Genomic DNA, 71,251 nt, shown 5'->3' with positions numbered 1-71,251 from the left:
CCTTGCTGCTTTGAGCTAAGTAATTATTTTAAATAGCTGTAAATCAGAAAAGGGCTTTGCTTTTAAAAGAAAAATACACTGTAATCCATGTGTGAATTAATGCCCTTGGCTATTTTCTCTCTCTCACGTGCACAAACACTAAAAGCAATGAATTCATCAGCAATTTTTGAGCCTTTGTACTCCTTTTCCAGATGATAATTTCATAACGAGTTTGATGCCTGAGTTTTGGCTGCTGTGCTAAAACTGACACTACCACAATTACGTTCCTAAAAGATTCACATGCTTTATTAAACAATTTATTAAGACACAGCTATAAATACACAAGAACAAAACAATACTCCTTGTCCCAGTATAAGTGCCTTGACCTGCTGATTTTTCAGGGCATACAGTATTATGCAGTACTATGTATTTCTCTGGGAAGGTGACAGCTGGAGGTGTGGCTGGATGGGACAGGGGTGAAAACCCCCCAGCAGCCATAGGGGAGCAGATGTTTGCATTACCTCCTGTAGCAGGTTTGTTTTTGTTGGCAGCTGTCAATAAACTGTTGCTGGCTAATTCTGCTCATTTCATTTTGGTCGGGGTAGTGGAGCACCTAGCAGCTTCTCCATAGGCATCCACTTTTACTATGTGTGAAAATACATTTGTACAAATCCTAATTAATGGATCCGATTTGCTTGAGAGTAAGCCAGACTGAATGCTGGAGACAGAAGTTGATTGCCTGTTTTAATTTGGGACATACAAGCTGCATCTAAAAGTAGTTCTGACAGCTTCCTCCCGCCTCTCCACGTCGGTATGGGGAAATCCTGTTTTTACAGGGAATTATGCAAGATCCTCATCTTTTTTTTTATAGAGTTTATCACTACAGAATCTTTATGGGGCTGAGAAGGTTCCTTATCACATTCCACAGAGAACCACAGGCAGATACTAAATTATGTCTCCGTAGGGCACATTTGCATCCTGCAATGGACAGAGAGCCCAGAGGTAAAACTGACCCTGCTCTTCAGCTGAAGGTGTAATAGCACCACCCTCAGGGTCCCCACCCTGAAATAACAGCCCCAAGGGGTAGGTTATATGCCCAAAAAGCCCCGGCTATCTCACCATCGCAGTTTTTAAAGCCAAACAGGTGTCTTTGCACAGTGAATGCATTGGGGTGGGGAGCTCCCTGCTGAGCATTTGCTCAGCACAGTCACAGAGGGAGTCAGCAATGCAGCCTACACCTCCTGCTTCCCAAGGCAGTGGCTTTGGGCTTGTTTTTCCCTGCTTGCTTTTCCCAGCTTGTTCTACCTGTATTTCACCGCTGGCCTTTTTTTTTCCTGGTGTGTTCAAGAATAAACACAGGCTTTTACCAATTTTAGCTGTGTATCTTCGGCTCTGGTGGCGGGAACATCAACTATGACATGCTTGAGATCAAAGCAGTGGTTTTAAAGTTTCAAACATGGAGATCACACCGTTGCCCAGAGCAGATTGTTCCCCAATACAGAATAGTCAACAAAAATCTCTTTTTAAATGTTTTTTTCATCACTCCTAGCATATTCATGAATATTCACATCTTTGACTGTGTTACTTTAAACATAACTCTATGTATGGGTTGCAATGCTCCCATGTATCATACTTCTGTAAATCTAGCAATCGATGTTTGTATTTCAGAGTGATCTGAGGCAAAAAGGATAGGAAGGAGAAGCTTCTCAAGCCTCAAGTAAGGCATAAGATAAACTTCAGTAATGTATTTAGAGGAAAAAAAGGACTGCTTGGCATCTGTAAAATGAAAGCAGTACTTCTAAACCCATTCATGCCCTAGAATGTGCCTACAGGAACAAGAAGATGTCATAGGAAGACTAAATTCCTACATCTAATTTTAGGCAAGAATTATCTGTAGGCCCAGCTTGCTATTTCAATTGCGCTTGCCATGTGTTCGTGCCTGACTTGACCACATTGCTCCTGAATTCCTGCATCAAAGGGTTTACGGCTGCTTCTTTCAAAATAACACAAGATGCATCCCTTAGCTGAACTGTTCTAACAATGCCATTGGGAAAATGAAACTGGATTCCTAAACCTGCTTGTCAGAGTAGGTATCTTGGGGACAGCACAGCTGGGGACAGCCCCTCCCAGGGCCAGGATGCCCCCAGCCTCAGTCATACTCTAAAACTAGATGCCAGCACTTTGGGGATTATTAGACTGCATCTATTTTAAAACACATTTTTTTCTAACCAGAGTTACTAGCCTTTTCCAGGACACCAAGGAAAAGAATTAACACTGTGCTCTTCAGACTTTGAAGAAAGATAAGGCAATCTTAAAAGTGTTTACATGTAGAAAAAGATGTGCAACAGATTCCACTCTGCTGGAAGCAGACCTCAGGCACAGGAAGGTGTAACTGCCTGGAAGGGGAGAAACACATATGTACCAGAAATCCCAGTGTTGCATCTAGCAGAAACAAACCAGCACTGAGAGGGGCATAAAATATCTTAGTGAATTCAAATACCATTGTTCCTGTGCAGCACAGTACTTACTTGACTGAAAATTCAGAGAACAGAGAAACTGGGCGCTCTGCTAACTTTGGGCTGTGCCCAAGGCATCATTTTCCCTTTACACAAACCAGACAAAAGACCATTTCTGCAGCCAGCCTCTGGGCTGGTCCCTAGGAGAGGACCTCCCTTAGGAAGGCCCCAGCCACCCTAGGGCCCCCAGTCTGCACAGGAAGAGCTGCTGCTGGGATGATACAGATGGGATCCCCACTGTCACACAGGGGTGGGGGCCCCAGGCTCTGCACCATCCCTGCTTCACACGGGGCCTCGCTCTGCCTTTCAGCTTCCCAGCCCTGACCACCATATCCTTGCCTCTGCCCACCACACCCCACATCTGCCTGCCACCTCCCAAATGAAAACAGGCAAGACTCCCAGATCACTGCACAAACCCAAATAATAACACAGGGAAAAAAGACATTGTACCCTCAGTAAAATCTAGATGCTTTCTCTCTGGCTCCATCTTCAGTTTATTGCTGAATGGTGGGGAGAGAAGGGGAGCAGACCATGGGGCAGCAGAACTCATTGAGGGCTGTAGGTATTTTCCTAGATCTGGGAGCAGCTCACAACTTCCTCACCTATTCTTAAGAAAACAACACTCATGAAAGTGCTCCTGCAAGGCTGAATATAGGGTCTCTCTCGGGCTCAAATCTCAGTTTACACGCAAAGAAAAAAACATATTGCCAGCATGAGCTCATGACATGGTGATCTCTCTCTGAACACATTTTGGCTTATGCACTTGGAACAGTTTTGCTATTTTCTCTGTAGCTCAGTCGTGCGATATTTCACCTCGCTCTTCATCAAGAACCAGGAGGGGTCCATATTGAGATGGAATGAAAAAATAACAGGGGTTTTAATTTAATGTGCATTTCTTTTATGAGAGGGCCTTTTGAAATGACAGACGACATTTTTATTTTCCTACACAAAGACATTCTCTAAAAGGGGAAGAGTTCAGGTCTGCATTTTCTCTTTCCTTTTTCTCTCTGTCATGAAAGAGCTGCTTTCAGTTGTTGACATGGATTGTCAGGGTTTCATTGCACTAAACAGATTGCTGGCACCTGGTGGGAAGGTAAAATGAATTCATCTACACTGAAATACTAGTTTGTACTTCAAAAAGTGGCATTCATTTGCAAGTCCTAAAGCTCTCTACAGATGTGAATGAATGAAGCTTTATAGTGATCCTGCTGGAGGGGTAAGCAGAGTATGCACATTTCAGTCTCAAGCACAGAAGGCACCCGATGTGTCCAAGGTCAGACTGAATGCACCTGAACCAAGATCTACTGAAATCCATAAAAGATTTCCTGCAACTTCAAGGCATGCTGAGCTGAGACCTAAACCAGTGACAGAAATAGAAAATAATTCATGACCCTAAAATCTCTCTTGTAATTGCTATTTTAGGCTACTTTTCTTCCCCCTATTTTAGAGCAGACTTAAACCAGAACATCAGCCAAAACATGAAAATTTATTATAAGACAATATGATACAAGAGAATTTGTGTTAAAGCTTTCCAGAAAAAAAATCATATTGCAAGGACAAATAATAGCACTTTGTGGCCAAGATAATCTTTAAAGGAAATCAGAATAGTTGAAATATCCCCATGGGCTTCTTTGCTTGAACACTAAAGAAGTTATCTGAAATGTTTTATTTACTGCAACAACTTCAAGCCATTATTGCCTAGATTAATGGGACAGAGCTATAGCAGAAATACCAACTAGAATTCAGGACTCAGTAGCATACCAGGGAAATGAAAAATCTGGACCACTCAGAATTGCACACTGTTAGGCTGCTAAACGGATGCAAATCTTAAGCAATGAGCATTTAAATCTTCTTATTAATTTTAAATACACTTTTTTAATTGCAGTAACAGCCATGTAGTCATAACTGTAGGATCCACTTGGAAATACAGATGGCTATAAACTATATGGAAGAAAATTATCTTGGCTGGGATTTAGTCATACCACAGGTATGGAAGACACTCAAGCTGCTCTGAAAAAAAACAACCTTATTTACTTGCACACAATACCACCCGAACAGCTCTATTGCTTTCACACCTGAGCTAGGCAAAGCAGATTTGTCAGCAAAGGCTTGGGACTTCTTTACTCTGCAGTCAACAGCATCACGAATATTTTTTAACCTACCGTTTGTACTATCTTCTCACACTCTTATAAACACATGGGGTTTATATTAGCTATGGTTTTGTTTTCTCTAGGTGGCCACTTCTTACTCCACTTCACTGCATATTTAAACTGATTGCAGTTACAGTAATGGAGGATTCCCCCAATAGCCTGCTAACCTCAATCTTGCAACAGAAAACACCATGGCACTAACTTCGTCCTCTTCCTCTCCTTCCCTAAGCTCCAAACCACTTATTCACCCCCTTGAGATGTTCTGACCAAGGCAAGAAAGCAAGTTTCCAAGTCAAAGTTCTTGAACAGAAAATGACTCTCCAGCTACCCCTTTTCTCTCTCACATTAGCAGCCTTCCAGGCTGAGATCCAGCACTAACTGGTGGCTGAGCCAGGAAAGGACAAGCTCGCTCGGATTGCTGGAACTTCCTGGGCCAAAACTAACATGTTCAAATCAAGGCAATAGGTGGTCAAAATGGACTGTGGAGCACAGGCATTGTGCACTCACGGGGGATAAAGCCAGCTCATAATCTCCATGGGTATTGTTTTCTGATCAGATGGAAGATGCATCTTCATAAGGAGTATGCTGAATGAACCTACTGTTGGGAGGCAAAAGCCTGGCTGAAATGACAAGGTCTGTCTTCAGAAGGGTTCATCACAATCTCCTACGGCCAGGTAACTACTGGCTACTAATGCTGCCTTGAGCATTTAGAAACCCAGCCAGAATGAGATTGGAAACCCAACTAGGCCTTTGGATCATAGACTTGGAACAACCTAAGACAGACATGCTCAAAGGGCAACATACTCTGCTCTCTCCGCTGATTAAAACCCCCATCCAGACAACATCACCTCAGCCCCCTTCAGATCTGGTTTTCAAATATTTTCTTCCCATCTGTGTTCCTTTCTCAGCTAACTCTGTGCAATGCTGCGTTGATGGATTATACAAAAGAGAGATGCAAGATAAAGTATGTATTGTTACTGTAGTAAAGACTCTCCCATCCATATTTCTTTCCAAGGACCCCAATATAAATGAAGACTGCTCCCCACAAGGCAGGGAAGAACAATCCTCATATATTCTCTACAGGACTATTTTAGTTCATTCACGAATTATCATAACGTATAAAAACATATGTAAAAAGTATCGGGTGAAACCCTGGCCTGACTGAAGGCAATGGCAAATCTCCCATTTACTCTAATGGGACAGGATTTCATCCACTAAGTTCCAAAATGAACCTTTTCTGCCTATATTTCCTTGGACATGAGTAGCACATATTAGGCAGATGCTCTGTGTTTGCTCAACAGCTAAAGAAAGTTCTTCTTTTCCCCCCAAATGCTGTCTTGTATCCCTAATAGACATTGAATAATTTCTTCAGAAAATAATATCAAATTGTCAGGGCTTGTACTGTCTAATCTGGGTTTGGCATAACCAAATAAACTCCCTGGCTGCTAGTCATGCCATTAATAGTAACAGCACAGTCAGAGACCTTTCCTTTGCTTTTCCACTTGTACATGTCTCCGTGTCTAATTTCAAATGCAGTTAATCGTGAAACAAGGAATAAACTGTAAAGTGGACAGGTTGAGGATGAGGAAATATATTGAAACTCCTCTCAGTGAGTACAAGGGCAATGATCTGAGCACCAGGGACATTAAATTGGGGCAGGAAAAAAGTGTTCAGAGAGGATGCCTAGCCATCATGGCAGCAGTGCATGACTTGCCTCTCAGAGTTTTCTGCTACTCCTCTACACGGGTTGCTGCCCTGCAGCCACAGGACAAGACCCCCGCCAGAATTTCATCTGCTCCAGTTTATGCTCCCGTGAGTTAACCTCAACTGCCTCAGTCTGCACTAATAAACTGGGCAGTGAATTGCAACAGGCTGGGATGTAGGCAGGCTCCTGCCAAGAGCTGCCTCTGGCCAGGGCATGGAGGTCAGGCAGGTACAGGGGCCATGATCCAGGGACTGCAGCCCGTTCTCCCATGCACTCAAGTCACAGACAGCAACATGGGATATCCAAGGACATCAAGCCTTTGCAGATAACAGGTGAGCAACTCCCCAGGAGGTGAAGATCATTGGGAAAATAAGTATCTTCAGGGTAAGGTGACAAAAAGTTTTAAAATTCTTTCTTGGGAGACACAGCTTTCCTACTAAATTACTCCTTTGTGAACTCATGCCTGGCTTTCCCTCTGCCCATCAATTAATGTATTAAAAAGCCTCACCAGAGCACTGTGAGATGCAATTCCCTCTTCAAAACCTACATCTAAAGCAGCCGTTCAATGCTGGGAGTTTTTGTACACCCAAGTTTGGAAGCCGCTTCACATTATTTGACCTCTCTGCTAGAAAGACAAAACTCTTGAGCTAATATCTCAGCCTAGGGATTTTTTCCTCTTTGAAAAAACACAGAGAAAAGGCAGGGGCACAAAAATGAGAAAATGGTTCAAACTGGAGTTTTAAATAGGCGTTTAGACAGAACAAATATGGATCCCTTGGTTCATTGTTTTCTGAGGAAAGAAAAAAAGCAGTACATGAATGCGGTTAGAACATTTCAAAATGAATTAAAACACCCCATCCCATCACACCCAGCTAACCCTCTCGGACTGCCTCACCTCAATTAATACTAACTGGTAGAAATCAACTCCCCTGTTATGACTAAGAGATTCAAGGCACAAATATGACTGCAGAATTTGCTGCAAAGGCTTATGACCAGAAGAACTGGCAGAGAAAAGACATTTCAGAAAACGCAGCCATGAGGACAACGTAACTTTTTAATTTCCCCACTGGTATATGGTGGGTGGATTTATTTACCTTTGGTCTGAGGCAAGACTTATCTGTTGGCTTAAATCTTTACTAAGGGGAAAAAAGGAAAAATTAAGGACTTGATAGAGTAAGCTTTATAGTATGAAATTTGGAAGGCTTAATCCTATGGCCCTACTTCTGTGGTGGGTTTATAGGACACAAAAAGCACGTGAAAAATCTCACTTCAGTGTTACTTCTCACTATTCATTCTCTTGTGCACGTTTTTTTTAATTTCTAGTTCCTTCTGTCAAAGGAGAAAAAGCCCAGAACAGATGTGGAAAATGTAGATAGAGGGAAAGTGAGTCAATCAAACAGCCAAGACATATTTTAAAAAGGCTAATGCTGCTCCTTAACCACACCTTTCTCTTTTCACCATCTTGTCCCTGGTACCTCCAGTGTCCTGTTTCCAGCACACAGCTCAGCTGGGCAGAGTACATGGCAGACTTGGGCTTACAGTGGGAGTTTCTGTGTGCAGTACAATGCACATGAAAACTCATTAAACTTGGGGGGTGTGTGAGCAAAGCTAGCTCAATAAATTGAATGAAAGAAAGGAAAAAAAGAAGGAAAATTACTGAAAAGAAGAGCAAAAGCAAAGACAGCAAATAACATCCCAACAGTTTATCAGATCATTAAATGAGGGTGTTGTTTTTTCATTTAAAACTCAATATTTAAAAATAATAATAAAAACTCATCCTATTAACTGAGGCAACTAATAGAAAACAAATGCATGGCTTCAATGAGCCAGATATGGAGAAAATGCCAATGAATAGATTTTGGCAAGGCAAAGAAGACTTCAGCGCAGAGCAAATACAAGCAACACTTCCTCTCCTCCTCCCATTATGGGATACAACAGGAAGGACTACCACAGACACACAGAGTACAAATCACAACATTGCTGTCTTGTTTTAAAAGTAGAAAAGAATGTGAAATAGGAACTGCAAACTTAGCTTCCCAAAATTTATTTTCTAGGGAATGTGCATATATTTTATTTTCTCCAACTTAATGTCCAGCATGCAAAGTAGATGGTTCAGTTGTGGAACACACTAAGTTTGGCATAGTAAGGATCTCACTTGGCATGAAGATCTCACATTTTTAATAACAAGGGAGATTGGGCTGCGCTTTCTGAGTGATAGCTATTACAGACATCAGCTTTGGCCAGTTATGTCTTGGGGTTTCACTGGAGCCAGAAGTCACAGCCTCCAGAATTTCAGTCCTGGAGTCCAGAAGAGATTTTGCTCCAGAAGGAGTGAGTCCAACACAATGCCCGTCAGCAGCACTTAAGGAATTTGGTGGCCACAGACTATCACTGCCAGGTACCTGGTAGAGCTCAGCAAGGAGCTTACCACCCCAAGCAAGTTTGGCAGCACAGACCAGTGGTGGCCTGGCTGAATCTAGCACATCTTTCATTTGGCATGCTGCCCCTTTCCCAGAGGAGACAAAGAATGAATGATCAGGCAGCAAACATCCTGAAGAGCTGGGCACATTTCCAAGTAGTCAACACCACCCTGCTAAAGCTGCTGTCACTGAAACTAGTTCCTAGGAAAGGGCGGGAAGAGGTGGGACGTGTATGGAGCAGTATAGTCTGGATCTACCTCTGTACCTGTGAGGAAACCTCCAAACTGGGACATGGCTCCCTTGGCTGATAGAGTTACACCACTTTGAGTCCCGTCGGAAACATTTCATGGTTTTTTTAATGACAAAAACGTTTCAACACTAACATCTTTGACCAGTGGCCTAGATGCAAAACCATCCTAGTAACCACCAGGGATAGTGCAGTTTGTAAGAAAGAAGCTTTGCAAAAACCTACAGTCATACAGCCCTATAGCCATAGGGGCAGGATCCCATGGTGCTACGCTTAATTACTGCTCAGGCTGTATGTTTGTTAGGGACAATGATCACTGCAGGGAGGCAGTGAGCACAGCAGCTACATTTTATATTCAGCTGTAGAATTTCTTTTCCCCAAACTGCATTGATCTTGCCAAACAAAATTTAGAAATCCAGTGGAGTGGATCAGCGATGCTGCTCAGTCCCATTTCAAATGCAAAGAAAAAAATACATGAAACTGTGCAGAGGAAAGCATGTGAAAAATGAAAAATGTAACTCCACACTCAGTGCTCATTGTGGCAGATTATAGACCACATTTATTATTTTATCACTGTGATGCTTTCATACAGGAGAAATAACAAAGTTGTCAGCAAATCAGTTTTAGAGTCTGTGTCTCTACAAACTCCACAGTGAATTTTAGAAGACATGACCCTAGAAATACAGCTCCAGTGTTTCCAGCAGGTGATCCCTTTCTCACCTCTAAGCATCAAGGGAAAAAAAAAGAAACACATTTCTTCTTTCCCTGTAATACACTCACTTCTCTGATGGTCCCTGGTGCACAGGAGGGAAACGACAAATGATTATTTTATTCTGCTCATGAGCAAATGGGAGACAAAGAAGCTTTTGGTACGACTGGAAGAAGGGGCAGAACTCTGGGGTGGGAGGACAGTGTTGTGGCTGGGTTTCTGCCCACCACCTCCCTCCCCACTGGAAGATGCTGAGGATGAGGAAGGATGTGGTATGTCCAGAAAGGAAGAAAGCAGAATTCCACTATGCTGTGCTGGTGTCCTAATCAGCCTCAGCACAAGGGGAAATTACAGCAGCCTAAGAAAAACTGAAAGCACTGAAAATGAATTTAAAAAGCTGAGACATCAAATGCCTTTTCGAAAGGGGCTTCGCTGACTGTATCTACTTTATATCTGCTTACCATTAAAAACTGAGGCTAAGAGGTTTTAACTTTTCCAAGGTAAAGTCTCAGGGAACATTACCTTTATTCTCTCTCACTTAATCCAGATTCTGTTCCCTTTCTATTGAGGGAAAGAAATGACTTTACATGAACTGCATGTGAGAACATACAGGAAAAGCTTTGAACGAAAAACATGGGAGAGAGAAAATGAAAGAGGGTGAGGTTTCCTGTCCTTGGCGAAGCGTATTCTCCATACAGGAACATTTCTAAATTCAACATCCTACTTTGGCCCTGTCTACACCAGAGAAAAGTGCCATGTTAGAAAAAGTGCGAACTGACATGTCTTAAAGCTAGGAAAACACAGTATTGCACTGAGGTATGAATGACAACAGCTGTGTTATTGTAAAATATGCTGGCTCCTAGTGGTTAACCGTGAGGTGTGTCCCGCAGATTATCACCAGTTTTGTTTTTCATATCCAACATGCCTCTTCACACAGATATCAGTTATCATCAGTTGTTTCAAATGACCTGCCTTGGCGTAAGCAGAGTGTAAGGCATACATTTACAGAACAGCACACAGACATTTATATTCTGGCCATTCATTTTATACACACACTTCACTATCCCTTCTGTCTTCTCTTTGAACAAAACAACATTTAGGCTTTTCTCTTCTTTTTGGAAGATGTGTATGGAGATGCAGTGTTCTGCTGAGTACAAAGTTCTCCCGTTTCGTAATCATGAACATTATTTATAATGGCTTTTTGTCTGTGGTTTTTTTTTTTATTTCTCTATAGGTACCATGTTATTGTGAGACTTATATGTCCTGGAGGATTCCCGAGTCTACAATTTTAAGACAACTTAGAAGTTCTGACCATAATTTAAAGATCTGTATTACCTACAATACTAGATCTGTTTACTACACTGTTCATAGCAACTATTTATGGGGTTTAAGAAATTAGGGAATTGCAAAACAGAAAAAGCTAGACACTTTCTCATCACAAGGACAGCTTTTCACTCACAGACATTTTGGCATTCCCTCACCAGAATTTCCCCTGCTCAGCTTCAGCAATACAAAGCATTTCGCAGGACAGTCAACTGGGTTGGTCTGAACTTTTCCTAGTGGTAAGCTGAGGCTAAGCAACTGTTACTGGGCACATTGCTGAGCTGAATAGGAGGTTAAAACAAAAAAGCCCACAGACATGATTTACTTGAACATCTTCCTCACTTTGGTTTAGGTTTCCTTGGTGTGTGTCTCATTCCATCTCAGGCTTTAATGCTTGCCTTTTTTCTGCCAAGAATGTGAAATCTGTTGTCAGATTTTGTTATTAAAACCAGTGTGTGGTGTTGTTAACAACCACTGGTGCATTTTAAACACAGTGTGCTGTATCACTAGGATTACTCAAGAAAAATCAAGTACGGTGAGAAGAACTGGGAAGAAGGAGGCAGAACAGTTACCTGTCAGCATCAGGTCACATATCAGGTTATCCAGTCTATATTTTCCCTGTCTCCAAGAACAACTTCCCATTACAAAACACTCCCACTGCATAGTTCTGTCAATGTCTGATGTAGCGAGGCTGAGCCACATAGGGACCTGAAAGAGCAATCCATAGCACTGCGCACTGCACCTGGACAACGTGAAACTCTCCAGAACAGCTGAGGATCTCACAGGCTCCTCAGGGATGTTGTTGATGGAAGAAGGCCAGGACAAGTTTGGGGGAAGGGAAGAAAAGAGTTACCAGATCATAATTAATCAGGCTGAAATACAGGCTAGAGATAGCTTCCCATGTCTTAGCATAAAAGTTGCCTAAAAACAAAAAGGAAGGAGAAACTGAAACCTGTGAGAGAATACACTAAAAAATGCACTACCACAGGATTATATTACGGAAAGTGTGTGGACCTTTTCTTCAGTGTGTGAAAGTTTGAAACATGCTGTGCCACTTTCAGCACCTTCTATTTTAATGGCTAGAGAAAAACTGCATCATTACCCTGGTAAATGCATGTACCAACACCACTAAAACTGGAGAAACACCAGGAGCAGTTTTCTTTCCTCTTATATAATTAAAGGACATTTACAACCTCACCTACAAATAAAAAAAACCAAACCACCCACAACAGGTTTGCTCAGTAAGAAGAATAAACTGCATTTCACTATGTTAATTTAAATTAGCAGCAATCAATTTTATCTATAATTTCATTTAGCTACCATGATTGAGTTGCTAGTTACTTTTGAATTTCCTGTTAAAACATTGATTTAGGGCAACACAGAATAATAAAACTACCTCAGTGGGATTTTCAGTTGCAAAATAGAACAAAGTCATTAGCAGAATTAATAGATTCTGGGTTTGCATTGCTATGCTTTCTTTAAAAGAAGCATGCTCATTATCATGTTGCATGGGAAGAAAAGAAACTGAAGGAGCAGGAAAGAATTAATATACTTGACATGAAATTTGACTCATCTGGCAGCTGAAGCCATGCTCAAATTTTTGTATGGAATTTTTCTATTCATAATCTATATTGCTCCTTTATTGAGAGCAGATCTCTAGTTGTCAATGCAGGAAGTTTGCTTGTCAAGGGGATTTACTTGGAAATAGTTAAGTCATGTTATGATTCATAGTGTCTTTTCCCAGTTAAAAAAACCCCAACACTGTTGGATGCAGCACAAAAGTTTTTCTGATCTCACAATCTACACTCTTACTTATCACAATAGTCTCCCAACAGCAATGCATCCTGTCAGCATGACATTCTGTGGCTATAAACTCACATCTCATTCCTCAGTTCACCATTTACCTGCCAGAAAGAAACAAACTCGGTGTTCTAAGGTAATCCTTACATTCAATCAGCTGTAAGAAAAAAAATTAGCCCATCTTTTAAAGATATTCATCATGCAAACTTTAGCTTCACTCTTCACACTGTACTCTCAATCCTTGTTTAGGATTGTGCTTGCAAGCGCTTCCTCAGTAAAAACCCCAGTGCAGCTGCAAACCCCTCCAGACTCATCATTCTACATTGCTCCACAATCCTCCATGTGCCACTGAATTTTCTACAGTATCTTGGGTATCAGAGTATGAGGGCACCAGAACATGCACATGCACTACCTGCACTTCTCATAAATGCATTTATCGATTGCTGTCAAAAGATTTGCATCAGGGTGCCCACATTTTCATTTTCGCCATTGGCTGCACCCACATTAACACACTGTTGTTTTCCATTCTATCATTTATACTCATGCAGCATTTATCTAATCCAGAAATGCCTCCTCTACTCCAGCCTGACAGGTAAATGCAGCAAGTTTTCAAATATTTCCTTGCAGATGTCATAGCTCTAGTCTCTTCTAATCTTAGTTTTTCCACTGTCCTTTTAACCTCTCTCAGAGGTTTCAGTTAATCACAGTTCCTTCTCATCTGGTCTCCAGGAAATCTTATTTTTCTGTAGGTGTACCCCTTGGTACTCATAATTCATACTGATGCTGCATTGACTCTCCCTTGCTCTGAAGGGCTTAACCCTTCATCCCTTCTCTTAGCTAGAAAAAAAGATATTTGCAGCATCCAAGAGTTGTTACTGCAACAGAAAGAGCAAAGGTGACATGTCTTGCAAAGACACGTGTTCTCCCTAAAAAATGAAGCAGAGGCTGCAAAAAAAATATTGGCAGAAACAAGTGTTTCACATATTATCTGCACTTCTTAAATAAAAGGGTAAGGTATGGGGATTTTTTCAAGGAAAGGAAAAAGCCCCAGCACTATACAGTTTTGCCAAACGTTTTCAACTCTAGTTCTCTTGTCAGTGATTTCAATCTTCCTTAAATGGAGACAGACATTTAGCTCAATTGTTGTTCGTACTGCTGAGGTCTAATTTGCAGGCAGGTGCCCCAATTAATCCATGAATCTATGCTTTAGAAACAAATTTGGGGCTTGTGTGCTCTAATTCAAAGCAAAAACCATAAAGAAAGGTTAACAAAACCCTGGTAACAACATGCATCTAAAGGAACTTAACATGTTATTGACTTAAAGGTACACAACTAAACATTACAAAGCCTATACTACATAGATTCAATACAAGCAGCAATAGGAAAACAATAACACTTAAGGGTTAATCCTGCAAATCCCTGAAATCAAATTATTTAAAAGCTTTTCAAGGGAATATTTGGAAAAAAAACCCAAACAACCAACAAAACAGTCCACATCTAGAAACTCCACAGTTCCCATCTAAAGCAAATACACCTTACAGAGTTTGACATATATCTTAAAAAATATCTGAGCATTGCTTTACAGCAATTGGTAGAATACATTCTAATTAAAGAGAAAATTCTCTTGGCTAGATTTGGTTATCTTGCTGGAAAACCTCTCAAGGTAATTGCCAACATCAAAATTTATGAATGCTTATGCAGGTATTTTTCAAGCTTCTGATGCATCCTAGATGAGATGACAGTACTGCATGACTCCTGATTAATTTGATAAGATATAGAAGCATAGGAAAAATGCATGTGAAAAAGTGTTCACAGAAGCATTTGCATTTTGCTAGTCCTGTAATCAGAGTTTATTTCAGATCCTTACTCAATATCAAAACAAGAAATGCATATTCCCCTCAGAGCATCAAAAGTCTTGAAACGTCTTCAGAAGGGAATGGCCATTAATTTTTCATCCAACTTTTTTTTGCTGGTTTTCAGCCAGTTTTTTTCCTACTAAGCACAGAACTAAATTCATAAGACTTCAAGATGTAAAAGCCAGAGAACTGATTCTTAGCTGCTGCCATTAAAGAAGCATCAGTTGGGAATCTCCCAAATTGACAAGCTCTACCTAAATGGCCACCAGTGAAATCTGTAGTTACCTGCCTGCCAAGTTTCAAAGGACCAAAGTGATTCACCAACTGCATATTCTGCTTATGGAACAGCTTCCACAGAAAGTCATATTTATGCTAGTTTCAAGTTCTACTAATCTAGTGTTAACTTTGTAGAACAAGATTGCAGGTTGACCCTTTTCTAGCTGATCAGGCTTACTGGCATTCATTAATTTCCAAATACGCAGCATTTCCTTAGGTGTATTATTTAAAGTTTAGAAGCCTCATCTAAAAAAGAATGAGGCATTTTGAGTACAAAATCAATACACCCCGTGTTGATACTTACATACTTACATGACATGCCAGATTGATAGTTTTTTCAACTCACTGGAGGGGAAAAAAAAAAACAAACCAAACCAAACAACAAAAACCCACTGTGTGAAATAATGACTTCAAAATTCAGTGATAAACCCCCATTGATTTCATGATCAAATTTTCACATGACATGTAGAGAAATATTCTTTTAATTTGCTCCCATTAAGACAAAATTAGTTTAACTCTAAGCTTTCTTCCACCCACAAAGCTCTCATCCACAAGTCATCTTAGAACTCATACTTAACTCCAGAGAGGTTTGAATTAATTTTTTTTAAACATGTTAGAGAAAATACATGAACAATTCTGCATTTGTTTTGCTAGTCCCTTCATGCAGACCGGAAGCTCTCCAGAAAATAACAATCAATACCTTCTCTCTTCCCATTACAGCTGATACACAAAAATATTTGTCACTGTACTATGGGAAACAGTCCATTCTAATCCTAAATTACTTTCATTTTCAATACATATTTAGTTGGTTTTTGTTCTTCTTACTACAAAAACCATAATGGAAAAAAAGACATGAATTCATATTGTATGGAAGGTTTTATTGATGGCTAAATTGCTGTCACATCAGGTGCACTTTAATTCTAACTCGACAGAACTAAAAAGAAATTGGCTATTAAAGACTTAACATCTGTAAGCCTTTAAGTTGCCAAAGACATACTGTTCTGCACAACTTTCATGCTGCCAGGAAACAACAGCATTTTAGTTGCATAGGTTACATTGTATGCTTTAGTATACAGCCAAGAGTGATCTTGAAATTTATCCCTGTTACTAGGTACACTTTTTTATGTTACAAACAAAAACCATTTTCTTACTTCTCTGCAATTATGTACAGTATAAAACAAAATTCAGGGTTTGTGGTAGAAATTATTTGATCATATACAGAAGACAACATCAAATTTTATGAAACTAAGGACAATAATTATTTTCTGAGATTAGAGTCCCATTCAAGATTACTTAAACTGACATTGCAGTGCAATGCTTTCCAGAACCATGGAAATACACCCAGTAGACCAGATCCTCCTCTTCTGCTTCACCTTATGATTTACATGGACAAATCTAATGTCACTGTGTATCCTACACGATCAGACCTATGTGTGTCACAACTCACTATCTAGGCTTGCTTTGAACTAGAGAAGCAGTTAAATGATATCTAATAATCTTGATGTACCATAAACAATATTTACAGAAGTATATGTGATGATATTCACTTTACTGTCAAGGGGAAGAAAAAACTGCTGGGAAGGAAAAGAACAAGTAAATCAAATGCTCAAGAATACAAATAAGAAAAAAAAAAATCACACTTAGAACTGGGACAACATACTAGAAAGCCAAAAAGGAAACGTATTATCCCAAGTAATAGTGCGCAGCCTTTAATTTACAAACCAAATCTTGACCTAGGGCACAAAAAAGAATGCCCAGGCAACCACTGCCCCATGATAGCAGATTCCTACAGAAGTCCAGAGAAGAAACACAGGTTCTGTAGGAGACTTTCTGATATCTCTTCAAAGTGATAAACAGTGGAATAAATGCAGTTTCTAAAGGAAAATGTCGGTACAGAAAAGATGTGCTAGAACAGTGAGCCAAGATCCGTAATTTCTCCATCCTAATTCCAAACTATCAAAAGAAATAGACACTTCTTAAAAAACAAAAATCCTCTACAATCCCACCCATTTTCAAGTAAGTTCTTTCTCTCCACTCTAGTTTCCTAAAGAGGATTTCACTGTGAGCAAGAAAATTCTGTGTAACAGCAATAATTCATGGATTTCTGGAACAAATCATTAGCAGCGGTATACAACATGCATAAGCCATACCCTGTATTTTTACCTGTTATGTTAGTTAAAATGGAAAGAGCAGTAATCAAGATCCAGAAAAGTTCAAGTTACCATTCAAATAAAAGATGTTTAATCCAACTCGTAAATACCAAATACTCCTCACCCTTTTTGTGAAGTTGCTTTAGACAATAGCTGTCAACCAAAATTCAGTTATTTATGCAGCATGGATTTCCTTAAAATGACATTGTCAAACATTCAGAGTATATATACAAGACCTCCTGTGCATCATAAAAAGACAAAAATTCTCATAATATAAACAACACTTAGTTTTACTAGCTTTCTGTAAGTTACATTGCAAATAACTCATTTCTCTAACATAAAACTCAGATTTGAAAGAAGACAGGCTGGCAAATAGAAATAATTATTGTGAACTGCTTGCTATCAGTGCTGTGGCCACAGATTAATTCTCAGCATCTACCCAGCATGAAACTTGCCAGTGCAGCTATTAACACCACTAGCAAAGTTGCCAACAACTGAATGGCCTGATAACTTAATGATTTTCTCCACTGCCCTGTGAAGCGCTTAAGAGCAGCACAGACAGGACAGATAAGCAGTAGCAAGGAGGCTTATATGTTTAGTTCTTGTTATGTGACTATTTGTAAAGCCAATGAACGACTTGTCCCTTCAGAAGTACAAATTATCTTTCAGTAAGAGTTTATTTATTTTAAACTCCTTCCTAAAATCATGGGAAGACAGCAAACTGTAAAATTAAGGCTTAAATTACTGAAGTTTTTCCTCAAGCTTAAAAGTTCACTGGACTCTACTGTCATATATGCTTTAGATAAGTGGAAAAAACAGCTGATTTACAAAGGAAGTCAACTGGTCCTAACCCTGCAGCACCTGTGAACAATATGATTTGACAGCAGTCCTTGTTACAGAAGGTCCAATCTGAAATAATATAAGTGAAGATGAGTACTTGCATTTGAAAGCTTTCCTAAGGAAAGAAACACTTTGAAGATCCATTTCATTCCATAACACAGCACCAACAATGCTCAGTGGCTGTGTTTATAAAGCAAACTACCTTATTATTGTGTTGTTCTGCTTCTTTCTAGATTACTGTTACTCTAATTTAATATCTATTTAGCATATGTACAGTAAACTATACTGGTCTAAAATCCAAGTGTCCCCAAGAAATTCCCAGAAGATGGCTCCTATGCATAAATTTGCAATCAACTTTTGAGGTCAAACAAGGGTCTTTCAGAAAACCTAGCTCATCAAAATATTTTTATAAGAATCTATTGAGTGTGTAAGTCTAAAAAAATAACCACCTGCACATCTATCCTTTTCATGAACTATACATGCTCCACAAAGTTAACAGCTGCAACTGGTTTGCTGGGATCACAACAAAGAAAGACAAAAGGAAAGAGAAATAAAATTTATTATAAAACATGTTGAAATAGCAATGACTTAGCTGACTTTTTGCTCTGCTGTTCTAGGCAGAACAAAATGTGACTGAATGCTCTCAGGAAGGCCAAAACAAAATTACAGAAGTAGTATGTTGCCGCATTAAAATCGTTTTCTCTTGATAATTTCTGGTTTCCAGCTGACAGGATGAGTTTCCTCAGTCTAAAGGGAAAAGAAAAATCTTGTAAGGATTATTTTGAACTTGAAACTCACCTATAATTAGGATTTAGATTAAAATATTACTCATCAAGTATATATACTCTATTTTGTATGTAGTATTATAAGTACCTAATTTACTATGTTATTAATTTACCCAGATGAAATTTTCTATCATCTCATACCAACACTTGTTTTGTTATTTTCTCTTTTTTTTTTTCCAACAAGGCAAAAAATCAAGTTGCCAATGGCATTTCAGAAACAACATTGTGGTTATCAAAGCACATGAACAAGAATCCCAGTTACAGTCCGTCCAGAGATACCTACATCAGTATTGGCAGATGCCACGGAGTCTGCAGTTTGCCCAACTGCAAAATGGATACAACATTTCTTATTCCTTTATATCTAAGAGTTGCTCCAAATCTAATTCAGTGCAAAAATTCCAAGGTATAATAAAAATCCTTATATTTTGTATTGAAGACATACACCGATAAACTATACAATCACTTGTTGTCTTCTCCACAGGTAAATGGATTCAGATTTGAGAATAACAGTTTGAAAATCAGCTACTCTGAATTCTCAAAATGGTCAAGGCCAATAACTAGATCATATACAGAAGTACAATAAATCTTTGAAGTGCAATCCTTTTGCTAATTCCCATGTTTTGATCAATACAACCACACACAGTTCCCCACTGGGTTCAAAACACAATGTACGTTATTGTATTCAGATTTCTCCAAACTTCATCACAAAGGTCTTTTGCAGAAGAGCTGACAGACCTAACACTTATTTGTACTATAGCATATAATAAGAATTAGGAATGCAGAAACTATCTACCTCTTAATGCTATTACATATGGCTTTCAAACTTCAATAAAATGGATTACACAAATCTGTACATGTCCCCTATAGACATGTGTTATATTTGTTAGAATTTTTTTTTATTTCCTGAAAATACTTTAAAAAGACACTTTGACATACCGCAGTATCATCTTCTTTGTATACTTTTATGGTTTTATCAGCTTCAGCAGTTAGCAATCTGCTTTCTGACTGGTCAAAAACACAAGCAAATATTCCCGATTCACTGTCCAAAGAGCCTGGCTGTACAGCTGCATGTACTCTCTGGAAGTTGTATCCAGTTCTCCAGTCCCAAAGATGCATAGTACCATTATCAGCTAAAACAAACAAACAAACAAACTTAGTATTTTGACCAGTTAATTTGTATCTGTTTGCTAAAAACAGTATCATTAACAACTAATAAATACATCAGGAATACATCATATAACATTCATGTAGAATAGCTCAGTATACCCAGAAAGTTTTCTGATTTTCTGCTGTTTTCCTTCTTAGTTAAGAAAGGCTGATGGAAGCTTCCTCACAATCTCATTCAGTTGTCATCAGACAATCCAGAGAGATGATACATTACATTAAAAGGCAATTGCAGCAAGTTGCTTTGGAAGCACAGTAAGGACTGGCATTCTGAATATCAAGCTCCCTGTTCAGTAGCTCCACTAAAGCTGAACAAAGAGGCATCATCTTGCCAAAGAGATTAGGACATTTAGGACTCTTAGTTAATGCAAAATAGGTTTAATGTTTGAAGATGTTTTATTCCAAATACAACTTAAACCACTGTCATTTTACTGCTACTGGCATCAGCTACAGGGCATTCACAACCATCTCAACTCTGTATTCGGAAGGATGCTCTCAAGACAATTTTTCAGTTACAAAAAACAATACCCTCCCAAAGCATTATCTAGCCAAAGTAGATCTATTAAAATTCAAATTTCTCCACAGCTGCCAGCTCAACAAGAAATGCAGATGTTTCAAGCAGGGTATTTCTACAGTAGAATACTCCAAGGTAACATCAACATATTTTAATTTAGCATCAACTTCTTTGAAGTTGCTGTAGATAGCATGAGAATGTAAAGGGGGAAATCAATATTCAGATTTTAATTTTTAAAAAGGCACAAATAAAATTCTTAAAATAATAGTGGGGTTTTTATGTGGAGAAGGAAAAGGGGTTTTTTAAGACTCTACTACTAACATAGAAAAGTCTTACAAGGATGTTCCAGAAGTGTCTTCAAATAATAATGAAAGTATTTTGTTAAGTTCTTGTTCTCACTATGAATGAGCCAGTTGTCAAACACAGCTTTATCCAAACTTTTATACATACTTGAAAACATAACCAGGCTAAGGTAACAATATAACTGGCTATTTTCCAACTCCTGCTTAGCACATTTCCATCCTACTTCACATCCCCAGCCAATAGCACATACTGTATTAAATGACCAAGTGCATTTCAGTATTTCACGGTGTAACTTGACTTTATTCTTTTTATGCTCTGGTTACAAACACAGAAATGTTTCTTGTAAGTATCCCTCTGCAAGTTCATTGAACTGTCTTATACTGTCTGACTTATCACCTGTGATGCTGTGAATTGAGTCCCATCCTTGCTTGCAACTACCCAAAAGATTAGACAAAACCAACAGATGAAAATTCAGGCTCTGCAAGTTATGTGGAGCAATACAGTATCACCTCTCAATTTGCCTCAGACTGCTAGAGCTCTCCCAGCAACTAGTCTAGGACCTCAGAGATTTGGGTTTAGTCTCCTGCTGTAACTGTGTTTTCCTAAGCAATCTTAAGACTGTTTCTCTAGAGCTCATCTCTCAAGTTGTAAATTAGCATTTCCTTTTTCCACACTGTTTACTCATTTCCTGTTTATAACAGCAGCTACATTATAAACACATGTACCCCTCTCCCTCCTATGCAGGCACAATGCCTTAACAAATAGATCCAGCTGGGATTTCTAGAAGCCACTTTCCAAAAAGCTTGCCACTAAAAATAGTCTTGTACAAACATAAAAAACTCTCAGATTATGGTTTCAGTAACACATACTTGGAATAAAAGATTTTTATTACAGTGTCATGTAATATAGAGAAAAATGCTACCTACAATATGAGATAAATGTTCTTACACTAAACTATTCATGATTAGATAACAGTAAGCATTCAGGATGCTTTTTCTACTCCCACAATATAGGTACATGAACACAAACTAATAGTTCTAAGACTTTGGGAGCTCACAGACCAGTAACAATACTCTAATGTACCACAGGATATTAAATCCTTGAAGTTTTTGAATGAAAGAATTAAACTGATGTATAACAATAGATTCAAAATCCTCCCACAGGCACTGGAGCCAAGTGGCTGGTTTCTTAATTTAAGAACATTTAATACTGCTGAGTAAACATGACTTTGATTCACAGGACCAAATCAGATTTTAATAGACACAAAGACAACATCAGAAAATATGTGCAAAAAACTTGAAGATAACAGAGCCAATGCATTTGTGCTGCATAAAAAAAACAGAGAAGCATCCACATCAAAGCAGTATAGCAAGCTTTCGCAAGATGATTCTATATCCTCTATCCATTATCACTGCATCATCATGTCACTAACTCTTGAGGAGGCACTAATGATCAGTGGATCATAACGGAGGGATTCCGTAGCCTTGCAGCAGCAGCCAGTGGAGAAGAGGAAACCTCTTCCCTGCAGCACATTAGAAGTCCTTCAAATACATTTTTGTGCATGCAGCTCAGTAACATCCAAGAAGATAAAACTGGCCCAACTCACTATAAATGAAATGGTGTGCTGTAGCAGACTTATAGGCCCAGATAAAGCAGAGCTCAAGTGAGCGTCTTTGCCTAAAGACCTGCAGCCACATGCACATGGGGGAGTGGAGAGGAAATGTGTATTTCTCATTTTTACCTCCTGAGACCAGAACACCATCAGAATTTACAGCCAGTGTGTTGATAATAGCATTGTGGCCAGAGAGGTTCTGAATGAAGTTTCCATCTGGGAATTTCCACTGCTTAATATTATCTGGAGAACCAGATGCAAATGTGTAACTGAAAGAAAATAAACACATTATATTAAAGTTCAGAGTAGCTGTAGGGAGAGCAAACGTCCTTCACTAAAACTACTGCCAAATGCTAGTTGCAAAATTACTTAATACTAGAACTGCTTTTCTGACATATTTACTTCACATAAAATTAAGCAATTTTATGAAGTCATGAATTATCATTTCTATTGTTTTCTTTCTGTTCCACAGACTAAACTTTATAACATCCTATCTGGCATAGGATTTAATATGTAAATAAATATTTTAAATGCACATTAAGTTCTGATCAGTTGTTATTCTGACAAATTTTCAAGTATAAGGGCATCATCAGCAAAGGTAACAGGAAAAAAAAAGCAACAAACCCTAAGCAAAATGCCCAGTATTGGCTCGTCTTCCAAAACTACACAGCCAAGGATAAAGCACTGAAAAAAAGTAACTAAGAAAGATATTTTCTTTCACTGAGTTACCCTAAGATAATAAATTCCTTAATTTTAACATGTGCAAGCAGTTACACGGTTATTTGGGTAGTGCATACAAAAGCCTGTAGGAATACTTTTACTTGTTACAATGTCTAAGAGATTTGCGATTTTATAAATTCTACAACTAAAAAAATAAGTATAACAAAAAAAACCCAGAATATTAAAAAAATACAGAAATACTGAAATATAGGCTGACAGTTGCTACTGTTTGACAAGAACACCTCAAGCTTATTTTCAAAAAGGTTTAATTCGTGAATCTGAAACAAGAATTATGGTTTTTTTCCAGAATATAAGTAAAACTAGGGGGTTTCTCTGCTATAGCTAACAGGCTATAAAATTTTTCAGGTACAGATAGGATCAAAATTTATTCATATCAAAGATTCTGAATTTCTGCACTGATAGAATGTAATTTTAAAATATTAAACACCCAGAAGTACTGGAGTTCTATGTGAATTCCTTTTTAATGAGGATTTATCCAAATAGGCAACTGTTGGTCCATCAAAATACAGCATCTAAATTCAGAGCACTTCCAACATCTGCTTTAAAGATTCAATTCTCACAGTAAGTTTCTTTTTTACAGCCAGTTAGATTGAAACGTCTTGTGCAGTGAACCACATTCTCAAAGAAAAAAGGCCATTTGATTAATCACTGCCTCCTTTAGCAATAATCACACATGCAATGGCACATTACAAAACCACTTTCTCCCAATGATCATTCAGTTACATATTTGTTATTAGCCTCACAAGCCCTGTATCACTGATTTTTTAAGGACTGAATAAAAGGCACACACATAAGTAACCCTGGGGATATAAGACATTCTCACGATTGCTAATGTACACCAATGCCAATAGTAAGGAAACACAATCAGTGTAGTGAACTGTATTTGATAATTGATACATACATTTTTACATCATTCTAAGTACATTAGTTTCTCACGTTATTATGCCCCGCCATTCTAAATCATCACTCACATTGGCTTTGTCACCTTCCAAAGCTTTGAACTGTGAAAGTGTAAAAGAATGAGGAAAACTTACTGTCTTGGATGTAGCACTACTGCTCTTACAGATTTCTTGTGATTTGTTAAAGTAACACGAGTTTTTCCTGCCACTAAATCCCAGAGCCGTATGGTTGTGTCATGACTGCCTAAAGTGAAAAGAAAATGTAAAAAAAATAGTAGAAACCATCACACTGATTCTATCACAATCACTACTTTGATAAGGCAGACAAAAATTTAGATGTGATAGAGACAAAAATATAGTGCTAACACTATCTCAGACAAAAAAGATCCTGGGTTGCAAGAGACTTTTACTCAGTTTGAAATTCAAGATGAACTAAGAAGTTACACTGCAAAGCTAGATTTTGACATAACAGATAAGAAGATGAACACTTAACCATGGTACTGGACACAACTGAATTGGGGAGAACTGTGAAATACCACAGAAAATACAAGTCTCCATGCATATTACAACATAAATGTAACCAGACAAAAAAGAAGTGCAGAAAAACATTCAAACAATGCATTGCCGTATTTGCTTAAACGTATCATTAACAGTATGGACCATTGCATGGCCCATTTTCCACAGAAAACTAGTAAGAGAAATTGAGTAAATTCACAAAGAATTCACGAAGATAGTATTACAAACCTCACACAATTACTGAACAAACCTAATTATTAGGTTTTTCAATCATGTTACTCATGAAACCATGCCCACTATACCTGTAATAATTTGTGGTTCTGCAGCTTGGCACTTCACTGTCGCTACTGCATTTGTGTGTCCCGATAGTGTGTGCACACTGGCCTTCGTCCTTACATCCCAAATCTAGGAATTCACAGTAAATATGACAGAGGTCAGTAACAGGTGCATATTCGATGTATTTTAGGCACTGTCATCGATTACATGATTTTCTTGCCATAGCCTTAAAGGTTACATAATGGTATTTAGGTGATACTTTTCATCCAACAATTCATCACAAAACTGCCTCAGCTGGCAAACTTCAAGGCGAGCAGGGAGCCTCCCAGTGAATTTCTAGGCATATGGATAATTTAAGTCCCCACAGACCGTATCATCTTCAAATACTAAGCAATCCTACATATACTATGCAGTCTACCTACTAAATTAAGAAATAAAATGTTACCCTGAAGTGACATTGCACGTTTGTGTATTTGGGCTTCAGTTTTCCCAACAACATAGGTCAAAGCTAACACCAATCAACTGAGTATTTCATCTAGATTGATGTTAACTTTCGGTAAGTGCTTGTTTTTACAAATGAAAGATATTGAAACACACATATGAAGATGTTAAAATGCAACAATGCTATACTTACTCGTGCTGTTGAATCTCTGCTACATGTTACCAGTACATCTATTGTTGGATGCAAGTCTAAACCATAGACAGCACTTAGATGACCATGGTAATGTCTGATAACCTAGATGAACAAAAACCACAAAAAACACAAACTGATAATTGAAAGAATATTCTAAATGCTTTGATTTTTATATTTACCACCACCAATTAAATCAAATAAAGAAATAACAGCTTACCTTATTGTACTCAAGATCCCAGCATTTCACTTGTTTGTCTTCTCCACAGGAAAAGAGGTATGGACTTCTTGCACTTACTATCACTCCTCGTACAGTACTGATGTGTCCCGTCAAAGACAATTTCAATTTGCCACTAGCAAGGTCCCAAATCTGCATCAAAATAGTTATTTTGAGGTAGGCAGGTAAAAGTTCTACAGTGATAGTCTGGATAAACAGCCCAGATGTAACTGATTCTGCTGCACTGTAAATTAACAAACATTTGCTTTCCAGATACATTTATTACCATACATTTATTACCAATACATTTATTACCAATACATTTATTACCATGTAATAAATGAAATATCAAGAAAAGAAGTAGTACTACTCCACAAATCCTTTATGGCAAAGCAATAAAAGGAAAAAAAATGTTCTGCAGTTCATTATTCTGCAAACAGTAACCAAGAAATTGCTTGCAAGGGCTAAAGACATTTTTACATAACTAGAGAACAAAAAGATCCACCCCCTGCAAACTTTGTCAGTAATTTCTTCCAACCTCTTACCTTTATGGTTCTGTCAGCAGAGCCAGTAACAAACCACTGATTTCCTGGTTCTACTGCAATACATCTCACCCAGCCCAGGTGACCACTGATAACCTTCAGAAAGAACAAACACTCTTCTAAATCAGAAATAATACATATACATCTATTAATGTAATTTTCATTCTCCAACACTGCAATTTGCTAGTATTCACCAAGAAAAGTCAAATGTGAAATGAGATCCAAAGAAAGTTTGATTCTACTTTAGTTAAATGAAGAGACAACTAGAAATTTACATGTCATACACGAGACTTGGGGAACTCGTAATATGGAAAGACCCTGTTCCTACAAGCAACTTGTCCACATCCTTTAAGAGTCCGTAACACTGCGGCTCAACACTTGAAGCTTTGCAGAGAAAGACTATTTGAGCAAAGGTTCCTTATGCTGCCACACAGTGCTTATACAAAGAACAATTATAAAAATATTGGCTATTAAATCATACTGCTATATAATAACCTCTCAAACACCATCACCTCCTTTTCCCCAAATGAGAGGTAATATGAGCGTGTCAGAAACTTTCTGGTTACAAAGTAATGGAGGCTGATCTGAAAAGAAAAGCTCTGCCAATACATGCCTTGCTTCCAGCAGCCTTTCTGTTTCTCTCGTTTCTCCGAAGTCAGACAGCTAAACTCAAAACCCACTGAATGTCATATTTCATGTACTGTCATACAGCTCATTTCAAAAGACTTCAAACACAACAAAGCTTCTTAGGCAGAAATACTTTGGAAAGCTAAAGTGGATTCTTCTGATCACAAGATCACAGCCACAAGCATCTGAGATAGCTGTCTAGAGTTCTTCCTAGTATAGGAATAGAAATGGGCATTTCTGGGGAGAAATCTAAGAAATTATTCATCTGACCTATATTAAGTCCCCATCTTTCACAAACAACTTCAAAACAAGCTTAGGAAAAACAGTTAATAGGTAAATCTTAAGCAACACATAGATGAAACCCACATTTGGTGTTCCATCTATGCTTCTATTTCTGAGTTGTCTGAACAAGCTTTTGTCCTGTTGAGCAAGGATTTTGACAACAAACCTTCACTAAAAGTGGTTGTATGTAGAATACATATGTGTATGTACAGTGACTTGAACTGTATTTACAGTATTTCTCTGAAAAGAAAGTGCTCCTAAAAAGTAGGCATTTTTCATTTGTTTACCTTAAATCTCTCATGGGTTTATTTTAGTGCCATTACTTACAAATGGTATTTGTTTTAAATTTTATAGCAAACACATTGCAATACTGCTGTGTTCAAAAACTACTTTTTAAGATTAGCCTTCAGATTTCCAACTAATACAGCATTCAGGACTCTTCTAAAAATGTAAATGCCTACATACGGTGCTATATTCAGATGAACAGTGCTAAACCAATACAATTCTGATACTAGAGCATAAGATTTTAAAATATCAGGAAAGCATAACATTTCTAAAGTAACATTCACCCTTCTTCAGATAAAATATGGAATAGTTTAAATTTCATAGTAAGAACCAGAAAAAAAATCACAAACATGTTCAAACAGATGCACCAGAAAAGTTAAAATAATGTTTAAAATATCTGAACCAATACATAAGGCTTAGAGATTCTCCATTCAACTCCATTCAGCTACTCTGTCATAGTCATGATTAAAAAGTTCAATGACATGAGGTTTTTGGGGAATGGCTATTATTACCTGCTCAGAAAATTAAAAGGCAAATTAAACCATTTCAAAAATAAGATTAGAAGTCAAGCAATCTAAACTGTAGAGATAATTTGTGATTACACAACGTAGTTTTTTCCCCTATTTTCATTGCAAATAAAAGAAGTCTTGATGACTCATTCACTGAGCGCCTTTAAGTGTTTTCAGATAATTTCATTACAATGACAGTGCTAAAGTATTTCTTCAGTGTTTTATTAGTTTTGAATTTTGCACCTTGTCTTTGAGTTCCTCCACCAAAGAATCTCACTAGAAAAGAAAAAACAAACTTTCTAGCAAATTTATCACAATACAGCTACAAAAGAGTAAAAAAGTTTGTAATTTAACATCTTTGTTATTTGAGGAGTGTGAGTATATAACTTAGTTGCAATCACTTTTCATTTAATTTCATTTTTGTTCATGAGAAGAAAAATTATGCTTTGAGGTCTTTATAGAACATAAAATATTCTCTTACTTTTATATGCATGTTCATGTCATATCATTTGTAACTTACTCTGTACAGTTTCCAAGGTGGATGCCACTGGGGTTTGGGCATGGTTGGAGCTTTCTTTGGCATTAATGCAGAATTTTTGTTTCCACCAGCTTCCACCATAGCCTGTAAGTTAAAAGGAAGGTTACTCTTATGTTTTGTAGCTTACCTCTTTGCCCAAAACCTAAAGCCTTCTCACTCTGATCTCCACACAACACAAAAATGGATTCAGAAGCAATCTGGTCAACACCATGTACTTTTCACATTAGATGTGCAACAGACTTACCACGGACATCCCAGGAGGCTGTGAACGCTCAGATATTCCAGCATGCCTGTAAACATCACCCACACCAGCAGCTGTCCGATTTGCATCCAACCTAGGGTGAATGAAAACGGTTGATGAATTGTGATCAACTTTCTCCTACTGAGTGATAAGGTATCACAGGGCTGCATGCAGTTGAGTGTTGTACACCTCTAAGGATGGAGAGTCCACAACCTCTCCTGGCAACCTGCCCAGGGCCTGGCCACCTCAAATTACAGGACACCCACAAAGCTTCACATTTTTTTCTTCTACCTAAAAAGAATTTCCCTTGTCCCAACTTCTGCCCATTGCCTTTCCTGACATACAAAAAAAAGCGTACAGAAAAGCGATGCCTGGCCACACTAAAAGCAGTTTCTTTAAACATTTTAAAATTAGAATATTTTAATTACTCAAAGTAGCTCTTATCCCAACTTCTGTGATTTGCCTTGAAATTCCCATAGATAACAACAGTGTAATGAGGTAACACAGCAGTACCTGGACTGAGAAGCAGGAAGTGCTACAGCCAAGGACTGTGCTGCAGATTCACTAGGCATCCTCTGGACTTTAGTATCTGCTGTTAAAGCCACACCTTGAAGAGAAATAACATGTCAAAGACAACTCCTTTAAACAGAAATTCTCCAGAAGTGTATTATACAAACATATACTGCAAACAAGAGCCTGACACTAGCCTGTAATATTAAACCTCATCCTTCAATGACATTTTCACATGCAAGTCAAATCTACTGCAATCTTTATTTTGGCCCAAATCCTCTCCACCTTGATTCTACTACATATATAGGTAAACAATTTCTAGAGTAGAAAACAATGTTTCTGGTGTTAGAAACAAAAAGAGTCTAACTAGGAACAGCATCCATCTTTTTACCCAGCTTCAACTGCTATGGAAATCCAAACGTCACAGAAATAAACATGATCCTGAGAAGAATTTGCTAACTTGGGCCCTTTTGTACACTTTATTATGCCATCCCTATGTGGTAGTTGGCATCACACAGTGGTGCCAGAACTACAAAAGGTTTAGTTCCACTGAGAATTTCAGACTACATCTTAGGATTTATAACCTTATCTCAAGAACAGCAGGTAATTTTTATCAAAAAGTTGAAAACTCTTTGCAAAGTATAGTTTTGGTGCACACTAGTGAATTTAACTCATTGCTTTATTTCTATTCCTAAGTTAACTTCTGCCAGTTGATGACAAAACCAATATTTGGGCAAGCTACTCAGATTAACACAAGAAAAAGCAAAAAAAGAAATCTGATTTTTAACCCTAACATATGATTCTATTAAAGGAAGACTAAACTTGAGGAAACCAATGTGAGCAAGTCTTGATCCCACAGTTACATGCAACCATGCACATTTTTTAAATGGTTGAGGGTCCACTGAACACTCGCATTTGTTAATTTACAAACCAAGACACAACAGATTTTCCACTGTAATTTTAATAAACTTAAGCACAATAAAAGATCAGCAGCTAAAACTAAGCTGTCACAAGAACAGAGCAGGATTCATCAGTAACAGTGACAATTAGCAATGGCCAATGTACCAACATAGAAACATAACCCTTCCAAGCACTGACAAAACCAAAGTACACTAAAATTATTAGACCCTAACGTCTCTTCCTCAGAGCAAGGTGGGGAAATCTACACCTTTCTGCTCTGGTGAAGAAAAACATGATATATTCCATATTGTCATTCAACTGCCTTCTGGTGTGAACCACCTCCTCCTTGTTCACAACAAAATACTAAGAGCAACTCTGACACAACAGTGGAGGCACCAGGGATCTGTGGGTCTTGGGAGAGGAGATTCCTAGAACATTTTTGTGATGATGTTACCAGGGAGGTGTAACCTCATAGAAAAAAATGACCATTCAAACGATGACATCCACTAAGGCTCAGTGAGCTGCATCTGTACCTAAATCCTCCTCCCACCTTCTATCCCAGAACATTTACCAGCCCCAAAACTTTCTGCGTTAATACTATGAAAGAATGGAATAGCATTATCCGCTACTATCAAGTATGGATTCACATCAAGAGGAAGACTGCTCCTGCTAGGATGGAGGCTGTCTTGTTCATACAGGAAGCCAAAAAATCCATACAAACACTTGCAAAATTTTACTTACCAGGTCCAGGTGGGTATGGGTGTGTACCAGTTACCATATACTCAACTTCTTGTCCTAAAGAGCAACAACATGTTCTATTAATAATTACCTTTTATACTGCACTGCAAATAATGCACTCAAATAGCAAACAGAGGAAAACAGAGCAGGTCATACAAAGCAGAAGAAACCAGTAACCACTTCCAGTGTACTCAGACATTTCTCATTTTCATTAATTTAATTTGTTCAGGTTACCTCCATTTTCTAAAACTCAATTGTAAAAAATAATTAATTTAAATTGTGAGAAAGGGACTCAAGAGAAAAATCTTCTTACTGCCTTTTGAAGCAGATATCGTGGAAAAGGATTCAAGTACACAAACAGCACAGTTTCTGAAATGTAAGCCAGTCAAGACAACTGGTTGTCTGTGTTGTCAGAATTGAAAAAGGTTTTTTTCTTCAAATATTTTCATTATCTTTCAGCATCTTTCACACTGCTTCCAAATAAAGTACCTTGGGCAAAATCTCAACTAAATATCAACTATCTCAATTAAAATGAGGCAGCATTTGGCCCCCTTTAGAAGAGAAATTTCTATATGGATCTACCTAATATATACACGCTATACATTACAAAATATAAATTAAAAAAACCTGCAGATTTGAAATAAAGAGTTTTCTGGTTTATAAATTGTACGTCTAAAAGGCTGTAAATATACTATGAAACAATATTAAAAAAAGGAGCATGCCCTTGATCATCATGAACTTGCAAAAAAGAGAAATACGTTACTCATTTTTAACACTTAAGTGCAGCACATACTTATGTTATCAAAAATTACTTTTTAGTAGTGAATCACTATAAAAATCCACAGCACCTGTTAAAACAAACTTCCTTCTTGTTCTGGATCACTTACCTCCTGCAGACCCTAGCCAGAAAAATACCAATCAAAAAAACGTACTTTGATTCCCATATTTATCTGCAATGGATTAACACTGGATTGCATTCTTCAGACTTCGTGTCAGTGAGACTGTTACAAAAGAAAGGGCAAATACACCACTAAGAGCAAACTAACCTTGATTTCCAGAGTACTGTTTGTGTCCATATGGATCCCCAGTGTTCGCACCTCCTTTCTCTCTCAAGTTCTCTTTGAGAGTCGGCATGTGCAACACTGAGCCGTACTCTGTACGCAGCTTCACTGCCATTTTCACTTTGTGACTGTTGGAAGAGTAAAGCATAATCCTGATCACACCCCAGTTTCTGAACTGTTATTCAGTTTTGAAATATTTTACAGAGGATGTTACAAAACTTACTTCATTATTCTACTATTTTTATTGTCTCAAGACTGTTAACACTACAGACACACCTGAATTTCTGACTTGGAAGGAGCAATCATTAACACAGTCTTAAACTTCACTGAGTGCAGCAGCACTTACCTTTCTTCATCTAATGGGATGGGCTTGGCATTATCAGCTACAAACATATCATGGGTTCTCTTCAAAGACCTGAACACAAGTGTGTGCACAGAATGCTTTTGGACTTCCTAAAATAAAGAAAAGAGCATTGAAATACTTTTGGACATATTTAAACAAAAAATTGAAAACTGAAACATAAATCAAACTGAGGATCAATTTCAGATCTCAGTACTCTTAGATGGCATGCAACTGTTTAGTTCACAGAAAACACATATCGTCTTGAAAACTAAAAAATTATCTGTTAATTGTTTTACTTCAGTGTTTATTCAAAACAATATTCCCTTCTTGAAAACTGACAAAACTTTGAAAAGCAAGCCAAATGCTTTGTTCAAACTTTTTGAACTGGTATCTACATTACAAATCCATGAGTACACAAGTTTTTTCCCCTCATCATTTCCAGTTCTGTTTCTGTATGTAGGAAATAAAGAACCAATTCTGAAAAAAACCTCCTGTAAATTTTACTTTACTGCCACCATACAAAGAACCAGGGCAATCATCAGTTTCTGCGCTCAGTGCCACTTCGTGTTAACGCGCCACAATCTACTCAGAGAAAACGTGGGATCAAAGCTGACAAAACTTGTTTTCCTCTTGTAATTTTTGTTGGTTTCTATTAGCAAAACATACTTTAGATTCCATTCAGAAAACAAAAAGCAGAATTATAAAGCTATCAACTTAAAAAGCATATTTGCTTATCAGCAGCACAACTCGTGTTTTTATTAGTATTTTCTTTAAACTTAATTTAAAAAATCATTAGAAATCTGAGCCTGATTCCTTTGGTACAAAGCTCTGCATGACTGTATGTTCTGTATGTCGATAAAAACAATGGCAACAAACTCGAAGCTACATTAGTAACTTCTGGCACCAAGTATCACTCAGCTGGCCAGCTTTCAAGATGCACCCTGCAGGTACTTTCCCTGTTAAGCTCTGAAAATTGTCTCTTCACTCATCAGCGCATTTTGTAGTGTGTGTTACCCTTCTAACTCAGCAGCACCTACACCTTGCTCTTTTTGCCCTGGCTCAGAGCTCCTGCAAACTCCAGGCATTAAGTGAAAAAATCCCTAACACTTGGAACTGGGTTAAGAATTTCATACATCCAAAGAAAGAGATAAGCATTACAGCAGCTAATTACTACTCAACAAGAGAGCTGTTGGCATCACAAAACAAGCAGTAGGTAACACAGCACCTCCAAAACAGGGAAGGAGCTTCTGCAAGTATTTCTAACAGATGCTCTTCTGTAAAAAACACCTCTTAGTGTTGCATGGAGCAGCAGCCTTTGCACCTTCTTCTATAACTCTGACAACACTATGTACTTTTACAAGAGCATGACATTCATCCCACAGTAACAACTCCATGGCCTATAAAACCAGTGCCCTTCTCCACACCTGTACTTCCAAACCCTCACAAAACCCCTACGGTTTTCCTGACGGGCTGACAGAGCCAATAATTCTCCGGAGGTTGGGCAAAATAGCATCACTTCCCCAGAATCACAGAATCTGCTGAGTTGGAAGGGACCCACAAGGATCATCGAGTCCAACTCGTGGCCCTACACAGGACCAATCCCCAAGAGTCACATCATGTGTCTGAGAGCATCATGCAAACGCTTCTTGAACTCTGTCACGCTTGGTACTGCGACCACTTCTCTGAAGACGCTGTTCCAGCACCCAACCACTCTCAGGGTGAAGACCCTTTTCCTAATATCCAGCTTAAGCCTCCCCTATCACAATTTCAGGCCATTCCCTCGGGTCCTGTCACTGGTCACCACAGAGAAGAGATCAGTGTCTGTCCCTCCTCTTCCCCTTGTGAGGAAGCTGTAGACTACGATGAGGTCTCCCCTCAGTTTCCTCCAGCGGCCTGTCACACCGAGGGGGCAGTGACGGTGGCAGGCCCGGTGCGGCGCTTCTCATGCCCGGCACCGGTCCCCGCACGGGCCCCACTCGCCCCGCTGACCCGGCCCCGGCACCGCCCTCTGGTCTCGCCCGAGGCGCCTCAACGGCCCTCCAGCCCCTCACCTCCGCCATGGCGCTGCCGAGCTTCCCCCGTCGCCGCCTCCGCCGCCGCTATGGAGGCGCTTCCGCCGCCTGCCCGCGCCGCACCGGAGGTGACGCAAACGAACGCCCGAGGGGCGGGGACAGCCAAGAGAAGGGGCGGGGTTATGCCCAGCGCCCCGCGGTGTGCCGGGGGCTCACGGGTTCGAGTACCGCTGACGCTGCCGAAGCGGACGGTCCGAGTCACCTCTGTAAAGCGGAAAAATATCCAAAGGCGAGGGTGCCAAGGGGATAGAGCCAGGCTTTGCTCGGTGGTGCCGAGCAACAGGACAAGAGGCACCTGAACATGAGGAAGAACTTCTTTACTGTGCAGGTGCCCAGAGAGGTCGCGGAGTATCCCTCACTGGAGATATCCCAGTCTGGACGCAATCCTGTGTCATGTGCTCTAGGATGACCCTGCTGGAGCAGGGAGGTTGGAGCAGATGCCCCACTGTGGTGCCTTCCAGCCTTCCCCACCCCGTGTCTCTGTGCCCGGGGGAGGTGCCAGGCCCGGCCCCGCTCTGGGGGACCCTCCCGGGACAGCGCTTCGGGGCCGGGCCCGGCCGGGAGAGGGCGATGCTCAGCTTTGGGAAAGGCGTCTGGGGCTTCGCTGCCCGCCCCGGGGCGGGTGACGCATGTGCGCTGCTTCCTCACCCTGAGGGTTTGAATATGCCCTGGTCAGCCCGGTTTTACAGAAATTCTCGGCTTTTCTTGCAATTGTTGTAGGTCGTGCAGCTACAGCTTTTAAGCATTTCTCTTTTCCTCGTAAGTTCTCAAGGATAAAGCCACACAGTTTAGAACCGGTGCAATATGGGGTACTAGCCATTATAGCTGGTCTTTTGGGAAAAGTATATTTAGTTTAGCTCCAGAGGACCTCATTTTGATGAAGACTGAGGCATGTGAACGACCTGGCAAGCCCTGCATCTCATGACAAAGAGTAGGTTGTGAAAGGGCAGATGTTACAGTTCTGTTCCAAATGTGTCCTGATATTCCACCTGATTTTTCATTTCCCTTCATAAGGAGAATGACCAAATGCATCTGCAAATTACAAATAGGCACCTACTTACTTCACATATACCCATTTGCTCTTAAATTCAGGAAGTCTTGTCCTCTCTAGCAATAGCTGCGATTTGGCAGGTGCATCTTTTGCAGTCACACCATCATGATGCTCTTCTTTACCACTACACCAGCCACTTACTCTGTCTATCTACATGCCTGAGCTGTGAACAGTTCACAAACTGATTTGGGCTTAAAGTAATCCAATGGAACACCAGTTGTTTCAAACCTCTTTATTTGCCACAGGACAGCATTAGCCTGCGATGCTTTCTGACACAAAAATTGCCTGCTTGACATAATGACCATGTCTTTTCTGCAGGTGACTCATTTCTCATGGCTGCATTGGTGGTTCATATTTAGTTTTTTAAGATACTGTGATGGAAATGTGCTCCAAGTGTCTTTGACCCCCAGTTCCTGGTGTGGGTAGAGGTGGGGGAAAGGTGTCAATTACATCGTGTCACTAACTGTGCAGAGTATTGCCAGCTCAGTTTAAAGCCCAGCCATCCAGGCTTTGTGTTTAACATGACGACCTATTTTGGTAGTCACTCTGGTGATGCTGGCAATCCCTGCTGGATTTCAAAGCCTCTAGTAAAAGTCAGCACAACATCTCAAGGAGGGGGAGCATCATCTGCCTTTGCTTAAAGTGCAACCTGGAGTGCAAACTCCACAGGGGAGTGTGTCAAAATGGGGCAAGTCTGTTATGTCCTCTTGGGCTGGTGAGGTTAGATTGAAGATACACAACATTTGAAGGGAGATTTGGGGGGTAAGGGATTTCAAACAGGTTCGTCTTTTTTTTTTTTTTTAAGTTTACACACAGAGTAGCATGTACCTGTTGATCAGTTAGTTGACTGGTGGATTTGATGCATGGAAATGGTTTAAAGGCTAACATCTGGCAACATACGGAGTGACATAGATGTTTCCTTTCTATTGTCTGTTGAAAGAAATCAGGCTTATTTTTACTGCCTTTTTAAGGGAAACCAAATTTGAAATACAGGCTCTGATAGCAAATTAAAAAAATCTCCATTTATATTAATAAGAACATGCACTTTATTAGTTTTGTTAAATGTGGCTTCTGGATGTGTTCTTGCATGTCAGTTACAGCTGCAATTCTGGAAATAGCAAAATTTGTACTTCTTTATCAACGTTACTTTGTAGAAGGTGACTAGTAATTTGCATGAGCTTTTAGTGTTGTATTAAGGCCCACTTACTAATGTTTTAGAACTTGCTTGCTCCCAGAACATGGAGACAGAATTGATTATCATTTATGAGAAACATTTGAAGTAGTATTTGCTACCAGTAAAAACAAATAAGAGATGAGGGTGTTCATCACACCAGAGATGAACATTTAGGTTTACAATACTTTTTTCATAGGTTGACACTATTACAACACTAGTTGTTTAAAAGGACATTTCTAAATCAACAGCTATTTTTAAATTAAAATTAGTAAACACTATAGCTCACCATCAGCCAAAAAGGTTCTGTTTCCCAAGACCGCCTCGGGGGTACATTCAGCCATGATCCGGTGACCGCAACTCCCCTAAGGACAGGAGGTTTGTGTAAAGAGTTGCCTCACTGGCAGACACCTTGGCACAGCAAACACAGGGGGCAGCAAGCAAACAGTCATTCCTCAAAACACACACACACACCTCTGCCAGTAAGTGCCTTTTTAGTATGAAGATACTGTACAAAGGGGTGTCCTGGAACACCATCAGGTCCATGATGTATTATTGCAGTTTTTAGCAGGTGTCTTGTGGTACCACTACCACGTTAACTCTGGGAACTGTTTCTCATTAACCACATGAATTGGAGGAGGGTGTGTGAAGGGAAAAAGATAGGTTGTTCTGTTTTGAAGATAAGGTCTCTTTGATATCATTTTTAGAAGAAATCTAAGCCATAGTTTTGGTTCTTCATAAGGCTTCATTCAATCCTTAGAATGTGTCAGCCTGACTGTAATGGTTGTAAGCATGAGAGAAAAATCACATCTCATAACCGAGATGCTTACCTTCTGCTGCCAAAATGCTTCTCTCTATATATATGTATGTTTGCCCGCATAGAATCCTCTGTATGCCATTCCAAATTTGGACTGGTTTTGCTGATAAAAGTCTCCAAGCAAAACATTTGCAGAGCAGACAAGGCCCCTGCCCTGGGGCATCTGGTCATTTGGCATATAGCTGCAAACCTGCTGTGGTATGACATACACGTGCTGTCCATGGTGAATCCCTGGGGAGACACAACCACTCAACTCTCCTTGGGAAGCCGATGAAAAGTACTGGAACTGGGAGGGTCAAAGGCTGCGTTTCAAAGGGGAAATCCCATCTGAAGGCAGAATAAGCCTAGGGGTTTCCCATGATGGGACTCTGCAGATGGCTTGGGGGTTCCCCTGTCATCCAGTCTCCGACATCCTCTATGCAGACACAGCCACGCTTCTTCATTGGAAGCCAAAGAGGGCTCAATGCCTGAGGGAGGACACCACAAGTTACTTAAGAACATGTTGATGGTTTCAAAATGGATTTAGGACAAATATAATGTATTTAATTAAGATCTGTGTGAACTGATCCAGGATAATTTAAGTTTCTAGCTCAGGACTAATGAGACCTTGTTTTAGTTCTGCTGTACCACAAGCTACCCGTAAGCCCTGGGCAAGGGTTCAAAATGACTATGTCCCTTCTTTACATGTAAGATGAGGGTTACTGAACTTCCCTCAGAGGTACATGGAGAGAAAACTGCATTTAAGGTTAGGAGATGCCTAGAATCAATGATAATATCTTGGCTAGCATCCATAAGTGGAAATAACATGTTAATAATGTCAGCTTTGGCCTTAGACAGATCTTTTTAGTGCCCATAGGGAGAAGTTTGTGTTCTTCCAAATCTAATAGTGTTGGTCATGTCCTCATGCAAGAGATCAAATTCAGTGGAGTTAGAGCTCCTTGAGCCACGGCTGATTTTGGTCCAAACTGTTTAATGATTAAACCCATCAGCTTTCATATTTCATCAACCTCTGCAGTTTACTAGAATTCTGACAACAGCAGAAGTACAGGAAAAGGGCTTAAACCAATCAATTTTAGCTGTTCTTATTTTTGCTTTCCGTAAAATCTTCCACTCCATCAAGTAAGTCTTTGAAATGGAAGTTCAGACCACAGTTTGCGTCCCTTCATGTGTTTAGTTATTGATGTGAATGACTTCAAAGAAGTGTGCTGGCTCTCACTTGGCACATTTTATTTAATTCAGTACACTATAATCATTTATAATGCACCAGAAAATCACAAGATAAAAACACTGAAATGTTAAAACTCTCCTAACATGAGCAGTGATATGAAACCTCTTATAAAACATCAGAAAGGATGTTTGAGTATTCCACTATGATTTTGAGTAACTTCATACTGTATTCTCTTAAAAGATTATTTAAAATATTTAAATAATATTTGACAGATATACTTTTTGTATTAAAAAGGGAAACAGGCAAACTAATATGTAAAATATAATTATTTTAGTTCATTTACAGTACTACAAGGCAAAACTAACTGAATAATGTTGGTTTATGCTTACAGTATTCATCTGATCTTTAATAGATCAAATAATTGTTTTCATTCAAAACTGTTAATGTAATTAATATACTTTTTTTTTTACTTCCATGTAAAAAGACCCAAAGATTTGCATACCTTCAGACAGACACCATCAGAACTATTTAGACAAATGTAGCAATCTGTATAATGTGAGTTTACTTCAAATTTAGTGTATTTTTTGAAACATTCACATTTTCAACAGAGAGTAGAAAAGGAAACATCATAGTGTGACGTGATGATTTTTTTTGGTCCACTTTTTCAGCTGTTTTAAAAGACTTGTGATTTTTGAGAAAACGGTAACCTTGTGTAATCTGAGCAGGAGGTACTTTTAAGAATTTGAACATGTATTTGATGCCAGCATCAACAGAGGTCTCCAGGACATATAGATAAGGGTCATCCAGAGAAATTGCACAACAACATGTATCCAGGCAAGCAGGGAAGAGAAAGGTTGAATATTAACAGAGAAACAGTGATTGCTCAGAAGGGTTGGTCCTATCCCCATGAAGCAGGAAATTAGTGTTCCCTCCAATATATATAGGAACAGAGGGGACCTCTCTCTGTCAGAGCTGCTGCTGAGAGAAGGTCCCTGAGCTGCTCAAGCAAGCCAGCACCATGAAACTGCTCCTGCTGTTCCTGCTCTGTGTTTCCTCCGTTAAATCCCAGGCCTCTATTGACTATGACGAGGAGGTTGTAATACTGATATTGATTAATAATTAATAATTAATTTAATTTAATTTAATTGCATGCATGACTTACTCAGCTCATGTGAGTTAGCTAAGTTAGAAGCTGTGGGAAAAGATGATTAGCGCATGTTCTGTTCCGCTTGAAGTGTTCAAAAAATAACCTTTATATATGTAACTGCACAGTAGTTATTTTCTGAGTTTGGAGATATTTTCTTCCTATTTCTTTTTCTCTGGAGAATGAAGGATGTTTGATGGTAAGATTAGGTATTTCATATTAGTTATATTATCCAAATTTATTTAAGGATATTAATTTAGTAGTGTTGACATATGATGTTACAAGCAATTAGTCATAGGTACAAAGAAGTAGAAATGTGTAATTAATCATGTCCTGTCTCAAAGACAGTAAAAACTTTTCTAGTGATCCAGCAGACACTGAAAAAAAGCAAAACCAAATAAGCTGCCAGTTCATATAGCTTTACATTGGAAACAGAGTGGTAACGATTGCTAAACAAAAGAGCAATCAGTCTAAACATATTTAGCTTGTCTTAACTTATTTATTTTTGTTTAAGTAAAATATTTTAATGGGAAACACAATTTAGAGTCTTGGTACCTTTTTTTTATAGTTCAAAAATCCCTGCAAAATTAAATAGGTCAGGGCAGTCAGATTTCCTGTTATACAATCTAAGCATTTGTGTCTGTATATTGACTACTGATAACACTAATGTGTTAAATCATTTTTAGCAATTCTGTGTTTCGTACGCTACCTATTTTGAAACCACTTGAAGCCTCTAATCCTGGATCCTTGCAAATGTTTGTCATTTGTAGCTAAGTTTGAGCGGGATTGGAGATGGTTATAGGTTTTGATTCAGTAATTCAAACAACTCTTAATTCAAATGGTTTAGTTTGAACAAATGCTTAGGGACCAGGCCTGTTTTCCCTGCTCAACCTTTTAGGTGTTCCCATTTCTGGCAGATATAGGGAAGGTATGCGTCAGAGGGAGCTGTGAAAACCTACTCTGAGGGATGTTATGGAATGCTTTTCCTAATTTCATCAGTTAACAGCTGGCATGTGGCCTGAGACCTGATGATGTATTTGACTGTGGCCTGATTTTTTGAGCCCTTACAAATATTCCTGTAGCCCAATAAAAAACTGTGACACTGATAATGTGCTGTGGAATATGCTTCCTAGCCTCGAGGATTTCTAATTACTTTATTTATTTTTTTTGTATCCTACTACTTCAAGTTTCATAGTGCTTAGTGTCTCTGAACTATAGAAAATTTATTCCTTGGTTAAAATTGGCTATTGAAATATTGTTTTACTTAGGTTTGAAGACTTTTTAGTTTATCTGTATTTAGGTAGAAGGAGTGTGACTAGTCTTACAAGGGAGGGCATAGCAATGACTTTTACATAACATCATTATAATATTTCTGTTATGGCTTTTTTCATTCCACTCCATGGCTTTCTTTGCTGTTTAAAATACGAAAGAGTGCTGAACAGATGCCTCCACCCTGTGCATCCCATTTTATAATAGCAATCCCAGATTCAGAGAGTTTTCTCTCCCCCGGCTCTGCAGGATGACACCCCTGTGGTTGGTGTTCGGGGCCACCGACCTGTGGACAAAAGGCGGGAAATGGCCCCCACGCTCCGACCTGTGGCACCTCCCATCAGTGGGCCTGGATACCGGCGCCGGCCCCCAAAACCGGGGAAGAAGGGGGAAAAGAAAGAACGTGTCGTCTATCCTGATGCTGGTGGCTGCAAGCATCCTCTGGAGGAGATGGTAGGTGTCTGCCTGTTGAGACAGCTGGTGACATACTGTCCTTTTCTTCTAGTACACCCAACACAGAGTTTTCTCTGACAATCAAGGGGCAGTTGTTCATTTAAAGCAGTCCAGCTTTTCTCCACTTTGCTTGTGTTTGCTAGGACTGCATTCAGAAAAGTAATGTCACAGAGTCCATGGGATTAGTCACAGAGTCCACCTACAGTGAAGATGGGAAGATGAGAGTTGAACCATAAATGAGGAAGGGAAGTATCTGTGGGTTAGCCTGTCCCTTCCATGTGGCTTTGCATAGGTAACCACTAAGGACAGAAAACCCTCTGCAGAAGTGCTGGCTTCAATTTCAGATAATCTTAAGGAATCCTAGGGACCAAAAAAAATCAACTTCCCTTGTCTTTCTTAAAATTAGTTTCAAGATGTAATTATAGTCTACCATCAGTCACTGCCCCAGCTCTTACAAAAGAGTATACAAGCATTCTGATATCTAGTACACACCTTGCTGCCTTGCAGTAGTCTATCCCATGGTCCCTCCTGTGCTCCCTGCTGGAAAATGCAAGCTGTGACGGTGCTGAGAGACATCCTGCTGTCTGAGAGCAAATTTGAGTGTGGAGGTTGCCAACAAATGAAGTCTGCTAAACCTTACTGAATACATGGTTGTGGTAGAGTCCCATGCTGCCTGAGTATTTTGGTTCTCACAGGATGTCAGAATTTCCCATCTCTTTTAAAAACACTACTGTCCTTGTTGGTGCAGCACCTGCTGTAGAAGCAATGGTGCTCAGCTTCTTGAGGTGAAAATTTTTTAATGGATCGTATGGTCATTTCATGAGAGATACATACAACGTGTAGAGAATGTGGTTGATTCTCTGAGGCCAGTTAGAGAGGAAAGGGGTACACATAAACATGCACAGGCACCAGGTAATTCCTGACAGGCTTTAGTCATAGTTCAGGTGGCTTAACACAATGAACATTGAACAGTGCAGAAAAGGGAAAAACAGATAGGGGGCCAAAAAAGTGTGAAGAGAGAGGGCTTTTCTCAAAAGCTTTGAAAAAAGTGTGCTCCTGAGGGACTCCAGACTCCTTCACAGCCTTCAGAGTGCAGCTTCTTTGTGCAAGTTGAATGTCTTGATTCCTTATCTAGACACTTAAATATCTGCTCTCACATTACAAACTCTTCAGTGCCTTCAAAGGTATGGGTGTTCACTGATGGGATTAGAACTTTTTTGTCTTGACTTTTATTCACAGTCCTTTTTGCTTCTTTTAAGGGAGTGCTGTGTCCAACTGGATGTGAGCTGCGAACTACACTGCTAAAACAGGAAAAGAATGTGAAACCAGTTGTTAGTGATCTAAAAGATAAAGTGAGCAAACTGTCTGACAGCTCTTCAACTTTCTTCGAATATGTGACTGTTCTAGAAGATAAACTGGTAAAGAGGCAAAAACAAAGAAAAGGTATGCTATTTCTATTGACTACTAGTGTAAATGGTATTGGAGTTTTATTGGCATTCCTACAGTTACTTGTTAGTGGGACTTCTTAAAACAAAGCAGGTTTCCATGACCATGTCCTCTTAAATCTTAAAAAAACCTTTGAGAGAGGCAAAGGAATGGATCTCACACTAAAGCGAGATTCATATAAGGCCCCTAAATGTAAGGGCCATGTGTACCCCCTTACCTGCTTTCCTATGTCCATCTAATCCATTTATGACCAGCCTCTGGCTTGGCACCATGGTTCCCCAGAAAGAAGTGAATTATAGCTCTTTGGCAGAAGATAGCACCACTGATAAATCTATTAGCTAGCAAAGAAACAACAGTATACATGTACCACTTTCCTGAGAATATCTGCATAGTTTTTGCACACTGTAGAAAATTAAGCAAAAGAAATACCTATCCTTCCTCCCTACTAAGGAAAGAAGTGGCATCTCAAATTGTACTTACAGATTGCTCTGCATTTCCTAACTGGAAAATATGTTGAAAACTAATTTGCTTTTCATCTCTTTGCTTTCCTAGACAATGAGGATTTACTTTCTCAGTACAACACAGAAGTGGAATTGCATTATAATTATATAAAGGATAATCTGGACAATAACATCCCATCTAGCCTCAGGGTCCTTCGTGCAGTTGTGGATTCTTTACACAAAAAGATACAAAAACTGGAAAATGCCATTGCAACCCAGGTGGACTACTGCCGTTCCCCATGTGTTGTTTCCTGTAATATTCCAGTGGTTTCAGGCAAAGGTACTCATTCGACTATTATGACATCTTTTCTCCCATTTATATCACTGTGAAAACTGATAGAGGTATCATTCAATTGGTTTGTGAAGTCTGTGCAATTGATTAGGAGAGCAGGAAAGATGGAAAACCATCCTAGATGAAAAAGAAAACTTTTATGGATGCCTATATTAGTCAGACCAAAAATCCTCTTACCCCATATCAGTCTTCACAAGTGGCCAGTAGCATTTTAAAGAAATATGTCCTTCAGGGTCTTTGTAAGGTGGACGTGATACATTTGTGACTATCATAGCTGTGCTCTTGATTTTTTTCAGTCAAGAAAGGTTGATTCTTATTTCACAAGCTTGTCTACTTCAAAAATTCATTGTAAAGTAAATAGTCTTCCATCACTCAGTTTGAAGTTCTAGAAATTCCTATTTGGAAAAGCTGAACAATGCAGGTGCATTGTTCTTTCTTCCCTGATTCTTTTACTGTATCACAGAAATCAAAATGAAAATAGAATAATATATATATTTAAAATTTTTCCCTTATAATCAGCAAACCAAAGGATAAGAAGAGGGTTGGAGAAGTTCACAGCTCTTCCAGTAACAGTCTCTGGTTTGTTCTTGCAGAATGTGAGGATATAATCAGAAAGGGAGGTGAGACATCTGAAATGTACCTCATCCAGCCAGATCCTTTTGTCACACCATACAGAGTATACTGTGACATGGAAACAGATAATGGAGGTTAGTGTGAAATAATTATGTTGTTAAATTATAATTAATATGAATGATACAAAAAATAACTAGTAATTTGCATTTTATACAAACAAGTGATACCTTTTGTAATTACTTGAGAATTAAATCTGACTTCTTCAGCAAAGTCTTGTTGGTCATCTGCTGATGCACAGTAGGATACTTCTATAAGGAAACTGGAAATAAATAGTATAGGTATCTTAGTATGGCCAGAATGGACAAGGTGGGCAGACAAGGACAGCCTGGTTCATTTCTTACCTTGCTACTACGCGCTAGACAAAAGACCAGGGCATTCCTTCAGGTTCTGCTTTTTTTCACCTTTCCTTATGAAGCAAGGTACTACTTAAGTGTGAGCAAAAATGGCAAAGCTGAGCTCATAAGCAGTGAATGACCTGCTGCAAGGAAACCATATGTTCTTCTTGTCCTGAGATGAAGTTAGAAGGGCTGTATCTTAATGGTTGATGCTTCTTTTGTACTGGCAATTTAATGTAAATACTGTTGCTCCTGCAGGCTGGACTTTGATTCAGAACCGCCAGGATGGCAGCGTTAATTTCGGGAGAAGATGGGATCAATATAAAAAAGGATTTGGAAATCTTGCAAAGAGCGGAGGGAAGAACTACTGTGATACACCAGGTAAAACATACGGCATGAAACTCAAAGAGCTCTTCTTACTGAAACTGTTTTATCCTATTTTTTGAAGCTCTTTGACTTTCTTTAAATTAACTAATCCACTTCAGCAGACCTAGTGGCAAATAATAAAGTTGCCTTGAAGTATATTGGGAAGTCTATTTCACAGAGCTCTCACTTGTTGCTTCTCAGGTGAATATTGGCTTGGAAATGACAAGATCAGCCAGCTTACCAAAATAGGGCCCACTGAAGTTTTAATTGAAATGGAGGACTGGAATGGTGATAAGGTATCAGCTCATTATGGAGGTTTCACCATACAGAATGAAGGAAACAAGTATCAGCTTTCAGTTAGTAACTACAAAGGCAATGCAGGCAATGCGCTAATGGAAGGAGCTTCACAAGTGCATGGAGAAAACAGGACAATGACAATTCACAATGGCATGTTCTTCAGTACTTATGACAGAGACAATGATGGATGGTATGTACTCACACTAAACATTTAAAATAAAAATAGAGCTTAAAATAGAGCTGAATATAGAATATTTCTCTAATTTTACGTTAGTTGTCGTAATATTTCAAAATATGTTTTATCCCTGCAAGCTACCAGCCAAATGTCTATGCAGTTCTCTTGGTGTAGCCAAGGACAGGTAAAACTGTGCATTAGGTTAGTGACATTCCACAGCCAAGTAAGAAGCAAGCATGCTGAATGTTATTGATTCCATGAATTACTTACCGTAGACAAATCAGCAAATCTGGATGCAATATGCTCATTGTCAGAGACTGATGGCAGCAGTGCTGAGGACACTGTCTTGCTAAGTAGGAATATTGATGCTCTCTCCAGTAACGTATAATGTTCCTGAAGAAAGAGACAGGTAGCATGTCCATGTAAGAGACAAAGTTCTGCCTACTCAGAAGACAGGAGCTCAGTTGTAAAGTACATAATTGAGCACTGTATCTCTAAACTCTGCTTAATACCTGATTACATAGTCATGAATAAAGGAATTGCTTAGATTAGACATACATTTCTCATTGTTTTCTATCTTTAAATTTCACTGATATTGTAATTATGATTATGAACTGCAAGTAATTGTAGTTATCAATCGATAAACTAAAATGACATTCCCAAAGAGATGCAGCTAGAATTTGACTATTTTTCTTAGCTGCTTCACCTCCCAAGTGCACTGTGTAGCACACACTTGAGATGGTCAAGCTCTTACAGAAAGTTCAAAGAGGAGTTTAAATGCTTATTATGGTTTGAAAATTTCAGTATACGGGCAGGTATATGTACTCTGTTGATCTGTTTGCTTATATGATATCTGTTACTCTCAACACATTTTTTCACCCTCATCAGGTTAACTGCAGACCCAAGAAAACAGTGCTCCAAAGAAGATGGTGGTGGATGGTGGTACAACCGCTGCCACTCAGCCAACCCCAATGGCAGATACTACTGGGGAGGGACCTACAGCTGGGATATGGCAAAACATGGTACAGATGATGGTGTTGTATGGATGAACTGGAAAGGGTCATGGTATTCCATGAAGAAGATGAGCATGAAAATCCGGCCATACTTTCCACAATAACCATTATCAAAATGTGCAGAATCAGGAATTTTCTTTTAGTATTTGTATGTTTTTGAGCATGATATTCAGGCTTGTCTTTACACATGAAAAACAAATATGTATATACAAGCATATTGTGACCTAAAGTGAAAAGCTATGTCAAATGTAAATCAAAAACTGACTGATAAAGATAACTTACAAGTGTATTTTTCCATTTTTCATTTGTTCACAAGACAGAATTAACTAGTACAGAATAACACTGAAAACCCCAAACCCAACTTGTTTCGCTCTTTTACAAAGGTCTTCTATACCACTTTTAAAGAGGGAGAGCATTATTTTAAAATGTTTTCTAAAAATTAAAGTCTTAAAACTAAAATATTTTTCACGTGATTCCTAATTATTTATGCATAATCTGAGGAGAAGGAAACACATTCCCCTAAATAAGGGACAGTTATTTTCTTTTATATTATATAAGTAACAATAACTACCTGTGTAACAAGTGGAGAAGGAATTAATTCCTTTTATTATAGAATAAAATATAGTATGTCTTTCACACAATCACTCTCATGAGACTAGAGTAATTAATGACTCCAATCACAGGGTAGGTGGAGGTTGGGTATTTCAATAGAGCTAGTGGTCTGGGCACCCTGGGGCAGACAAAGATAAGACTTCTCAGCCCTGGTAGACAGGATCAACACCTCTCAAAGGGGACTGCCTTCCTCCACAAAGGAAGGGACCCAGATCACTAGGGGTGGATGGGTCCCATCTGAAACCTCTAGTGTTTATTTAATCTGTGAAGCCCAGGAGGACAAGGAGACATAATGGCAGCATCTCACTACATGAGCACAAATGTTCTGCATCCCCACAGGCAGGCTTCCACTGAGGCTAAGGAACAAAAACACAACGTGTAAAGGACAAGCCTGTTTTCCAAAAGCAAAGGCAGTTCTTCACACATGACTATAAAGAGGTCTTTGCTCTTCAGCAAACTTTCCAAAAAGGTTAGTCAGTGACTGTGTTTGAGAAGCACTGAAAAAAGGCAAAAAGTGAGCTGCTTTGCCAGTATTTGATGATATTGATAAATGATATGCAACATGCCAGCGAGATTGGAGACAAGGAAGTTTCTTCATGCTTGTTTCTCAATAGAAGCACAGAAATATTAAACAGTGTAAATACTTGTGTAATTTTATATCATAAGATATAAAGGTAAATACAACACGTTCTTGTATAATTGTGTAACCAACATAACTGGTTTTCAATGCAGCCAGCTTTTTTTCTAAAAGATCCTTACCACACACTGTCAGCAAGCTGATTTAAAACCCTTATCTATATAAAAACCCTTGCTTGGCACATGTACTGAGAAAGATTCAGGTGCTCCTCATCTTACTTATGCTGATTAGAGTCATAACCTTTTAGTGGTTGCTAGAAAATAACAGCCTGTTTTGGGAGTTGTATTTTGATGACTTATCATGGATCTGTCTTATTTTGAAGCTACAGTATGCATGGTAAGCTATCTACAATTCATCAATGGGACTGAAGGTCTATATATTTATAAAATCAAAGCTTAAGAGATCCTTAAAAGTCAGTCCCAAAAAGCACGCATTGTTTATCAAAGTGTACTCCATGTTAGGTGTTTGTGGCAAGAGCGAGAACCCAAACCACTCTCAGTTCTGCCTGAGAACTGACTCCCACTGCTGTTGTGCCCCCCTTGAAATAGAAATAAGAGGAGATGGCCTAGAATAGTGAATGTTGAACTTGGTCAGACTTTCACAGTTCATGTTAGTGGAGGCGGGATCTTGTTATGAACATACTTCTAAATTCTTTTACTTCTTTAGCACTCCTAAACAAAATAAATAATTCAAATTATAAATATTTTTATCTCAAGTCAAGGTGTGAGCTGCCAAAGATGTAGACAAAGACACAGTCAAAGACATAGAAAAAGTTCATATTAAAGGGTTTTTAAATCAGTATGTCCTTGAAAAGGTTTTTCAGCTAAAAATAAGATCAAAGAACTCTTCTGTTAATAACTAATCATTGTTTATTTTTTAAGCCACAGGTATACCCAGTTGCCTTCAAATTCACAGAGTAAAGGTACATCATGCATATATATATAAAAAAAAATTTCAACTTGTACTTGTAACACACATTAAAAGCCTGTCTTTCTACAGGGTTTCTATGGGCCTGATTTTCATTCTAACAGTTTTGAGGGAATAGTCAGAGGCTTTAAATGGCAGCCAGACTATGCCATTTTCGATCTCATAAGGAACATTGTACCTGGGGTCATAGTGGCCTCCCAGGTAGTAAATACCATTGAGGTTGGCTGCCTGGCAGCTGTTGTACCACCATCCGCCCCCATACATCTCTGCACAGTTCTCCTCCCAATGGTCCTGGTCCAGGTCAAAGGTGCTGAACTTCATCTGGGCATGGGACGTGTATTCAGTGCCCTCTTCCAGCCAGCCAGCAATCAGTGCATCCCCAGCAGTCCCCTCATAGGAAGACACAGTAAGGGCATACCCTTCTGCTTCAGACCCTACCTGTACGATATACTCTGCATACACAGCATTTCCATCCCAGTCCTCTAACTCTACCCGAAGGAGAGTATCATTTTGAGTCAGCAAGTGCATGTTTTCATTGCCCAGCCAAAACTCTCCTTGCCCTCTGCCATCCACGCTGCCGAAACCTCTCTTGTAGTCTTGCCAGGTCCGGTTAAAATTCACTGATCCATCCATTCTTTGTTGGATCAATAGCCATCCTCCCAAAGTGGTCTCTTGGTCGCAATAAACAGACAAGACCTTATTGGATCCCGCTGGCTTGATTTTGAAAATGCCACTTTTGGCACCAGAAGTGTGTTTCTGGCGGATATCATCACAGTCTAAAAAAAAAAGTTGATCTGGTTTGACAGAAGTTATCAGCAAAATTTAATAAAAGGTTCAGAGGAATCCAAATACCAATAGTTCAGAGGAAAGTTGTTAAACATGTTGTGGAGTACACTAGGTATAGTGACAGGCAACATTAAAAAGAATTCAGAAAAGAAAACTTTACATACTTCTTAAATGGTGAATTGTCTATGTAATACCTGAGTATTAATGAAATAGTTTCCCTTTTGTTTCGAGGTGGCAACAAACAGACACAGTGCTTACATTTTATCATCACACTGTTGTACTATAGTATCTAAAACAAGTCAGTTTGGTTATGGATGGAGTTCAGCTTCACTACCTCAATAACTACCTTTCCCAGTGTTGGCTGTCCTTCGTTTCACTTCTGGTGATCTGAAGCTGCGTGCCTGAAAGTCTGGGGTGTCCTCTGCACTCTGATCATGTTCCACCCCACCTAGCTGCTCAGTTATTCCACGGGTCTTTATTGATTTGGTCTCAAAAGTGGAGCCTCCCTTGTTGAAACTGCTGGTCACTACAGTCTTGGAGTGACTTGCACTGCCAGATGGGAATCCAGATGGGAGAAGTCCTGCAAAGTCATCTTCCTCCACCTCTCCTAAATCTGCAAATTTGTCTTTTGCCCCATAAGTCCCTGAATGACTGGCACTGCTTGTGCCAGTTGTGTGTCTACTAGTTGTAAGGCTGCTAGATCCACTAATGTGCTTACTAGCAGTGGATGGAGAATCAGGGGCAAAAAATGACTCTAGCTCAGGGCGTAACCTGTCTAGCTTATGCATGCCATCTGCGCCACTAAAATGGTAGGTGCTCCCTTCCCCTCCAACATTTCCTGCTCCATGTAAATAGGAGCAGTCTGAGCCATCAGAAGAAATTGTTTTCTCAACTACTTCTTCTCTAGGGCCATCAGGACCACTGACAATTTTTTTAGTAGTAGTTTTGGTGCATCTACGAACAGCGGAGGAGGTTTTGTCTGCCAGACTAAGGGTTTCTCTCCCATGAGTAGGAATAACTAATTTGCTGCTATATGGAGGTCCATCCCCCCTTGATTCTGACATGTGATACGGGCTGTCTCCTCGGGAGGGGTTTCTCTCTGTTTCTGGTCTTTCTAATACCACTTGCATTTGTTTGATGTCATTAATTATGTTCAGAGCTTGCATTTCTGGCAGAGGCTTATGTTTAAAATGATCAGGAACATTGGAGTCCTTAAGTGGCCTCATTTTCAGTGTGCTCAGGGTGGTTGTTTGAAGCTCTGGGTTCAAGTTGATGGAGTTGGCTTGGGCAAGCTGCTTCTGGATGTTGTCGTAGCTTTCTTTGTCCACCTGGTAGTCAAAACTTCTAGCACAGGTTCCTTTACAAGCTCGTATCTTAATATCAATGTCCACCTACATAACCAGAGAGAAATAATTTGGTTAGGGAGATTTCCTGACTTCCTCAAGCAAGGGTATCCTTTACTGAACAGGAGAAAGATGAGAGCTGCCCTTGTACCTCCCACCTACAGCTGAACTTTTCAAAGTTAAGTTTTGAAATCATCAGAGGTGTATTTCCATTGTAAATACAACACATGCAATAGCACAGTGCACATGAGTTCCACGGAGTTCCACTGTAGCACGTTCCCTTTATTCTCGAGGTATAGGGGTGTCTTCCTGGGTTTGGAAGGAACGCTGCAGAGCTGGGAATGCTTTCTCTGTGGACTGGGGCAGAAATGGGTTCACCAAGGAGAGGGGAAGACACTGGACTTGTCCCAGAGCCTGTCATGGCCCTGCTGTGAGGCCTGCCATCATGGGGTTACCATTGCTTTCTCAAATGATCCAAATACTGGATTTCTGATCCAGGCATCAAAACTAGGACATTTCCTTGCATTATCCCGAGAAGAACTGGCTGCAATCTAGGAATGCGGGTTCTAGTGCCAGCCCTGGCTGTGAGCAGCAGTGGCAGCATGGGGATGGACAGAGCACGTCCACCTCCTAACTGCTCAGCAACTCCTTACAGGAGGAGAAATGCCTCATACAGAACCAGTTATCAGCAGATAACTGAGAGCAGGAGCAGATGGGACCAGGAGTCCTATGGAGCTCACACTGGTTCCCACAGAGCAGAAACAGAAAAGCAAGATGCACAGAAAGCAACTCATTTGGGGATTTGTCTCAGCCAGTCAGATCCTGTGAGAGTTGCATCATGTTTTCTTTCAGGGAGAGCACTTCTCACCATGAACAGTATAAGGGATAGATCCTCTTTCTGTAGCTAAGCTCTGGAAAGAATGGAAACTGTGTAGCAGATACCTACCTCTAAGCGTTTCATCTCCACCACTTGCTCCTGGATGCTGCTCTGCAGAGCTTTAATTCTGTTTACTTGAGTGACAACTCTCTGTTTTAATGTCACAATTCTCCGTCTCAGCTCTCCTGACACGAGACCATAAGTCTCATCAACCTCTGAAACAGAAATGCCTCACAGTCAGTTATGCACGTGATTTTCTTTCCTAAATGTGTATTGTATTTTAGGATATGTAATTAAACACATAATTTAGAACATATTTCTCATAGTACTGAGCAGACAAAAATTGCGTTAGTTTTTACTAACTAGCAGTTAAGAGTCTATTACTATGTTCATTCTGGTTCTTGACAATTATGTCCAGTGCAGCACATATTTTCACTGCATATTGCTTTTTCACAAAAAAGAATAATTCGGCAATGGTAATAAAACTGGGTGTGAGACACTCACGGTTAGCACTGTCCAGGTTTGGTTTTAGTACATTTACAGTTTCCACAATTATCTGATTGGATTTTTTATAGTTGTTTTGATTATCTGCGAGCAGCCTTTTGATTTTGTCTATTCTGCGACTATAATCCTGGTCCATTTCATCAATCAGTCCTTGCATTCTGCAGCCTGATGGACATTTGGTACCCTAAAATTGGAAGAGGGAAATAATTGTGTTAAAATCCTCACAAGTAAACATTTTGTGTAATGATAAAAAAAACCCTGATCAGTAAAGCTTATCCTCAAAAACCTGCCATAAGCATGGGGTGAGGAACAAGTAAACTTGCAGTTTTCTCTCTCCTCTGTTCCTAATGGGCGAGATTATATATACATATATATTTATTTCATAAATATATATATACAAACACACACATGTTTTCTAAAGGGCTGCTGTAAGAAGTCTGTTGTCCAGTTTGAGCAAGGATATTAGACGCCAACTTTTTTAAGTGAAGTTTTCATCAGAAAACCTGAATGTTCTTACAGAGTTAATCTCTTTGCCAAGATGTCATCAAATAAATGTAGCATAGAAATGGGCTGAGATGCAAGAGGCAAGAAAGAGAGAAATTAATAGTTTATATATGAAGATATCTAGTCACAGAATCACAGAAGTTGGAAGGGATCCACAAGGATCATTGAGTCCAACTTGTGGCCCTGCACAGGGCCATCCCCAAGAGTCACACCATGTGCCTGAGAGTATCATCCAAACACTTCTTGAACTATGTCAGGCTTGGTGATGTGACCACTTCCCTCAGGAGCCTGTTCCAGTACTGAACCACACTCTGGGTGAAGAACCTTTTTTCTAATATCCAACCTAAACTGCCCTGACAGGCAGACCCTCAGTTCCTGTCACTGGTCACTGCAGAGAAGAGATCAGTGCCTGCCCCTCCTCTTCCCCTCACAAGGAACTTGTAGACTGCAAGGTCTCCCCTCAGACTCCTCCAGTCAATCACTATGAAACTTTTACTGAGCATCTTGTAATCTGACTTCCTAAAAAGTAACTAGTGAAGAGTATGTGATTTCTAGCTATTTCTTTTCTTTGTCTTTTCTTTCCGGTGCCCTTCTCTTACCAACTCCAGAAATGGCAATATCAGAATTCTGAAAAGAAATGCTTCTTCTGTTTTTCTAGGATTAGCCTTCTTTAATTTAATCTTTCTTTTCCAGACTTACTATCTCTTCTCATTCTGCAGCACTGCAAGCTTCTCTCTCTTTCTTTCTCCTCATTTTCTTCTTTCTTTCTTTCTTTCCCACAGGAGATCTCTCCAGGCAGCCCCAAACTGAAGTGTTACCTATCCTTCCTCAGGCGTAACACCCAAGGCTGTGTGGCACCTATTGCAGTGATCTGGCTGAGGTCTGTGAGTGCCCTATGGACAGGCCCCATTTTCACCCCAGAGCTAAGAGCTCACCCAGTCATCATCAGCGCAGATGGGCCAGTTCTTCTCATACTGGCAGGTGGACTGGGACATGTGCTCCACAATCCTGGGACCACGCACTCCTGCACCCAACTCTTCAAAGGTACTCTCTCCATCTTGTGCCTGCCAGGAGGAAAAAGGGGAAAAGCAAAACTGAGATTAACTAAACAGCTGCCAAGAGAACAGAAACATAATGCTGATGTCCTCCAACACTTAGTGGCACAGCTGATGTGTGGCAATCACAGCCATCAGGTAAGCATCACACCAAACAGTGAAAGGATTTTATTCTCAAAATTTATTGTAAGTTATGATTTTGTTTGTTTTCTCAGAATAAAGCTTATATCTCCTAAAATTAATGCAGCTATGTAGAGAGCTAGTGATGCTCAGGATATATTATGCTAATATCATTCCACATAAATATTTTGTTCTGTGTGTAAATATAAAATTAACTTGACATTAGATTGAAACTGGGTAAGTTAAAGCAAATATTTTAAAAATCCTATGTTCTATTTCTATTTGCTGCAATACTTTAAAATTCTTGTCACTTTACCACCTTCAGTCTATACAAAACTGGCTTAAAGACATATATGAAGAGGTTTCCCATTAGTGTTCCTGATTTTAATCACAGTTACTAACTGCAAGCTTATAACACTGTTTTGCCTGGAAAAAGAGCAAGAAACTAATAATTAAAATAATAATGTCAGTCATGAATGGATTTCACTGTGCTTATGGAAAGAAGAGAAATAAATATACTGAGGTTTTCTTCAAGTCTGAGAAGAAAAAGTGATATATACAAACGAATTCTAAGCCAAAACATGATAAGGATTCCTACAGTTTTATCACTTAGTAAAAGACTGTAAAATTTTTCTTGTTCACTAAAAAAAGCCCTGTTTTAGGGCTTGAAATGTAATTAGGTCTGACTGGATTCCTCTGCATGCCTTTTTTACTTTTCAAACATCATAATTAATGCTTTACAATATTAAATATTAATTATTGTGATGATTATTAATGATTAATGATTAATTCTGAAGCTGAGAAGGCAATCCTAATTCTAACCTCTAGGGTCAGAACCACCCTGGGGAACTGGAATGTCTTTATTAAAATCAGCACATTCACACTAGTTTTATTAATTAATTACTTGATCCAACCCAAGTGCCTCCTAAAAGTAACACATAAACCCACAAATGCCCTTCAGGCACTGACAGCTCCAACATGGCTGCTTCTGTTTTGTCCCAACTGCTTCCTATAATTTCTGTCATTTGTTAAAACATGCACTTCCTTCAAAAAATAAATAGTCACAAAGAGAAATGTAAAGAATCTAACATAAGATTATAGACTGAGTCCCCAATGAGAAAAAAACAAGGTTATGTTAGCATGATTGAAAAACAATTTTATCTCTTTCCTTATCTAAAATTTGATTCTTATTTAGCTCCAGTTTCAGCTGACATTGCTGCCACAAGAATCCTTGTTTTTAAATGTGTATTTCATAATAAAGGTACTGTGTGTCATTTGTAGGTGGAAAATCCTGCTGAAATACTGTCCAAAGGACATGAAAATTCTTGAACGGCTGGAGTCACTAGCATCCAATAAGTTATTTTTAAGACTTACAGCATCATCTATGAGTCTATGAATTCATGTTCATGTATGTGTTTTGCTCCTCTTGAAGCCAGGCAGACTCAACAAAACTGAATTAAGCAAAACCATAGAGAGCTGGATAATCAAGAACTACTAATGAAAGTCCATCAGTGAGGTGGTTACAGTAAGCTTGTGCATATATGTGTGCATTGAATTTTACAAGCTAAATGATAGCCAAAATTTGTCTAAATTTATGAATGAACATTAAATAAATGTTTACTATTCAAAACAGAAAGATATGAAAAGAGTCAAGTAAGTAAACTCATACCCAAGCTATGCTGAGGCCCAGCAAAACACAGAGGATCCTCAAAGGTATCATCTTCAGGAGAAGAGCAAGAACTCTGACTGAAAGGATGCTCTTCACCAGTCTTTTAGTGCAATTTAAATCTGAATGTGAAGCTGGGGTTAATCATTATGCTCCCCTCTGTTTGTAGAAAAAACACGCCAATTACCCCCCTCCCCCTTCAGTGATTACTTAAGGTCTCTTGCACAAGTTTCTGATGTTATTTGCTCCAGATAAGTTTGTACAACACCAACATGCCGGCAACACCATAAGTTCCAGGAAAAAAATCTGTCTACAGTTGTTTCTCGTCACTGGATGTTCAACTAAGATGTATGCAGGACCTAGTGGGATCCAGCAATGCTCATTTTCTGGAAGACACGCACTCTGTGTGATGGGCATTTAGCTGCATAATCAAAGAGGTGACATCTAAAAAAGGAAGTAATGGGTTTGCCCTTTCTGTGTGACTATGTTCCACTGCTGTGAAATCCACTGGATGTTCCAGAGCAAGTACTAGTCTAAGAAAGGTTAATACAGTTTATCTGTGACCATGTGGTCATCAACCCAAATTAATTCCTGAGGTGCAGAGACCAACTTACATCAGTTTATAGTCTTTGTGGTATTTGCGGAATACATGATGGGTTTAACATTGTGCTGTTTCTTACACCAATAGCATATTATAATTTTTATCAAGTGTTTAAAATACATATTTACGAAGAGCACATTAGAGTGGTACTTGAAAATGTCTCAGAACAGATCTTAAGCATAATTAAATCTTCCTAAAGAGCCATGTCTCCCTAATAGGTTATATAATGGATATAGTCCGTGTATGGCAACTTTTGATAATGTCTTGCTTCCGTGATCTCTATAACAAGCCTTACTATTACTGGGGAGGGTCAAACATGGCCGTCAGACACTTGAGAGATGCTGCCCATCTCAAAAGTTGCAGTGAGCAGGAATGAGCAAAAAAACCTTTGCTAAAGTAAATGTGGATGTATTCAATTGAAAAAACAAAACTCTCTTGGCTTTTTAAAACTGCATGACACAAAAACTCTCCATCATCAACAGGGTACAACATCTTACCACATTCTGCTTTACAGGAACACATTTAAGCTTAACTCTGACATTGTAAAACATACTAAATTCAAAATAGCTGATTTTAGCTTTGAATCCATTCCATCAGCCTCACAGGTTTTGTCTTTTCCTCCTTTCCTCTGCTTTTCCTCTTGTTTTCTGCCTTCAGGAGGCTTGAAGCCTCTCCATGTGAAACTCACTGCAGTTGAAGTGGACCCTTTGTTTCCTCCCATTTCTGGCCTTGCACTTCATGTTGTTCTTGCCTAGGAAAACCCTCTTAAACCTAACTTGTACCAATATCACTGAAAACAAGCCATATCCTGAGCAGAAGAGGTCAGTAAGATGGTACTACATTGATTAACACCTACACCACCAGGATGTAGTTTTGCATGACAAAGAGTTTCTCTTATATTTAAGGCTTAATCTTATCTGTGTGTATTCTGAAACAAGATGGTTTGTTTATTTCAATTCCCAGCAACAAGCGTTGTAGATTCTTCTGTTGAATCTCATGCAACAAAAACTCTTCTGAATTCAGCAACAAGAAAGCCAAACTAACTTCAACAAAAAATGTCCAAATGGGTCCTATATTACCTTTGCTCAGTTTGAAGGTCATTCAGCCATGGCCGTATTGTTGGTTGATAAACGCACATAAGGTAGCCCCCGAACTCAAAGCACATAATCAACACACTAACACACCAAAATTCTCAGCTGCTAACTTCATCAGGGGCAAGATTGATGATGCTTCCCCATCAAGTCCTATACAGTTTCGTTCTCTCTGTTGCAGGAGTTCTGTGAAAGAACTATAAAAAACTCAGAGGACAATTAAATGCTCAAAGGGGGGAAGGAACACAATAAGAGGAAGTCTTACAGGATTAGGATTAATTATTTTACAGAACAGAGTAAAATGGGCCTCATCAAAAATACACTGAGGTCCATAGCAAATCTCCCACTCAAACTCAGAAAAGCTTTATTTTAGCCTCTACGGTAGATACAAAAGTCTGGTTAAAGTTCACAACCTTGGAACCTTCCTGCTTAGGAACACAAGAATTGCAGGTACAACCTCTGTGGGTTCTCCTTGTGCATACATTCATGGACTGTGCTTTATTGCAGGATCACGTATGATGTTTCTTCCACTGAACCCCTTTCTCTTCACACTGAGCATGGATGGTGCTCCACAGGCAAGCAGCTGCCCAGAGCTGTACAGTCTTTTCATTGAATGAGGATGCTTTGCAGATTGCTTAAATCTTCAAAAATTTTCCTGTGGTGCTTTACAAACATTGATTACCTGGCCATGACTTTCCCTTTTTCACAGTTGCAGAAACCAAGTGAGGAGGTTAAGTCAAAAAGTAGTTATTAATTTTTGGGATCCATTTTGATAGCCTGAGTCTTCAGAGCACACCATATGTGCAGATCCCATTGATGGCAGCTGCATCTCTGTGCTTGCACTGTGGCTCAGGGGGAACAGTCAGCAAATAGCTCTGAGACACCTGAGTGTCTTGCCTCTGGTCCCACAGGAACAGGGTGATCAGAGCAGAAATAGCACCTAATTCTGCAGGATATCAGCTGTAAGTAAGAGACCACTGTATCCCACCCGGTCTTGCCCACTCTATGCATTACAACCTATGCAACAACTAAAGCATCCCTCATAATTCAGATGTGATGTGACATGTGACTTTGGTTCTAACTTTTCCCAATTTGTAGGAGCTTGATTTTGTGATCATCAATAATACATGAACATTATTTTTGTAATTTAATAGACCTTAAAAATCAAGAGTAGTAAAAGCACGTAAAGAAAAAGAATTTCTGGCCTTTTCAACCATGCTGACAATTTGCTAGGTGGTGACCCGGGCACCAGCCACCAGTGTAACTGGGGACATGGCAAGTAGCATGTTCCAGGCCTCCTCTGACCCTGATGGAGGGCACAGCTCTCTGGTGACACTCAAACACAGTAAACTTAACGCTGGTCCAAGGAAAACTCGACCACCAAGGCTAGAGGGACAGGAAAAAGCTGATAACTGATCATAAACATTAGGTAAGCTAAGAGGGGTTTCCTGCTTGCTGTGAAGGGAGCTGCTGGGGGAGGCTGGGGTGAAGGAGGAGCTTCTCAAGCCTTCCAGTTGAGGGCTGAATCTGTGCCTGACCTTCAGCCTGTACCTTTTGTTGCAATCATCCAGTCACTTCTCCCAGTGTTTGTTTGAAAGGCTAGAGGCCAAGAGCTAGTAAACTTTGGATTTAACTTTAATTCATGATCAAAGGACAGAAGTGCAGTTCACTACTTCATCTGCCCTGCTCTTGGCTGAATGCCACAGTAATAGTCAAGGAGTCTGGGATTTAGCTCAGCTTTTTGTGCCCTATATGTGAGTCCCACCTTGTTTACCCAGCGCTGCCTTTGTCTCCTGCCTTACCACCAGTCCCCACCACCAATTTCCAAGTGGTGCCTTCTGCTCCTCTTATCTGCTCATTCATGTCCCTCCTCTGGATGCTTTGTCTTAGCCTCCATTCTCCTTCAGACTCAGCTCTCAGCTTCACTTTCTCTTCATATGCTCCTTAGGCTACCTAACTCTTTTGAAGTTGTTACTAGTCAGTCCCAGCACCTGGTCCCACACTTTCCCCATGCAATATTCCAGGACTGAGGAATCCAAAAAGTCCTCCAGTCCGTGCACTTTATTTGACTCTTTTTTCCTCTGTCTCTTCCTTATCCACTTTTTTTTTCCTTTGGAATGATATTTCTCTGTTTTGTGCTACAGAGGTCTTTGGAAGAGTCACTGCAAGCACAAGGTGTGCAAGAAAGGCCACCAAGTCCTATAATAAATTTTTATAAACTGAGAGGGACAGACTTTTCTAAATACAGGCAACTTTTACTATAGGCTATGGTCTGAGGGTCATGTACAATAAAGACTAATTTAGAGAAAAGAAAGACAAGATCTCAGTATACAAAATAGGGGCATTAAGTTCAATTGCAATGTATTTGCTTGCAAAAAATAATACAGAGAGTATTACTCTCTTTTTAAGAGTTAGAAGAAATAGGAGGTCTTTTCAGGCCTGTTTCTGATAGACAGAGGGTTGGACACAGAAGAAAGGAGCTTCCAAAGGCATGACTCTTGCCAGATTTTTTTCAGGGCCCAGAGAATATAACTGTGGGCTGGGATCCTGCCTGACTCTCTGATGAACTCTGGCATAGGACTTGTTTGAAAGATCAGGCTTTTTGGATTCAATAACTCTGACTCTACTGACCACTGGAGTAAATGCTCCTCTCCAGAGGCTAAAATGATTTGTGAAAGCTTAAGACACCAATCAATAAAACAACTGGAAGAATAAGCTAATCTTATTTATGGTGAGCAGTCCATAAAATGCCAGCTCACACCAATGGAATGTGTGCAGTTACAGCAGATTATCATGAAATAAATCATTGTCATCATCATGGCTGGGCTTCGCAAACGAAGATTTGGGAAGGGCTCTACCCGCGTTTGTTGCAGGCGCGTTGAAATAAATCATTGTAGCCAAAAGCTAAACCAGGAGAGGCAAATCACAGTTCAGACTCAGAAGAGTGTGGATACAAAAGTCAAAATGACAGAGGGGAAAGGAATATTTTTAAAATACATGTTGTAAATATATAAGTAATATCAACCTTAAAGTCACGTCATAGGTGGCATACATTGAAAACAGGAAGTGGAAGGGACTCGGCCAATGCCCCTCAAGTGTCTCTTTGCAGAATCAGGATCAGACTGGGTTTGCCAACTCTTCCCTTGCATCCTTCTCTCCAGCCTCTCTAAACATACTGCTTCTGCTAGGAGGAGCCATGGGAAAGGTCTTACAGCACAAAACGTTCAGGAAAACTGCTTTGCTTGGTGAGGAATTGGGTGTAAAGGCTGGTGGTGAGCTGTGCAGCGTGGCTGGTTGCATGGGTGCAACAGAGTTGTGCAAATACACCAGTTCAGTGGTGTGGAGGGGTCATCCCTCATCTCAAACAGTTGTTAGCCCCATCTGACCCTACACTAATGATGGCTTCTTACCTACTTGTGAGAAACAAACCTTCCTCTTAGATTTTGGTCCAAGAGTAAAACTTCAATTAATTCAAAACCTCAGTAAAAATGAGAGGGAGTCAGCACTTTATTACGCTGTGGAGACTCAGATCCAGGGAAGAGGCTCAGCAGCAGCCTCACTAGAGACCTGGGCGATTGGTAGACTGTTGAGGTAGCATAAACCGACTTTAACATCTGTCTTATGTAGTGTAATGTCTCCCTGTCTTTAAAATAAAGCACTTGAATGTGCTATTGAGAAATAGCAGACCAATTTCTGTTCTTTCACAACTAGCTAAAAATAAAGACTGGGATACACTTCCTGTTTCACTTCTTAGTATATCAGCTTGAGATAGTTTCTACCTCTGAGTGTATTTTTTGTTGAAAAATTTGTCTACAAGCCTAAAGTGATTTTCTAATGCACTACTCAAATGTACTTATCAGATTTTGAGCAAGTACATTCAGACAGCATCGCAAACTCTTTGCAGGTCTTGATCTGTGCTGTGAATTTGCTTATGTGGATCACATGGGAAATTATTACCAGACCCAGAAAAAGAAAATGCAAGTAAAATACAATAAATTTATGCTGTAAAATTTAACATTTTTTAGTTGGATAATGACACTAGATACATTAGATCAATTTTTAAATATTTATGAAAAAGGGGGGTATTCAGGAACAATGGCTGTACAGTGCGCTACTGTGTGTCATAGAGCAAATGAAATCTATTCTGAGTAAAATTTAAGCGACTTGTTAGTATGTATGCTCTGGAGCAAAACACTGTTCTTGGTCATTGATAGTATACTTCCTAACACATCCTGATTGAACACTACTTTGTGGTAAATTCAGTTAAGTAGTCTTCAGCAGTAAAATAGGCCATTTTCAAGTTGCTATGTACTTTGATCTATGTCACAAAACAATTTTATTAGAAAACTTGAAAACTTTTGGAAACAAGACACATTTTATGGAGAAATAGCTCCAGCTCCTGTCTCTAAACAAAGAGCAGAAACTACTGGTGTGCAATTCAGAAATGACTGAATCAAATAGGTTTGATCACAGTAACCTTCCAACCATCAAAAGTTTTCTTAGTTTTGTTTGGCCAACTGCAGAGCACAGATAACAAGTTCAGACTTTTTTTGTAATAATCAAAAATTTATTGAGAATGTGTACAGAAAAAAATAACCATCCACAGAGGTAAGCACCGCTCAGGGAAGAGGTTTGGGCGTCTTACAGTCAATGGTTTTTTATAGTCAAAACTGTAATGTTAGGTAAGTTCAGTGTCTAGGAGAGAAAAGATCTGCTTTCCCTGTTCAGACTGGCCTTTGTGAAATTGTCCTTTACGCGTCTCCAACCTACAACAGAAAAAAAGAGTATTTTAATGTTCTTCTAAAGAAAGACATACATAAGGCTATGATGACATGTTGATAGTGGTCATACATTGTTATACTAGTTGGAAATTAAAAATGTAGCATTTAAAATGCATAAGGGTAAGGGATTATTTCTGATCATGAGACTATCCATTTATTTATCTGTTAAAAGAAACAGGAATGTAAAAAGTATACTAAAATCAAAGTACAAGTATTTCTGTGACAAAATGGTAAACAAAGCCAACTTTGGCTTTAAGTGGGCTTAACACTTCAGCTGTCCATGCTCAGTATTTGAAATGACCACTATGTTCTGTTATTATTTTAAATATCTCCTCGGCCCTGTGGTCGAACCTGTTTGGTGCCTAGATTGTGCTGCTGTCCATCTACTGACAGTCTGTTGAATGGGATGATTTTCATTGCAGATTTCTTCATGGAGTACCACCGGTCACGCCAGGTTGCCCAGATAATGCCATTGTCATATCCAGATGGACCAGCATCTTGTGCTGTGTACACACCACCTAAAAAATATCAGTTGGAGTCAAACAGTTAGTTGCTTTCTAAAATAGTTAATGTGCCCATATGTGTTTCTGGTACTAACACTTCCATGGCACCCCTGGGCATGCTAACAGGCCCCGTTCACTGCCTTTCTCCTCCTAGTTTGCTTCTCTCAGGACTGATTCTACGACTTTGGGATGGAGAGTTCCTACTGCTGGTGTTAAACAGTTATTGCCAGCTTTCGATTTTTCTTTGCCACTAAAATGCAGTGTCCTGGATTATAAGTATTTAGAAGACACTTCACCTGTATAATATTTGCCATTGAGGTGGCCAGCATGACATCTATTCATCCACCATCCAGATCCATCTTGCTCAGCACAGTTGCCAGCATATTTATCATTGTCATTATCATAGGTACTGAACTGCATGCCATTATGAAAGGTAAAGGATTTATCACTTGGGTCATCTCCAAAATCATAACCATCAAAGGCATCCCCGGCTTCACCACCAAGGAAATAGGCATAAGTCAGTCGATACTTGTCTTCTTCACTTCCCACTTTGAATACAGCATAGTCAGCAGTGCTGTAAACAAAGGAGAATGGTGACTGTGAGCATGCTGCATTCCGAGTCATGCACAAATGGAAAATGCATAGGTGTTAGAACTGCAGGAAAGGCATTTATTACATCCTAGCTTTTTAAAAGGAATTGGTTTTATGTGATTGTGGGTCTCAGTTCAATGACATACATCCAACCAACTTTTGTGCTCCAGTATCAGACATGTTTTCTGACTATTAGTCTTCACTGATGTATGAAATATCTACATTATAAAAACACACACACACACACACACACATATCTACATCTCCCAGGTTTGTAATGCTGAGGCTTACTTAGGTTACGAGAAATATCTTGGTGGAAGGAGTGGATGCCTCCAGAAATAGCAAGGACAATAAGTCCTCCAGAAGAAAAGAATACATAGAATAGAAAATAATAGAACAGAACAGATCATTTGTAAGGGACTTGTAACTATCATGTAGCCCATAAGACACATAAGACTCGAAGAAACTTGAAGAGAAGAAACATATTCCTTCTGCCTAATAAATGAGTGCTGACAGCATGTGGCCTTCAGACATGCACATGTGCTTGGCAACAAGTCCCACAGTGACTGCTGTCACAGCTCTAAGTTCAGGAGCCAAAGCAGTGTCCTACGCATGTTAGCAGGTCTAAGGGCTGGTAATTTCTTCAAAGCTGTACAAACTGATGCAGCAGTGGGAGCAGTAGGTTTTAAGCTGTCATTTTCAAAAGCATCATGAGCAAATACCCTTTCTTGCCACTCCAGTCCTCCAGTTCTATTCGTAAGGTGTAAGGCAGAGTAGACTGTGTAGTTATTAAATGTATCTTCTCATTGCCCAGCCAGAACTCAGTGGTGTCATCTGGAGACAGGTGTCCAAATCCTTCCTTGTACTGAACCCAATTTTTAGTGAAGTCCTCACTCCCATCCAGTCTCTGGGGGGAAAAAAACCCCAAAACCAGAAATAAAAATCTCAGTCAAAAATATATGTATCTTATGTAGGTAAATAAATCTGTGCCGATGCAATAAGCTTGCTGATAGTAATAATACATAAGAGACATACCCTTTGTAATACTGTCCAGCCATTGCCATATGAGTCAATCTCACAGTAGACTAGGAATGACTGCTTGGCTCTCTGAGGCTTGATAAAGTAAAGACCACTTTTCCTGGCACCTTTATTTGCAATGTCTTGACAATCTGAAGTAAAGATATTCAAAGAATCATGATTAATCTAGCTACAATTCTGTCCTCACATATATTTTATATTCTTTCTTAGTGCCAGAAATACAATTAATCTAAATGCCGTTGTTGCAAAGTTAGCTATTTAGTCCACATATTTTAATGTCACTGCCATAAAAAATCTTACTGAGCATCCCAGGACTTGTGTAAGATGAAGATGAATTCAGTTTCACATAGAGTTTAAGCAACTTAAATGTAAAACATAGTCATTGCATTAATTTTTATAGCAACAAAAAAGGACACTTTTGGAACTAATGGAATAATTTTTTTTTCTGTGTGACTCAGTAGAAATGTGATAATGAGTTATCTTCTGTTTGTCCATAGAAAGTCTACTTACGTTTAGCATACGTTTTGGGATAATGGTATTTTGGCTAAAAAGGCCATGGAAGAACTGTGTACCATCTGAATGCCTTGTTTGCAGTGTCTACTTGCCACTGACATTTATCCAAGCACCAGCTTTATAACTTGACATTTTATATATCTTTGCAGAAATCTATGGCCCATAAGATTACAAGTAACTCATTGCTGTGATGTCAATTGGCGACACTTGTAACTGAATTAACTCTCCACCATATATGAAGCATTTTGCATACCTCTTCCACTTGTCTCCTGTATTTCAGCCCTGTCTCGGCATGGCTCCTGACACTGTAACTCAAGCTGGGTAATCTTCTCTTTCAGCTGTGTGATCCTGTTGCTGTTCAATATATGCATATCTGTCAATTGTCTGGACAGAAAGACATAAAAATGGGCTGTTGACTCCTCTGTTTCTGAATATGTAATACACATTCCCCTGTACACACGCCTCATATATCTAGCATGCTGCTACATGCACCCCCGTAAAACCGGGTGCCTCTATTAGCACTGATATTTAAAGTTAAGGAAACTAGCCAAAATTGGAAAGCACATGCTTAACCTTACTCAAAACCACATGCAAAACTTGACTCTAATCAGCAAAACTCTAACTAGTTATTAATGTATGAATATAACTCTATGGAAAGTTTTACTTTGCTCTCCTAAAGTAAATGATAAACTATTCCTTTTTAATTATGGATGTATTTGTAAAACATAAGTTCTGTAAATAAACTGCTGTAAGTGTCACAATGCCTAAACAATCTTTGACATAATGTTATAGAAGTGGAGATTTTTTACATTCAGGTCAAAAAACATATCCTTAAGATTTAGAAACATTAATGATGTTTTCAATTTTATTTTCAATGTCAATGTAGAACAGACTACTAATGAGTTTAAAGTTACTTATGATTTATAACAATGTAACTGAGCTGATTTTCATGGATATATGCGGCAAAATTGGTCAGAATGAATGATTGTATAAATATTCCACATACTCTGCATTACAGCACAAACTCATGACCTCCAAAGATCATGAAAAAAAATGTAGGGGTAGCTGCTACAGCAAAAGAAACATAAATAGAAATATTGCCAGGCTTCATGGCATTCTTATCTTGCACTTCTCGCACAATTAACAGCTCATGCAGATGAGCAGAGAATTCAGTATCAGATCCTCTTGATCCTCCTGTGCCTTGCTAGGCAGCTACTAATGACAGTGTGAGCAAAATTGTCCATGTCAGCACAAAAAAACCTTTCTGAGAGAGCCGTGGTGGCACTTGATAAAAGAACAGAAATAAAACAATTTGTATTGTCAATAACATAAAAAGTGGAAGATACCTACTGTATAGTATTTTCATGAGACAATATAGTGTTTTCATATCTGATAATTTCTTCAATTATTTTCCTGGACTTTTGAGTAAGAGCATCAATTGAATCTGTAAAACAGACAAAGGTATACAATAATTGCAATTATGCAATTTAAAAATGAAAACAACATAAATTATATTTTTCAATTGTGTAGTTATTTCTATATCCTCACTTGGTAATGTCTGCTTCTCTGAAGGATAGAGGCCTTGGATGTGCTGAATCAGATGTTCTGCTGTCACTGTGGAGTTAGAAATTTGCTGCAAAATTCTCTCCATTTCCTGCAGTTCATTATCCACAGTGACATGGTATTTATTAAAGAAATCTGCAATGCCACAGGTTGTTGGGCAGAAGCTACCCTAAAGAAGAAAGAATAATAGTTGGCAATGTTTTGGGACCAAAGAAAGGAGAGCAGAATATGTGGGCAGAGGAACTTTCAGGTACTGCTGACACAAATGATAGTGGATAAAAAAGGACAGGAATTTGCCACTCTGCTGTATTTGTATTTACAGAGGCAGTTTACTTTCACGCTATGTGCATACATAGCAAGAAAACAGTGCATGCTATTACTTTTGTAGCATCTTCTGGATATGTGCTTTCATCCACAGCGCAGCCTCCCATACATTTTTACCAAGCATATATTGCTATTAATAAATAACAGGTTTAAGCACAGCACACTTAATAAGTATTGAAAATAACAATGAGGTTCAAGTGATAATGGTAGTTAATAATCAGCAAAGGAAAGCTTTAATTACACTCTTAAGATAAAAGAAAATTTTTCAGGTACTTACAAATCGATCATCCAATATGCAGCAGTTGTCTCTGCTAGCAACGTACTGAAGAGAAGAAAGAAGACCATTTTCAGTGGATTTTTCCTGACAGCGCTTTCTGTGCTAACGTTTTCTAACACTCTCTCTTCACTTACCGCCATGCTGGTACAGAAGAGCAGGGAGAGGAGACACCCCAGGGGTGTCCAGCTGTGTAACCTCAGCCCCATCATGTCTGTCCCACCAGGTGCTGACAGCTGCTCTGTGCAGTTGTGCAGTCAGCAGCTGAAAATGTTCAACCCAGCACAGGGTGGGAGCAGTTTAAGGCGGTAGGCTGAAGCTAGGGGCGGGCACTGGGAGGTGGTGGGAAGAGGTGGGGTAGGGTTTTGAGGTGGTTTCCCAGAATTTGCACACCTCTCTTACTCCTCCCATTTTCAGAACCTGTTTCCCACTTACCCACTTGATCTCTGCTCCAGACAGGCCTCAGGGGAGGCAGGAAAGTGGAACAAGGCATTGAGATGCTACATCTAGTAACAGGAGCGAAAGGAAACACACACGGTTTCACGATGGGGGCTGGCAGAATTTTCACTCAAATAGTACAAGGAAAAGCCACAGTAGCCATTTGAATTATGTGCAACAATTATAGCCTAACAATAAACACTGTTTTGTGGTTATGTAGCGCTTCTCTGCCACAGGTCTCAACGTGCTTTGCAAAGAGACTCAACATAATTTTCCTTATTCTGTGGATGACAAAACTGAGGAAGAGAAAAGTATGAAGTCGCTGGACAGTGGCATATCTGCAAAGAAGCCTGTGGTATTTGTCACAGACAATGAAAGCACAAATGTTCCCTACCCTTCAACACAAGGAGTCCATTTCAATGACTTTGGTCAATGCTTTCTTATTGGGGAACTTAGTTTGTTAGAATCTGCCTTATTCAATATTGCTAGAAGACTGGTGACAGGCCCTCTTTTCTGCTACAGGCTTTGTCCCAGGCGAATTGTTTCAGTATGTGCTATCTGTATTAACAGCAATCATACCTTTCCACTCGTGCCCTGCACCTGGTCTCCAGGCTGTGGCTTCTCCAGAGAAAGCTGGATTTTGTACCTGTACAGCATCATGCGTCATGAGACAATGTTGAATGAAGCTTTTGACTTCATTACACGTTTGACCAAATGATGAAAAGAATGGTGGGACTGGGGCTCACTGCTAGATCTTTTGTTACTGGGGTCAGCTTTGTGATTTCAGGCAGATGATTTCACCTTTGTACAGCAGGATCAATACTTCAACTTTGCTTAATAGGTACTTAAAACATAGACAAAAGCATTCCATATAAACCAGATTATTACAAAATTACATCAAATTATGCCCTGAAATATGGAGAGTTCCTGACCTGTATATCCTCTTTTTACGTGGTCACATTAGGTCAAACAGAATGTTCCTATCATGTTCAAAGATATTGCCAGAAGGAAATATGAGTGTTCAAAGATTTTGCCAGAAGGAAATATGAGTATTCATGATGCTAAAAATCCACCTGATGTGACACTTCCGAGAAGCTGAAGCACTGCTCATGGTAAAGCCAGCTTTCCAGTAGCTGTACTGATGACCAGTGAGTTAGCTGCCAGGCTGCCGAAAGTATTTTTCAGAAGATGACTGATGCTATAAGTTTATCCTTCCAAATCTGGTATTACCCTCAAGAATCATGTGCAGAATGTGCTTCTGTTGTCCATACTAATACAGAGAGGACATGATTCCACCTTTTACATGGTTAGTTCTGTTTCTTAAAGAGTGAAAATAAAGTAAATTAAAGCTGGGTAAAAGTCTACCTGCTTTTGTGTTTTTTATTGTTTCTTCATTGATGGTGTTAACATCGACTCAGGAAGCTACCAGTGAACCTCCTTGCCACTGCTGCTCATATATTGAGCTTGCTTTGCTTCTTCTTTGCAGGTCATGACACATGGGTCCACAGGGTCCTGGAGGTACAATTTCAGAGGCTGTGCACCAGCAGGATTCCCTTAGAAATGACAATATAGAATGAGTAGATGGCTGGTATGAACTTTGTAAGATAACTGGTCCAGCTTTAACCGCAGACGTACACTGAAGAGTGCAGATGGGCACGTGCTGTCCGTGACGCAATAGGTGAACCACATAACACAATTCAGGTATCCCTCAGCCTTTAACAGACTAAAGAACAACCCTTTCCCTTGTCAGTAATAACAGTACATATAGGCTTGAAATTCTGTCAGAAGAATGTTTGGTTACAGAAAATGAAAAAATTGTCTTGTGTTTCTGGGCAAGAACTTCAAGAGGCAGAAAAGATGACAACAGTCAACTCTGGCAGTAATAGCCCAGTTGATCTTGAGATAAAAAGCTTGAGCTTTTAGAATTAAACCATGAGAATGGTTGTAATGAAATAATATCAAGGTATTAACAGAGTTTCAATGTTCAAGATAATTGGCTAATTGGGCAGACAAAACAAAAAGATCATTATCCCTAAAAATGAGTGAGGAATAGAAAATCCAAATTTTCAATTGTGTGCTTGTGTTACACAAAATTATCTCTGTATATATTTATAGCCAGGAAGGAATGAATTTTCAATATTGCCTTAATGATTACCAAATATCTGCACATTGCATTTGTAAGTACTACTTAGCTGTATTTGTGGTTGCAAACACTGGTACTACTTAGCAGAAGATGTAAATACTTGAACCTCAAGAAATTTGTGCTTGCTTTACTAATTACATGGTCATGATTTAGCTTTGAATAATTAATCCTTTCATATATTTGCTTCCTTTTCTTCTCTGGTTTCACCATTCATTATTTAGAAATATCTTATTCCTGCTTTTCATTAAGTTGGAAACAACGTGTTTTCTTAGAAGAATGACTATGTAGTATTTTTCCTCCCTTACGTGCTATTTTGTCTTGGTGTGTTCTGGCTGCAAAACAGCTGACCCATTTACCAAACAAATGTGCTAGAGACCTAGTTGTATCCTGAGACGTGTCCAACACAATTTAAGCATGTTGATTTTCTGGCCAGTGTTTTATTTCCAGTAAGTCTATTTGCTGCTTTGTTAGCACATGAGGAACAATTTGTGTAGCACAGGTGGAAGTAAGAGTTCTCAAACTTCAGTTTACTTTTTTCTTGCAATATATTTTTGAGGAGATAGTAAAGGTAAATCATTATTTGTTTAAAAGAGCTTTTTTCAACTCAATATTGATTAGTATTTTTGTCATAAAGCCACTGGGACTCTATCCAACACTTTCCCAGTATTCATAGAAAACTTTTCCTCAGAAAAATGAATCAAAAGAAATATGCTTTTGTTTGTAAATTAGTTTCTGAATATCATTATATCCTTATGGCTGTCTTGGAAAAACAACTGTTTTTTAAACTCATACTTACATGCCTTAAGAATTAAATCTGAAAAATCAGTCTACAATATTTCAGAAATTCTGTAGTGACACATTTTAATATTTTCAATGGGGTTTTATTACTGTTTAACCTAAAGTGTTCAGTGGACTTGACTTGAACTTGCATTTTTTTTAGATACTCCCCCAGCTAATTTTCCCATTTAAAAATAAATATCAAAAATAAATATAGAAAAATACCAAATAATAAATATTGAAAAAAACCCCCTACTCTGCTTTGCAATCCATCATCAATATGCATCACCCTGCTTGTACTACTACTAACTTAAACAGATTAGTGGGCAAAATCCCCTTTGCTAGGTCAATCAATGAGTGAGTGACAATTAAGATGAGAAACAGAAACAGCTAACAAGTTGTCTAGTATTGAAGTTATGCTGATGGTGTGCTAAAAAGCCAACAGTATGAAAGCGAAAATGAAAAAAAAAAAAAAAGGTTTTGTAGCTGATCTTTCTCTTTCAATACTCAAAACTTGGGCAAAAGGTAAATCACAACATTTTTGCCAATTGGATAGTCCACTCTGTGCAACACACTTCTTCCCCACCCTTCCTGAACTGAGTCAACAAAAATCAATGGCTCTTCATGGAAGAGACTTTAATTTCTTTTCACCTGTGACACTAGTACAGGTATTCACTATGCTACAGCTCAAATAGTTATTTCTTTGAAAAGTGAGAGAGGAAAAGTAAGAAATGTATGTATTTCATGTCAGCCAGAGCTTTCCTTTTTGAAAGAATTTATGGGGTATTTTGCTGCATGCACACTGTGAATACAGAAGAGGTACTTTCACTCATTTTAGAGTGTATTCTTTAATAATTATGGGATAATGCATTTTCTGAAATCAAAACATGGAGGTTACATTGATTTGTGACTGCTAAAAGTCAGCACTTTTTGTAGATAATATAACAACCTAAAAGATCTTTTGATTTCCACAAAGAATAATCAAGGATTATTGCTTTAATACATAGTTCTTATTTTGTCTTCAAATATTATTGTAGACAAATTTTAAAAAATACTTAACAATTTAAAAGGCCAAAAATTAAGGCACTTCATAGTACTCCTGAAAATACCTCATATCCATAAGCCAAATGTTTGATGCTTTGAAAGAGCTATTATCTTATTTTTGAAAAATCTTAT

At 39.1% G+C, this 71,251-nt stretch overlaps 4 protein-coding genes across 5 annotated transcripts; 1 reads left to right on the top strand and 3 right to left on the bottom strand.

Annotated features, from left to right (window-relative positions):
- Window positions 1-15,838: 15,838 nt before the first annotated feature.
- On the bottom strand, window positions 15,839-34,346 carry PLRG1 (pleiotropic regulator 1). Its single transcript, XM_027676881.1, has 15 exons — window positions 34,257-34,346; window positions 32,209-32,315; window positions 31,848-31,990; window positions 30,805-30,858; window positions 29,167-29,260; window positions 28,657-28,747; window positions 28,395-28,496; window positions 26,175-26,267; window positions 25,633-25,782; window positions 25,416-25,517; window positions 24,808-24,910; window positions 24,125-24,233; window positions 22,479-22,618; window positions 19,693-19,886; window positions 15,839-18,718 (listed from the first exon to the last, which is right to left on the bottom strand). Exons 1-15 carry the CDS (start codon window positions 34,263-34,265, stop codon window positions 18,659-18,661), a joined length of 1,551 nt encoding a protein of 516 aa, XP_027532682.1. The 5' UTR covers window positions 34,266-34,346; the 3' UTR covers window positions 15,839-18,658.
- A 5,087-nt stretch (window positions 34,347-39,433) lies between these two features.
- Window positions 39,434-46,866, top strand: FGB (fibrinogen beta chain). Its single transcript, XM_027676879.1, has 8 exons — window positions 39,434-39,577; window positions 41,147-41,350; window positions 42,610-42,793; window positions 43,349-43,576; window positions 44,182-44,295; window positions 44,815-44,937; window positions 45,124-45,409; window positions 46,283-46,866. Exons 1-8 carry the CDS (start codon window positions 39,503-39,505, stop codon window positions 46,509-46,511), a joined length of 1,443 nt encoding a protein of 480 aa, XP_027532680.1. The 5' UTR covers window positions 39,434-39,502; the 3' UTR covers window positions 46,512-46,866.
- A 1,639-nt stretch (window positions 46,867-48,505) lies between these two features.
- FGA (fibrinogen alpha chain) lies at window positions 48,506-55,574 on the bottom strand. Of its 2 annotated transcripts, XM_027676878.1 has the most exons (7): window positions 55,442-55,574; window positions 53,533-53,661; window positions 52,094-52,277; window positions 51,659-51,804; window positions 50,076-50,760; window positions 49,716-50,039; window positions 48,506-49,359 (listed from the first exon to the last, which is right to left on the bottom strand). In XM_027676878.1, exons 1-7 carry the CDS (start codon window positions 55,490-55,492, stop codon window positions 48,650-48,652), a joined length of 2,229 nt encoding a protein of 742 aa, XP_027532679.1. In that variant the 5' UTR covers window positions 55,493-55,574; the 3' UTR covers window positions 48,506-48,649. The 2 variants fall into 2 exon arrangements, with proteins under 2 accessions (XP_027532679.1, XP_027532678.1); XM_027676877.1 differs by having other exon boundaries at window positions 49,716-50,760.
- A 6,109-nt stretch (window positions 55,575-61,683) lies between these two features.
- On the bottom strand, window positions 61,684-67,008 carry FGG (fibrinogen gamma chain). The gene is made up of 10 exons (XM_027676876.1): window positions 66,855-67,008; window positions 66,721-66,765; window positions 66,105-66,288; window positions 65,907-66,000; window positions 64,810-64,940; window positions 64,041-64,174; window positions 63,728-63,912; window positions 62,711-62,988; window positions 62,263-62,429; window positions 61,684-61,896 (listed from the first exon to the last, which is right to left on the bottom strand). The coding sequence occupies exons 1-10, from the start codon at window positions 66,927-66,929 to the stop codon at window positions 61,882-61,884; spliced, it is 1,308 nt and encodes a 435-aa protein (XP_027532677.1). The 5' UTR covers window positions 66,930-67,008; the 3' UTR covers window positions 61,684-61,881.
- Window positions 67,009-71,251: the final 4,243 nt, after the last annotated feature.

This window comes from Neopelma chrysocephalum, unplaced genomic scaffold, assembly GCF_003984885.1.
Source record: "Neopelma chrysocephalum unplaced genomic scaffold, ASM398488v2 Primary Assembly neopelma1_42b, whole genome shotgun sequence".
In the NCBI taxonomy this organism is placed as follows: domain Eukaryota; kingdom Metazoa; phylum Chordata; class Aves; order Passeriformes; family Pipridae; genus Neopelma; species Neopelma chrysocephalum.
This window is presented reverse-complemented; position numbering and strand designations above follow the sequence as displayed.

Bases quoted from the DNA above. Each gene is read 5' to 3' on its own strand.
- PLRG1 (XM_027676881.1), bottom strand. The intron at 31,991-32,208 runs GTAAGTGCTGCT...CTCTTCCAACAG, and splicing joins ATCCCATTAGATGAAGAAAG to TCACAAAGTGAAAATGGCAG. The intron at 29,261-30,804 runs GTAAGTAAAATT...TTTCTCTTCAAG, and splicing joins CCCATACCCACCTGGACCTG to GTGTGGCTTTAACAGCAGAT.
- FGB (XM_027676879.1), top strand. From the start codon at position 39,503: ATGAAACTGCTCCTGCTGTTCCTGCTCTGTGTTTCCTCCGTTAAATCC. The intron at 39,578-41,146 runs GTTGTAATACTG...CCGGCTCTGCAG, and splicing joins CTATTGACTATGACGAGGAG to GATGACACCCCTGTGGTTGG. The intron at 45,410-46,282 runs GTATGTACTCAC...CACCCTCATCAG, and splicing joins GACAGAGACAATGATGGATG to GTTAACTGCAGACCCAAGAA.
- FGA (XM_027676877.1), bottom strand. From the start codon at position 55,492: ATGATACCTTTGAGGATCCTCTGTGTTTTGCTGGGCCTCAGCATAGCT. The intron at 53,662-55,441 runs GTATGAGTTTAC...TCCTCCTGGCAG, and splicing joins TGGGCCTCAGCATAGCTTGG to GCACAAGATGGAGAGAGTAC. The intron at 52,278-53,532 runs GTGAGCTCTTAG...TTCCAATTTTAG, and splicing joins TCTGCGCTGATGATGACTGG to GGTACCAAATGTCCATCAGG.
- FGG (XM_027676876.1), bottom strand. From the start codon at position 66,929: ATGATGGGGCTGAGGTTACACAGCTGGACACCCCTGGGGTGTCTCCTC. The intron at 64,941-65,906 runs GTAGGTATCTTC...CTTTCTGTCCAG, and splicing joins TCTCATGAAAATACTATACA to ACAATTGACAGATATGCATA. The intron at 64,175-64,809 runs GTATGCAAAATG...TCTTTACTTCAG, and splicing joins ACAGGAGACAAGTGGAAGAG to ATTGTCAAGACATTGCAAAT.